This window comes from Cervus canadensis, chromosome 11, assembly GCF_019320065.1.
Source record: "Cervus canadensis isolate Bull #8, Minnesota chromosome 11, ASM1932006v1, whole genome shotgun sequence".
In the NCBI taxonomy this organism is placed as follows: Eukaryota; Metazoa; Chordata; class Mammalia; order Artiodactyla; family Cervidae; genus Cervus; species Cervus canadensis.
Genome location: NC_057396.1, coordinates 44,695,390 through 44,760,129, shown reverse-complemented (window position 1 = coordinate 44,760,129; position 64,740 = coordinate 44,695,390). Strand labels below are relative to the sequence as shown.

At 37.2% G+C, this 64,740-nt stretch overlaps 4 protein-coding genes and 1 pseudogene across 4 annotated transcripts; 1 reads left to right on the top strand and 4 right to left on the bottom strand.

Moving 5' to 3' along the window:
• The first annotated feature begins 12,125 nt into the window (after nucleotides 1–12,125).
• On the top strand, nucleotides 12,126–19,823 carry LOC122449287 (olfactory receptor 51V1-like). Its single transcript, XM_043480819.1, has 2 exons — nucleotides 12,126–12,150; nucleotides 18,895–19,823. The coding sequence occupies exons 1-2, from the start codon at nucleotides 12,126–12,128 to the stop codon at nucleotides 19,821–19,823; spliced, it is 954 nt and encodes a 317-aa protein (XP_043336754.1).
• Nucleotides 19,824–24,114: 4,291 nt separating this feature from the next.
• Nucleotides 24,115–25,125, bottom strand: LOC122449286 (annotated as a pseudogene).
• An 11,030-nt stretch (nucleotides 25,126–36,155) lies between these two features.
• On the bottom strand, nucleotides 36,156–37,064 carry LOC122450277 (olfactory receptor 52A5-like). The gene has a single exon (XM_043482526.1). It carries the CDS (start codon nucleotides 37,062–37,064, stop codon nucleotides 36,156–36,158), a length of 909 nt encoding a protein of 302 aa, XP_043338461.1.
• Nucleotides 37,065–46,103: 9,039 nt separating this feature from the next.
• LOC122450188 (olfactory receptor 52A5-like) lies at nucleotides 46,104–47,060 on the bottom strand. The gene has a single exon (XM_043482399.1). The coding sequence runs from the start codon at nucleotides 47,058–47,060 to the stop codon at nucleotides 46,104–46,106; it is 957 nt and encodes a 318-aa protein (XP_043338334.1).
• Nucleotides 47,061–58,969: 11,909 nt separating this feature from the next.
• LOC122450252 (olfactory receptor 52A1-like) lies at nucleotides 58,970–59,908 on the bottom strand. The gene has a single exon (XM_043482487.1). It carries the CDS (start codon nucleotides 59,906–59,908, stop codon nucleotides 58,970–58,972), a length of 939 nt encoding a protein of 312 aa, XP_043338422.1.
• Nucleotides 59,909–64,740: the final 4,832 nt, after the last annotated feature.

Here is a 64,740-nt window from a genome sequence, read left to right as displayed (position 1 = left end):
CAAATGAAAATAGGAATTAAAATTTGCATCAAAAGACGTGCTCATTAATCAGATCTGAGTAGTCTGTGGTGTTTTCCAAGACAGAAAAATCTTGTCTCAATTTTCAAAGCTATTCTTTTTGACAAGTGTTCATAACAAATAAAATTTTGGATATCTTAGAACTCAGAAAATCACAGCCATTTCTCCACAAATTATCTTTTGCACCTCAAGTTAATTTTACTTTCTTGAAAAATCCTGTTGAGAATGGTTAATTTTAAAAGCACTCCAGCCAAGATTTGGTGGTATTTGTAAATATTTCTCTATTACATAAACCAGATTCTGATATTTTTTTCTTACATTTTGTCATCAGGAAAATATAGACTAAATTTAGAACAAAAGGTGATTTTTAGAGTTTGATTCAAATATTTTGTAAAAATTAAGGAAAATAATGCTAAATGTCATTTCATGGCACAACTTTTAAAACAAATAATACACCTTAATAATTTTATTATTATAAAATTAATAATAATTAGTTAAAAATACCCAAAGGTATAGAATTTATAGAAGGATATATACTTTAGCAGTTCCTCAATCTAACCTAAATAAGAGATTTCATTGTTAACATGTGTGATTTAATATCTGAATATCATTGGTGTGTGTACCTTCAAAAATATTTTGCTAGCTTTCAGCCATATCAAAAGTATATACAAGTCTTTGGTGTTTTAACCTTAGCAACTCTGGATCCTGAGAGTCAATTTTAATGTTTCATTTGTCTACCAACTATGAAATTTTATTTGCTCTATTATTCAAATTTGGAGGTTTTTAAATTTTAAATGTGAATGAATATCTTTCCGTATTTATTGGCCATTTTAATTTCTTTTCTAAATATTGACAAGCTCTATGTATTCTTTCTGTTTGCTTGTTTTATCCTTTGTTATATTGATTTATAAGAATGTTTTGCCTAAGCAAATTAATTCTTGCCATGTGTTGAATTCTGCTTATTTTAAGGGTTTGAGATTTCCTGTCATTTTTATATATCTATGTGCATGTGTATGACTTCCCTGGTGGCTCAATGATAGAGAATCCCCCTGCAATGCAGGGAATGCAGGTCTATTCTTGGGTCTGAAAGATCTTTTGGGAAAGGAAATGTCAACCCACTTCATTATTCTTGTCTGGGAAATCTCTTGAATAGAGGAGCCTGGTGGGCTACACTCCATGGGGTTTCAAAAGAGAGGAACATGACTTAGCCATTAAATACACCACAAACACACCCACAAACACACATGCTTGTGTGTAGTCAATGTAATTGATCCTCATTTTATGAACTCTCCTTTCCTGTCCTTACTGGGGAGGCAACTCAAACCAGTATTCTTGCCTGGGAAATCCCATGGACAGAGGAGCCTAGCAGGCTTACAGTCTATGGGGTCGCAAGGAGTAGGACAGGACTTGGTTGACAATGATGACAACAACTAGGTTATGATGAACGAGTTCGCAGGGCAGGAAGAGAAATGCAGACATAGAGAATGGACTTTGGACACAGAATGGGAAGGAGAGGGTTGGGCAAATTGAGAGAATAGGATTGACATATATACACTACCATGTGTGAAACAAATAGCAGGAAGCTGCGTATAGCAGGGGGAGCTCAGCTCCGCGCTGTGATGACCTAGAGGAACGGGATGGGGTCAGCGGGAGGGAGGATGACAAAGAGAAGATATACGTATACATATGGCTGATTCACGTTGTTGTGCAGCAGAAACTAACACAATGTTGTAAAGCAATTATACTCCAATTTAAAAACAAGAATTGTGAAAAAAAGGAGAAAAAAGTCTGTTAAGGCTTTATGTAACAGTGTAAGATTGCACAACGTGAACATACTAAGCACCATTGAACCATGCACTTTAAAAAAAAAAATATTTTAAATGAAAAGCTCAGCCATTAAAAAGAATTCATTTGAATCAGTTCTAATGAGATGGATGAAACTGGAGCCCATTATACAGAGTGAAGTAAGCCAGAAAGATAAAGAACATTACAGTATACTAACACATATATATGGAATTTAGAAAGATGGTAACGATAACCCTATATGCAAAACAGAAAAGGAGACACAGAAGTACAGAACAGACTTTTGAACTCTGTGGGAGAAGGTGAGGGTGGGATGTTTCAAAAGAACAGCATGTATACTATCTATGGTGAAACAGATCACCAGCCCAGGTGGGATGCATGAGACAAGTGCTCGGGCCTGGTGCACTGGGAAGCCCAGAGGAATCGGGTGGAGAGGGAGGTGGGAGGGGGGATCGGGATGGGGAATACGTGTAACTCTATGGCTGATTCATATCAATGTATGACAAAACCCACTGAAATGTTGTGAAGTAATTAGCCTCCAACTAATAAAAAAATAAAAAATAAAAAAAATAAAAGCTAAAATAAAAAAAGAAGCTAGGAAAAATCCTTACAGAGAAAATGTTTCTCTTTAATTTTACTGTTTCATTTTTGTGGATATAACATTGATCTACCTATAAATTATTTGGGAATATTGTAATATTTGCTTTTAGGTCAAGCAAATTTGGTGTAAAATTAGCTTTAAATTTCCCAAATGGCCATTAAAAAATCCACATATTCTTTTACATAATGTTCTTTTATATTCAGAAGTATGGGTATTCTTTGTTCATATATCCCATTGTATCAAATAGTGTTGCTTTGTAACATACTTTACTAATTTTAAAAACTACTCTTGGGGAGGAGGAGCCAAGATGGCGGAGGAGTAGGACAGGGAGACCACTTTCTCTCCTACAAATTCATCAAAAGAATAACTGAACGCAGAGCAAACTTCGCAAAACAACTTCTGATCACTAGCTGAGGTCATCAGGCGCCCAGAAAAGCAGCCCATTGTCTTCGAAAGGAGGTAGGACAAAATATAAAAGATAAAAAGTGAGACAAAAGAGACAAGAGATCCGTCCCGGGAAGGGAATCTTAGGCGGCCTTGCTTGGGCTAGGGTCCGGGCCTGAGTGCCCTGAGGACAATCAGAGGGAGCTTCTGTGAGTTGCCAACTTGAACTGTGGGAGACCAAAAGAGAGAGAGTAAATTAACCGGCCCAAACGCACCGCCGGCCGTTCGCAGAACAAAGAGACGGAGAAAATCCAGAGAAGAGCTCGCAGGCTGCGGACCGGCCCAGCACCGCCGCAGGCAGGAGGCAGGGGGGAGGGGAAGGTCGCGGTGAGACACAGGGCGCAGGCACCCTACCGGCGCCGGCGGGGACTGGGGCTGGGGACGCGGAGGGCGGAAGGCGCGCGCGCCCGACTGGCGCCAGCGGAAACTGAGACTGGGTCCGCGGAAGGGAGTGGGCGCGCCACACCTGGGGAGAGTGCGCCCACCAAGCCCCTGGCTGCCTGGACCGCTCTGCCGGGGAAGGCACAGAGAGCAGGCGCAGCTTTTCGCTCCGCGCTTTTGTGGAACACCCGAGGGCTGGAACCTCGCGCAGCGCGGGGCGCGCTCCATATAGAACAGCCGGGAGCCTGAGCAGCGCAGACGGAGAGAGTAGCGTCAGCCCCTCCCGGCAGCGCCAGCCCGTCCCCGCGGCGCAAGCCCCTCCCTGCAGCGTCAGCCCCTCCCTACAGCGCCAGCCCCTCCCCGCAGCACCAGCCCCTCCCCACAACGCCAGCCCCTCCCAGCAGCGCCAGCCCCTCCCCGCAGAGCGACGGAACTAGCTACCTGAATAAGAGTCCACCTCCGCCCGCATGTGTCAGGGCGGAAATGAGGCTCTGAAGAGACCGGCAAACAGAAGCCAAATAAACAAAGGGAACCGCCTCAGAAGGGACTGGTGCAACAGATTAAAATCCCTCTAGAAAACACCGACTACACCGGAAGGGGCCTGTAGATACCGAGAAGTGTAAGCTGGAACGAGGAGCTATCTGAAACTGAGCCGAACCCACACTGACCGCAACAGCTCCAGAGAAACTCCTAGATATAATTTTACTTTTTTCTCTCTTTTTTTTTTTTGTTCTTTTTTTATTTTATTTTTTATTATTTTTTCTTTTTTATTTTTTCTCTTTTATTTTCCTTTAAAATCTCCTATTACTCCCCCATTACTCCTTAACTTTCATTTCCATAGATTTTTACGATTTTTTTAATTAGGGGGAAAAAAATTTTTTTTTCTTTCTTTTTTTCTTTTTCTTCCTTTTTATCTTCTTTTTTTTCTTTCCTTTTTCTCTTCTATTTTCTATTTTTCTTTTTCTCTTATTTCTTTTAAAGTCCTCTAGTACTCCTCTACTACTCCTTAATTTTCATTTTCAATACACTATAACCTTACAAAAAAAAACAAAAGAAGAAGAGAAGCCCTATTCTTAAACCGAAGATTATTCTCTCCCAATCTTGACTCTCTGTTTTCTACCTCAGAACACCTCTATTTCCTCCTTTCCCCTTCTCTTCCCAATCCAATTCTCTGAATCTTTGTAGGTGACTGGGCTACGGAGAACACTCTGGGAACAGACAGCTGCGTAGATCTGTCTCTCTCCTCTTGAGTCCCCCTTTTTTTCTTTTTTTTCATCTCTATCTCCCTCCTCCCTTTTCTCCTGTTCATGTAACTCTGTGAACCTCTCTGGGTGTCCCTAACGGGGGAGAATCTTTTCGCCATTAACCTAGAAGTTTTCTTATCAGTGCTGTATAGTTGGAGAAGTCCTGAGACTACAGGAAGAATAAAACTGAAATCCAGAGGCAGGAGACTTAAGCCCAAAACCTGAGAACACCAGAAAACTCCTGACTATATGGAACTTTAAGTAATAAGTGACCGTCCAAAAGCCTCCATACCTACACTGAAACCAACCACCACCCAAGAGCCAATAAGCTTTAGAGCAAGACATACCACGCAAATTCTCCAGCAATGCAGGAACATAGTCCTGAACATCAACATACAGGCTGCCCAAGGTGACACCTAACACATAGACCCATCTCAAAACTCATTACTGGGCACTCCATTGCTCTCCAAAGAGAAGAAATCAAGTTCCACACACCAGAACACTGAGGCAAGCTTCCCTAACCAGGAAACCTTGACAAGCCAATCGTCTAACCCCACCCACTGGGTAAATCCGCCACAATAAAAAGGAACCACAGACCTCCAGAATACAGAAAGCCCACTCCAGACACAGCAATCTAAACAAGATGAAAAGGCAAAGAAATACCCAACAGGTAAAGGAACATGAAAAATGCCCACCAAGTCAAACAAAAGAGGAGGAGATAGGGAATCTACCTGAAAAAGAATTTAGAATAATGATAATAAAAATGACCCAAAATCTTGAAAACAAAATGGAGTTACAGATAAATAGCCTGGAAACAAAGATTGAAAAGATGCAAGAAATGTTTAATAAAGACCTAGAAGAAATAAAAAAGAGTCAATTAAAAATGAATAATGCAATAAATGAGATAAAAAACACTCTGGAGGGAACCAAGAGTAGAATAACGGAGACAGAAGATAGGATAAGTGAGGTAGAAGATAAAATGGTGGAAATAAATGAAGCAGAGAGGAAAAAAGAAAAAAGAATCAAAAGAAATGAGGACCACCTCAGGGACCTCTGGGACAATGTGAAACGCCCCAACATTCGAATCATAGGGAGTTCCAGAAGAAGAAGACAAACAGAAAGGCCATGAGAAAATACTCGAGGAGATAATAGCTGAAAACTTCCCTAAAATGGGGAAGGAAATAGCCACCCAAGTCCAAGAAGCCCAGAGAGTCCCAAACAGGATAAACCCAAGGCAAAACACCCCAAGACACATATTAATCAAATTAACAAAGATCAAACACAAAGAACAAATATTAAAAGCAGCAAGGGAGAAACAACAAATAACACACAAAGGGATTCCCATAAGGACAACAGCTGATCTATCAATAGAAACCCTCCAGGCCAGAAGGGAATGGCAGGATGTACTGAAAGTAATGAAAGAGAATAACCTACAACCTAGATTACTGTATCCAGCAAGGATCTCATTCAGATATGAAGGAGAATTCAAAAGCTTTACAGATAAGCAAAAGCTGAGAGAATTCAGCACCACCAAACCAGCTCTTCAACAAATGCTAAAGGATCTTCTCTAGACAGGAAATGCAGAAAGGTTGTATAAACGTGAACCCAAAACAACAAAGTAAATGGCAACGGGACCACACCTATCAATAATTACCTTAAATGTAAATGGGTTGAATGCCCCAACCAAAAGACAAAGATTGGCTGAATGGATACAAAAACAAGACCCCTATATATGCTGTCTACAAGAGACCCACCTCAAAGCAAGAGACACATACAGACTAAAAGTGAAGGGCTGGAAAAAAATATTTCATGCAAACGGAGACCAAAAGAAAGCAGGAGTCACAATACTCATATCAGATAAAATAGACTTTCAAATAAAGGATGTGAAAAGAGACAAAGAAAGACACTACATAATGATCAAAGGATCAATCCAAGAAGAAGATATAACAATTATAAATATATATGCACCCAACATAGGAGCACCGCAATATGTACGGCAAACACTAATGAGAATGAAAGAGGAAATTAATAGTAACACAGTAATAGTGGGAGACTTTAATACCCCACTCACAACTATGGATAGATCAACTAAACAGAAAATTAACAAGGAAACACAAACCTTAAATGACACAATGGACCAGCTAGCCCTAATTGATATCTATAGGACATTTCACCCCAAAACAATCAACTTCACCTTTGTCTCAAGTGCACACAGAACATTCTCCAGAATAGATCACATCCTGGGCCATAAATCTGGTCTTGGAAAATTCAAAAAAATTGAAATCATTCCAGTCATCTTTTCTGACCACAGTGCAGTAAGATTAGATCTCAATTACAGGAAAAAAATTGTTAAAAATTCAAACATATGGAGGCTAAATAACACGCTTCTGAATAACCAACAAATCATAGAAGAAATCAAAAAAGAAATCAAAATATGTATAGAAATGAATGAAAATGAAAACACAACAACCCAAAACCTATGGGACACTGTAAAAGCAGTGCTAAGGGGAAGGTTCATAGCATTACAGGCTTACATCAAGAAACAAGAAAAAAGCCAAATAAATAACCTAACTCTACACCTAAAGCAATTAGAGAAGGAAGAAATGAAGAACCCCAGGGTTAGCAGAAGGAAAGAAATCTTAAAAATTAAGGCAGAAATAAATGCAATAGAAACTAAAGAGACCATAGCAAAAATCAACAAAGCTAAAAGCTGGTTTTTTGAAAAAATAAACAAAATTGACAAACCATTAGCAAGACTCATTAAGAAACAAAGAGAGAAGAACCAAATTAACAAAATTAGAAATGAAAATGGAGAGATCACAACAGACAACACTGAAATACAAAGGATCATAAGAGACTACTACCAGCAGCTCTGTGCCAATAAAATGGACAACTTGGATGAAACGGACAAATTCTTAGAAAAGTATAACTTTCCAAAACTGAACCAGGAAGAAATAGAAGATCTTAACAGACCCATCACAAGCAAGGAAATCGAAACTGTAATCAAAAACCTTCCAGCAAACAAAAGCCCAGGACGTGATGGCTTCACAGCTGAATTCTACCAAAAATTTAGAGAAGAGCTAACACCTATCTTACTCAAACTCTTCCAGAAAATTGCAGATGAAGGTAAACTTCCAAACTCATTCTATGAGGCCACCATCACCCTAATTCCAAAAGCAGACAAAGATGCCACAAAAAAAGAAAACTACAGGCCAATATCACTGATGAACATAGATGCAAAAATCCTTAACAAAATTCTAGCAAACAGAATCCAACAACATATTAAAAAAATCATACACTACGACCAAGTGGGCTTTATCCCAGGAATGCAAGGATTCTTTAATATCCGCAAATCAATCAATATAATACACCACATTAACAAATTGAAAGATAAAAACCATATGATTATCTCAATAGATGCAGAGAAAGCCTTTGACAAAATTCAACACTCATTTATGATTAAAACTCTCCAGAAAGCAGGAATAGAAGGAACATACCTCAACATAATAAAAGCTATATATGACAAACCCACAGCAAGCATTACCCTCAATGGTGAAAAATTGAAAGCATTTCCCCTGAAATCAGGAATAAGACAAGGATGCCCACTCTCACCACTACTATTCAACATAGTGTTGGAAGTTTTGGCTACAGCAATCAGAGCAGAAAAAGAAGTAAAAGGAATCCAGATAGGAAAAGAAGTGAAATTCTCACTGCTTGCAGATGACATGATCCTCTACATAGAAAACCCTAAAGACTGTACCAGAAAATTACTAGAGCTAATCAACGAATATAGTAAAGTTGCAGGATATAAAATTAACACACAGAAATCCCTTGCATTCCTATAGACTAACAATGAGAAAACAGAAAGAGAAATTAAGGAAACAATACCATTCACCATTGCAACAAAAAGAATAAAATACTTAGGAGTATATCTACCTAAAGAAACAAAAGATCTATACATAGAAAACTATAAAACACTGATGAAAGAAATCAAAGAGGACACAAACAGATGGAGAAGCATACCGTGTTCATGGATTGGAAGAATCAATATTGTCAAAATGGCTATTCTACCCAAAGCAATCTATAAATTCAATGCAATCCCTATCAAGCTACCAACGGTATTTTTCACAGAACTAGAACAAAGAATTTCACAATTTGTATGGAAATACAAAAAACCTCAAATAGCCAAAGTAATCTTGAGAAAGAAGAATGGAACTGGAGGAATCAACCTGCCTGACTTCAGACTCTACTACAAAGCCACAGTCATCAAGACAGTATGGTACTGGCACAAAGACAGAAATATAGATCAATGGAACAGAATAGAAAGCCCAGAGATAAATCCACGAACCTATGGACACCTTATCTTTGACAAAGGAGGCAAGGATATACAATGGAAAAAAGACAACCTCTTTAACAAGTGGTGCTGGGAAAACTGGTCAACCACTTGTAAAAGAATGAAACTAGAACACTTTCTACACCATACACAAAAATAAACTCAAAATGGATTAAAGATCTAAATGTAAGACCAGAAACTATAAAACTCCTAGAGGAGAACATAGGCAAAACACTCTCTGACATAAATCACAGCAGGATCCTCTATGACCACCTCCCAGAATATTGGAAATAAAAGCAAAACTAAACAAATGGGACAATAACTTAAAAGCTTTTGCCACACAAAGGAAACTAATAAGTAAGGTTGAAAAGACAGCCCTCAGATTAGGTGATAAAATAATAGCAAAACAAAGCAACAGACATAAGATTATCTCAAAAATATACAAAAAGCAACTCCTGCAGCTCAATTCCAGAAAAAAATAAATGACCCAATCAAAAAATGGGCCAAAGAACTAAACAGACATTTCTCCAAAGAAGACATACAGATGGCTAACAAACACATGAAAAGATGCTCAACATCACTCATTATGAGAGAAATGCAAATCAAAACACAATGAGGTACCGTTACACGCCAGTCAGGATGGCTGCTATCCAAAAGTCTACAAGCAATAAATGCTGGAGAGGGTGTGGAGAAAAGGGAACCCTCTTACACTGTTGGTGGGAATGCAAACTAGTACAGCCGCTATGGAAAACAGTGTGGAGATTTCTTAAAAACCTGGAAATAGAACTGCCATATGACCCAGCAATCCCACTTCTGGGCATACACACTGAGGAAACCAGATCTGAAAGAGACACATGCACCCCAATGTTCATCGCAGCACTGTTCATAATAGCCAGGACATGGAAGCAACCTAGATGCCCATCAGCAGATGAATGGATAAGGAAGCTGTGGTACATATACACCATGGAATATTACTCAGCCATTAAAAAGAATTCATTTGAATCAGTTCTAATGAGATGGATGAAACTGGAGCCCATTATACAGAGTGAAGTAAGCCAGAAAGATAAAGAACATTACAGCATACTAACACATATATATGGAATTTAGAAAGATGGTAATGATAACCCTATATGCAAAACAGAAAAAGAGACACAGAAGTACAGAACAGACTTTTGAACTCTGGGAGAAGGTGAGGGTGGGATGTTTCGAAAAATAGCATGTATATTATCTATGGTGAAACAGATCACCAGCCAAGGTGGGATGCATGAGAGAAGTGCTCGGGCCTGGTGCACTGGGAAGACCCAGAGGAATCGGGTGGAGAGGGAGGTGGGAGGGGCGATCGGGATGGGGAATACATGTAACTCCATGGCTGATTCATATCAATGTATGACAAAACCCACTGAAATGTTGTGAAGTAATTAGCCTCCAACTAATTAAAAAAAAAAAAAAAGATTATGCATCTGAAAATAAAGATAATTTTAGTCATTCAAAAAAAAAAAAAAAAACTACTCTTTAATTTTTTTTCTATTTCTTGTTTAACCTGCCTCAGAGGCTATATAAAAGAATGTAAGTTAAAAGTGTTGTAACTTAGTCACACTGAAACTGTAGACTTTTTTTAGGAGGACTAAAATAGTTAAATAGAGTAGAGAATGTGGTTCTGTTTCCTCAAGTGGATGCTCTTACAATTATCAGAGTGTTAATGATTTCTAAATGTGTTTCTGCACTTTAATACCTAGAAGTTCTACATTTGTTGATAGGATTTGTCTTTCTATTTTACTTTCTAGTGGCATTTTTTAAAGTAAATGATTTATTTTCAGAATGTGCTACTTGATAAAAGTTTATAATTTTAACAAGTTGTTAGGAAAAAATTACTGTATTTTGCAATTATAGTATATTTGGTATAAATAAGAATATTGCTTTCTTCCATCACAGTTTAACATTATAATTAATTTCTCAATTCATTTCATTGACTAATAAATAAAGAAATAACATGAAATTCTCATGCTATAGTGGGAGTCTCTTATTATTTCCATTCTTTGAAGGGAATTATGACAACAACCTATGAAAAATCTTTTTTCATTTGCAAGCAGTCATTGTTGTTTAAAACTGTACCTGTTTCACTATAAATTAGATGGAATAAAAGTTTCTTTCCCATTTATTTGAATTGGTGATTCATTTCAGTTCACAAAGTAAAGAGAAATAAATTATCAAATATATATTTTAAGACAGCTCCATTTACAATATAGTCTCATTACACAATGGAAATAACTTCCACGTTTTCAATCTCTGGTTTTCCTTATTATCAAGGTGTTTGAACTCATTTTTAAAATTAATTTTCTTCTTTATAGTTTGTCCTTTTAAAAATTAATTTATTTGCTTTAATTGGAGGCTAATTACTTTACAATATTGTGGTGGTTTTTGCCATACATTGACATGAATCAGGCACAGGTGTTCATGTGTCCCTGATCCCAAACCCTTCCTCCTACCTCCCTCCCTATCCCATCCCTCTTCTTATAGGTCCTATTTCCATAAGTTTTATTTTCATTTTTATTTTTTTAATTATGAAAGTATGATAACACATTTACAGGAGACATTGAAAATAAAGAACAAGGTTATATACAGTTCCACTATATATTAAAATTATATATATGTATATATTTTTTTAGGTCTCTGTTCTTTATAAAAAATTTTTTATTAGAAATAATTTGAGAATTCCAGGAAAGCTGTAAAACTGGGACAGAAAGGAAAGCATTTACCCTTCCTTCAGCTTCCCTAATATTAACAACTTATACAGTCAGACTTCAATGATAAAAACCAGGAAATTAACATTAAATATTAGCCTACAGATTCTTATTCTTGTTTTTAAGTAAACATGATTTTTAGTTGGAGTTTCAATATCAAGCTCTTAAAAATTAATAGAGTGAGTATAAAGGGAAGTAGAAGGATATGCTGCTGCTGCTGCTGCTAAGTCACTTCAGTCGTGTCCGACTCTGTGCGACCCCATAGATGACATCCCACCAGGCTCCTCTGTCCCTGGGATTCTCCAGGCAAGAACACTGGAGCGGGTTGCCATTTCCTTCTCCAAGGCATGCATGCTAAGTTTCTTTAGTCACCTCCGACTCTGTGCGAGGGACAGAGCCCACCTGGCTCCTCTGTCCACGGGATTCTCTAGGCAAGAATACTGGAGTGGGTTGCCGTTTCCTTCCCCGGTAGAAAGATATAGTAGATCTGATATTAATTTCTAACATAATTCCATAGAGATAAGAGAACAGACTCTGTATGATGTCCATACCTTTAGACCATGACGTCTTTGCACCTTGTTTCATGTCTGTCCCTGGCTGTGTTTCAGAGTCTCCTAGTTTACAGTCTATGGGAACTTGAATAGAATTTGTATCCTACTGCTGTGTGAAAATTGTATAAATCTTAATTATTTGAATTGGTTCACAGTGTTTTCAGGTCTATTATATCCTTCTACTTTTTCTGTTTTAAACTTTTATTTATTTACTTATTTTGCAGAGGTAACAGCTGTTTTTATTAAAGTGAAATGAGAGGGGCCACAAGAACAGGAAGTTAGCTCTCGGAGGCAAGAATCCTCTTGGGTGAGAGAGAAAACAGAAAGACTGCTTTTTGTACTGTATGAGGCTGAAGTAATAAGATCTTAAACATGAGGGACCCAAGGTGACTTCATATACAAGGTATAAAAGATTGGCTTGAGTATTAGCTTGAATAGGGAAATGGGAAGTCTTTCTCTGAGCTCAGGAAGAAAGAATTAAAGCCATAATTAAGGTTGCACAGGAGAGAATAAATACCCTAGTGACCCACATGTAAAACAGATTATAAAGAAGACAATGAGATTTGAGGTTAATGGAGGGTCATCTTGCCCAGGCCGCCGTGTGTCACAAGGCCAAATGGGCACTAACAAGTACTGTCTGCCCGGGTGAGGGTCAGGGGTGGGTGTGAGGCGTCGACGTTTATCTTTTGATGTACATTTAAATAAATTTTACTGAGAAGTAGGGAGAAAAGTTGAATCTGATATAGTGAACTGGATGCCATGCTACCCTTGAAGATTTTTATTGTTAGTCCACTGCACCATTTGTGATTTGTTCAGTTTTTTTTTTTAACTTCCAAAATATAAGACTCCAAAGAAATCTAAGAACAAACTCACATTTTCTCTATGTACAGTTCTTCCTCAACTCTTCTTTTTCTATTTTAAACATTTTTAATTAAGAGTGAAATTTAAGAGCCCTTAATACGACTGAAGCAACTTTGCAGCAGCAGCAGCAATGTATATATTTAAAAGTACTGAATGTGTATGTCTAATACACACATAAATATTATGTAATAAATACTTAAAGTGTGTATTTATAAGATACTGTGTATATTTATAAAGTACTGAATTTCCAGTATTTTGGTCACCTGATGCAAACAAACTGACTCATTGGAAAAGTCCCTGATGGTGAGAAAGATTGAGGGCAGGAAGAGAAGAGGGCATCAGAGGATGAGATGGCTGGACCCCATCATTGATGCAATGGACATGAACTTGGGCAAACTTTGGGAGATTGTGAGGGACAGGGAAGCCTGGCATGCTACAGTTCATGGGATCACAAAATCAGACATGACTGGGCAACAGAACAACAGTGTGTGTACTTATTTATTTGCAACTAGTTAGCTTGTTTCATATCTGTTGTGCCTTAATATGTTTTACATTTGTGTCAAAGATAGTATTGCCTGTTCAGAATGCATGCTATAAAGATTAAGTAATGAAATGACTAATTCAGAGTCTCTGGTACAGAATAGGGGATGTGGTTCTGAGTGGAAATATTTGGAGAAATTTTTAAGGAGATGTAATGTTTACCAATTTTGGTCTAACAAATTCATTGACAGAGGTCTAGAAAGTAATCAAGATTTGCTTTATCTAGTATCATGAATGTCAAAGTGTTAGTTGCTCAGTCCTGTCCAATTGTTTGTGACCCATGGACTGTAGCATGAGAGGCTCCTCTGTCCATGGAATTCTCCAGCCAAGAATACTGGAGTGGGTGAAGTGAAGTGAAGTGAAAGTCACTCAGTCATGTCTGACTCTTTGTGACCTCATGAACTATACAGTCCATGGGATTCTCTAGTCCAGAACACTGGAATGAGTAGCCTTTCCCTTCTCCAGGGGACCTTCACAACCATTCTTTTTCCAGGGGATCTTCCTGACCCAGGGATCGAACCTGCATCTCACACATTGCAGGCAGATTCTTTACTATCTGAAACACCAGGGAAGATCCATCTAATAGCATATTTGTTAGTATTTCTTCCAATTTGGTAATAAGGATAAGGATAATGAAGATGATTTGTTGCTAGCAATAAAAAAGACAACAATATCATCTCCCTTATGAGAATGGCCTCATGAATGGCAATTCTACTGGGTTTGTAGTACAGAATAGGCTTCGTTGATTTCCCAAATGGCTTATCTTCTCACCTCATATTGATTATAGAGTGACATATTTCTCCATCAGTATGAAATGATTCTACCAAAGACTTTGTGCCTTACTGGTAAACAAATACAGAAAAATAAGATTCAATAAAGTAGGTAAGTTCAGTTCAGTTCAGTCACTCAGTCATGTTGACTCTTTGAGACTCCATGGACTGCAGCATGCCAGGCTAACTTGTCCATTACCGACCTCCAGAGCCTACTCAAACTCATGTCCATCACGTCGGTGATGCCATCAAACCATCTCATCCTCTGTCATCCCCTTCTCCTCTTGCCTTCAATCTTTCCCAGTATCAGGGTCTATTCAAATGAGTCAGTTCTTCCCATCAGGTGGCCAAAGTATTGGAGTTTCAGCTACAGCATTAGTCTTCCAATGAATATTCAGGAATGACTTCCTTTAGGATGGACTGCTTGGATCTCCTTGCAGTCCTAGGGACCCTCAAGAGCCATCTCCAACACCACAATTCAAAAGCATCAATTCTTTAGCGCTCAGCTTTCTTTATAGTTCAACTCTCATATCCATACATGACTACTGGAAAAACCATAGACTTGAATAGACGAACCTTTGTTGGTAAAGTAATGTCTCTGCTTTTAAAATGCTGTCTAGGTTAGTCATAGCTTTTCTTCCAAGGAGCAAGTGTCTTTTAATTTCATGATTGCAATAACCATCTGCAGTGATTTTGGAGCCCCCAAAAATAAAGTCTGTCAGTGTTTCCATTTCTTTTCCATCTATTTGCCATGAAGTGGTGGGACCGGATGCCATGATATTACTTTTCTGAATGTTGAGTTTTAAGCTAAATTTATCACTCTCCTCTTTCACTTTAAATGGGGCATTTATGCAGAACTGGAAAAGACAGCAGTCTTAGAATTAAAGGACATCAATGACTATAATTAAGATTGTGAGATTGGTAGCCATTTATAGATGTAAAAATGATAGTGATAAAAGTTCCTCCCAGAAGCTAGATACAAAGTTATCAATTGATGCTTCAATAAGAAGAGAAGGCTGATGGTGCTTTTGAACAGCTCATGAGTGAACCAGTCTGAAAACATCACTTAAATTTAGAAACCAGTTGTAACTTCTAAGTTGATCAAGGCAGTCATACCAAGAGGTGATTTTTTTCTGGACAATTGTAAATATTACCTTTTCCTAGACAAAAATGATAGGGATCTCTGATGAATAAATCTATGATCAGAACTTTCAACATTATACTTAATGAGTAAATTTAGAAATAAGGGTTTTTACCATTATTGATATTCATAAATCTTGAAATTTTTCACATGATAATGGCATGTCATATAAAGTTTTAATGTTCAATATACTTTCTTTCTTTGCCAAAAGTTTTCTGAAACTAACCAGCTTTTGATTTAAAATGTTTCACTCCCTTTCATAGAGAACCACTTCCGAATCCTAGCACGGATCTGTTGGGTCTTCACTGTAGATGATGCGGTTCATCAAAGCTGGGAAGATGATGCAGATGTTGCCCATGAGGACACGGGCCACTGAAGAGAGGTGCTTCCCAAAGCGGTGCGCCATAGTCAGACTGATGATTGGAATATAGAAAAGCAAGACAGCACAGATGTGAGAGACACAGGTCTGCAAGGACCTGAACCACTCCTCCTGGGATGGAATAGCCAAGACAGTGCAGGATCAGAATGTAGGACTCAAGAATTCATATGGAATCAAATAAAAGAGTACAAATAACCAGAGCCACGGCATAGAAACTGTTGAAGCAGATGTCAGAGCAGGAAACCTCGGCAGGTCTTGATGGAGACAGAAGCAATGAAAGTATGTAAGAATGGCAGTGTGGAAAAACTTCAGACGGATAATGGGAGCAGTGAAAACAAAACTCCTAATTATGAACATAAAACTCTTAATTAAAATCCCAAGCCTGATTTTGATGATCTTGGTGTTGGTTAATATGGATGTATATCCCATACATACAGATTACATACATACAGATTCCTGTGAAATGATAAAAAACCATGTCAAGAAGGACTCCAGACTGTGTGAGGGAGAGACCATGCATAAAGTAAGTTTGGGCAATAAAGGCATCCAGGTTGACTTCCTGGCTGAGCCGCAACAGGATCCCTAGGACTTAATATTTTGTAAAATATTCTGAAACCTTAGTGATAGCAAAATAGATTATATTTCATATTTCAAATAGCTGATATTATTTGATATTTTCGAATGAATGAGATATGAGAAGATAAAGTGTACAGTTGTATTTCAGATTTCAATATATCCTAGGTAATTTTTTGCTGAACTAAATATTTTCAACTGCAGAATTATAATGAGAGTATTAATAGTTTAATAAGTTATGATGTGCTCCGCTTAGTTACTCAGTCATGTCCAACTCTTTGCAACCCCATGGACTGTAGCCCACCAGGCTCTTCTGTCCATGGAGATTCTCCAGGCAAGAATACTGGAGTGGGTTGTCATACCCTCCCCCAGGTGATCTTCCCAACCTAGGAATCAAACCCAGGACTTCTGCATTGCAGGTGAATTCTTTACCATCTGAGGCACCAGAGAAACACATGAATACTGGAGTGGGTAGCCTATCCATTCTCCAGGGGATGGTTCTGACCCAGGAATCAAATCCGGGTCTCCTGCATTGCAGCCACATTCTTTAACAGCTGAGCTACCTGGGAAGCCCTCCTAGCACATAGTAAATGTTAAAAAAAAAATGTTCCTTAATATGGTCATTATGAAAATAGAGGCTCTGATTTTAACTGGCTTATAAGAATTATCAATCATATGTAAAATTATGTGACTTTAAGCAATGTTTTATATTTGCTAGCTAGCACATCAACTCTTTGAATACTTAAGCCATGCTTTCAAAAAAGAACAAGAGAGCTTGTAGATGAAGTTCAGGGAAATAAAATGAAATTTGATATTAATAGCAATAACTTGTTTTATATAAGAGATATCTGCTTCCCTTCAAATAAAATGTAAACATCAGTCAGGGAGGAAGGAAACTACTAAAACTTCCTGAATCTCTCTGTCCAAACCTCCTTTCCAAATTTCCCAGGGTGAGATTTGGTTTTCTTTTTTTTTAAATTTGATGACAGTGAAAGAGGAGAGTGAAAAAGTTAGCTGAAAACTCAACATTCAGAAAACTAACATCATGGCATCTGGTCCCATCACTTCAAGGCAAATAGATGGGGAAACAACAGAAACAGTGAGAGACCACATTTTGGGGCTTCAAAATCACTGCAGATGGTGACTGCAACCTTGGTGCTTGCACCTTGGTAGAAAAGCTATGACCAACCTAGACAGCATATTAAAAAGCAGAGGCACTGCTTTGCCGACAAAGGTCCGTCTAGTCAAAGCTATGGTTTTTCCAAGTAATCATGTATGGATGTGAGAGTTGGACTATAAAGAAAGCTGAGCACTGAAGAGTTGATGCTTTTGAACTGTGGTTTTGGGGAAGACTCTTGAGAGGCCCTTGGAATGCAAGGAGATCCAACCAGTCCATCCTAAAGGAAATCAATCCTGAAGAGTCATTGGAACACTGATCCTGAAGCTGAAACTCCAATACTTTGGCCACCTGATGTGAAGAACTGACTCATTGGAAAAGACCCTGATGCTGGAAAAGATTGAAGGCAGGAGAAGGTAACAACAGAGGATGAGATAGTTGGATGGCATTACCAACTTGATGGACATGAATTTGAGCAAGCTCCAGGAGTCGGTGATGGACAGGGAACCCTGGCCTGCTGCAGTCCATGGGGTCGCAAAGAGTTGGACATGACTGAGCAACTAAACTGAACTGACTCGCAACATTATTCAAAACTTGGTGAAGTGAAAAGTCTGCTGTGAACACACTCCCCATGGGTTTTCTCCCATTCTTCCCAAGGGACGTTGGCACTATATGTTGCGTCACTCATCCTCAACATCTCCCAGGATCTGGGATTTACTCCAGTGGCTCCTATACTGTTTGCACCTGCATAAATCTTGCTTCTTCTAGAATCTAGAGGCCACTGTGATCCAAGGTGGAAAAAGAAAAAAGAGTACAATCAATTTTCAAGGTTGGCAAGAACATCTCTCCTGTGAGTGAAACTTATCTTTTACTAAGTCCCTGAAACATGAGTGTTGGAATGGACAACATCACTGATAAATGACTGTTTTAAATGACTTAGTGCCTTTGTAATAAGCAGAGTTTAATCCTCCACACAATAGCAGTGCTTTGCAGTTTATTTCACCAGGATTTACATGTGAACAACCCAAATGTGTTTTCCTTTTCTACTTTGCATGCTTAAACATTATTATTCTTTGCAAAGTAAAAGATCCTTCATATTTGAGGCCTGTAATGTGAACCATTCAGCTAAAAATTGGTGGTGACCTTGTGGATATGGCCTCTGATGGGGCCAAAAATCTAATAACAGGGAAGTTTCATGTATATGCATAAATTTGTCTCTGTTTCAGAGAATACTTAGCTTCTGAAAAACTACAAGCCTTGGATGTATATTTAAAGAGCTACTGTACTAATCCATTTCTTATTACAGCTGTTACTTCAGAGATTTTTTGAAGGCAGTCATTTTTCCTTGAGAGGTCACTGTCTCTGGAAATCGATGTCTGTCCGACCTGGTTCTAAAGTCAGTAACTCGACCTTTCTCCTCACGGGTTTCCCTGGTCTGGAGCAGCACTATCCCTGGCTCTCCATCCCCTTCTCCTGCATCTACGCCATGGTGCTCTCAGGAAACTGCCTGGTGCTGCATGTGATCCGCACTGAGCCGAGCCTGCACGAGCCCATGTTCTACTTCCTGGCCATGCTGGCCCTCACTGACCTCTGCATGGGGTTGTCCACAGCACACACGGTGCTGGGGATCCTCTGGGGGCTCAGCCAGGAGATTGGGCTGGATGCCTGCATTGCCCAAACCTTCTTTGTTCATGGGCTATCTTGCATGGAGTCTGGAGTCCTTCTCGCCATGGCCTTTGATCGCTTTACTGCAATCTGCAATCCTCTAAGATACACATCTATCCTCACCAATACCAGAATCATCCACATCGGTATGGTCATTTTAGGGAGGAGTTTCCTGCTCATTACTGCTCCCATTGTCCGCCTGAAATTTTTCCATTACTGCCGACGCCGCGTCCTCTCCCACTCCTTCTGCTTGCACCAGGACCTACTCCGGCTGGCCTGCTCTGATATCCGCTTCAATAGCTTGTATGCCTTAGCTCTGGTGATCTGTACACTGCTTCTGGATTCAGTGCTCATTTTCATCTCCTACACATTGATCCTGCACTCTGTCTTGACTATTGCATCTCGAGAGGAGCGGCTCAAGTCCTTGAAGACCTGTGTCTCCCACACCTGTGCTGTCCTGGTTTTCTATATTCCAATCATTGGTCTGACTATGGTACACCGCTTTGGGAAGCACCTCTCGCCTGTGGTCCATGTCCTTATGGGCAACATCTACATCCTTTTCCCACCCTTGATGAACCCCATCATCTACAGCATCAAGACCCAACAAATCCGTAACAGGATTCAGAGATGGTTCATTAAGCAAAGGAGTTCTAGAGGTTAATGTGTTTTAGGGGAGGGAAGGTAGTATTTGCAAGAGAGATGAATAATAATGACTTTTAGCAGCAATAACTGTATATGAAATACTCAACAGGTAAAGGCAAATATATAGTAATTTTCTTTCTTTTGTCACTGTTTTATACTGCAAATTTAACATGATTAACCTGCAAAGAATATAAAAAGTAATTTTTTTCATTAGTTTTTGAAAATCAGGGAAATACGTAGAGCAAAATTTATTGGTCTTATAGTCAGAGAGAGAAAGGGTTATTTGTCTTATTTCTTAATTTTAAAATTAAGTAGAATGTTAACTGAAGTGAATTATGTTCCATAGTGTGCCATTGAGCATTTTCAAATTTCTCAATTTATAGTACATGTATGATTTTTTTGAATTCTAGTTTAGAATATTTTATTTTTTCATGTAATTATTATATGTGTTTAATATGCATGGAAGAAACAGATTTTATGTATTATTTTTATGTGTCACAAATCATCTCTATCGAGATATTCATACTTCTACTTATTACTGAACAAAAGTGTCTGGAGAGCCCATTCCATTCCATCTAGTAAAATGTATGATATTCATAGATTACATTACATAGCTAATGCAAAAGTTTGATAAATAAGGACATTGAATCAGCTCTCACATTTGTACATTTCCTATCCAGTACCCCCAAATACGTACATTTGCAATCTGTAGTAAATTCAGAGTAGTGTGGGATGCTCATTGATTTTTAAATGATATTTTAATTGACTTTTGGAAGAGGTCATGGCAACCCACTCTGTTATTCTTGCCTCAGGAATCCCATGGAGTGAGGAGCCTGGCAGGCTACAGTCCACAGGGTCTCAAAGAGTCAGACACTACTGAGCAACTAACACTTAACTGATTTAATTACAGAGGTGTCTGTTTTATGACAGTAGATGAAAAGCTCCTGAGGGGCAATATTTATTATATGAAACTCATTTTTATTTAAAAATAATTCCACATATATCCTGGTATTAAAAAGCCTGAATATCACACTCTTTAATTAACTCTGATAAGAAAGTAAAGAGAGCAAACAGAAGAAGAAGCAATTTACATTGTTTAAGTTTTATATAAGAAAATGCATTGTTTCAGTTTAAATAAGAATATTCTGTGGATTTTTCATGAATGTGGTGTAATTTTGACTTAGCTGATTTTCCATATATGTAGAAGTCACAAAAGTTTTCATATATATTAAAGACTATATATAATTTTGTGGTTGCAAAGTTATCTAAGCATAAATTTCAAATATATTGAAAGGTGAAAACAAGGTAAATAAAATATTATATATATGAAATCTAAATTATAACTCAGTCAAGATAAGCAGATAACGGAAGCTAGAGGTAAAATTTACTAATGAACAAAATAAATAAATTACTTTTAAAAAAAGTTAAAATGCATTACAGACAATCTGAAGCAATTGGATGACAAAGGAAACTTTCAGAGAACAGAGAAAGTGGACTATCTAAAGCTACATTTGCAGTCACCTGCTGTTCCTGAGGATAAAGCAGGAGGAGAAGAACAATTTTCTTCCTGGCAGAAAACCAATTTTAAAAGTCAAGAAAAGACAACAACAACAAAAGAGAGAGACAGAGGCAGGTGATATAAGTATCTAACTGCAGATGAGAAAGAAGAACCCAAAACTAAGACTGATAATGCAGTCATTTTCACAGGACATATTGGCTGAATGGAGCTTTTCCAGAGACTCAGACAGTAAAGAATCTGCTCATAATGCGGGTGACCCGTGTTCAGTCTCTGGGTTGGGAAGCTCCTCTGGAGAAGGGAATGGCAAGCCTCTCCAGTCTTCTTGGCTGGAGAATCCCATGGACAGAGGAGCCTGGCAAGCTATAGTCCATGGGGTCAGAAAATTTTATATGTCAAATCTGACACCCTAGAAAAATTACTAAATTTGGCAAGAGACAGGAACATGGAGAAAAAAGAAATAATTGAAACAAATACACAGTAGTTTTTTATTGTAATTATTAGACAAGAATTTTCAAGTAATGGTGTTTAATATGCTCAAGGAAACAGAGAAACAAATAATAAATAAATGAGAAAATTGGGAATTTCACCAAAATATACTAAAAATTAAAATTAAATGGAGAGACAAAGAGATAGGAAGAATGAATTAGATGGATATTATAAAACTATAAGCCACAAAAATGAAACCTAGTAAATAAGGAAGGCAGAGTTACAGAGCAGAAGGTAGGATTAGTGAATTAGAAAAAAAGATAGCTGAAAATAACAAAACTAAGTCTATAGGTCAAGATACATTACAAGAGAAAAAGAAACATTTCACCATGATTAAATGGTCAATCAACCAATAAATTGTATTTGTTTTAATATTTAGTTAATAAATGGAAGTGTCTAGCTACTCATAGCTTAAAATAAAAATTCAGTAGTTCTAACAGGAGAAATAGGCTACACAGTAATCCATATTCACGGTGGGAAATTTTAATTCTATTGAATGCTAAAAACACAAGCAAAGAACTGTAAAAGTATAAATAATGAAATCATATAACATTAACAAATCTGATTATGGACACAAAATATATAGATATGGAAATAGTTACAGATATAAATAATACTGCACTGAACATGTATATCTATCTGAAAAGTGAGGCACAATACTACTCAAACATGACAGGCATGACGAAGATTTGCATGATGAAAAAAATAAGAATGATAATAATAAAGATGAAGGCCATAACTGAGTCCTTAATAGTTGCTAAATCCCAGGTAAAGACCATTATATAAAGATATCTGTTACATTACACAATGACAACCACCATCCTTTGTTCCCAAAGACACGTATTTTTATTCATAATTAAAGGTTAGACAGCTTAATTTGTGACAGCAAAAGTTTTTCCAATGCATATGTTTAAGAAGTGACTAAATAAAATTTTGAACCAAGTTCATTTGACTCCAGAACTCTCACATGTAACCAATTTCCACCATTTTGTATACCAAATTGAAATTTGCTTTTTCTATTAGATATACTTGGCAAACATTTGATTGCTTTAACTCATTAGTGATGAGCTTGAAAAATGAAACCTATCTATGAAATATTTTCATTAGGATATGAAAATCTTAATGAAGAACAAAATAAAATGCTTAATACTAAGTAAAGAAAAAAAAGAAGAAAAAAAAAAAGACATTTAGAAACCAATATAATAAGAATTCCAGGGTTTCCTTGTGGCTCAGTGGTAAAGAATCTGCCTGCCAATGTAGGAGACACAAACTGGATCCCTGATCCAGGAAAATCCCACATGCCATGAGGCAACTAAATCCATGAGCCACAACTACAGAGACCACACTCTAGATCCTCAGAGCCACAGCTACTAAAGCTCTGATACCTCGGAGTGTGTTCTCTGCAACAAGAGAAGTCACTACAGTGAGAAGCCTGTGCACCACAACTAGAGAGTAACCCCTGCTTCCATAACGAGGGAAAAGTCCTCACAGCAATGAAGACCAGGCATAGACAAAAATAAATTTTAAAAATAATAATAATTTAAAAATTCTTAATTTCTCCATAGTTTCTGTCCAGGTTTCTTAGACCTCCATCCTTACTAGGTCAAAATTGTTTGTTGAATCAAATAATTGAGTAAGTTTTAGAACAATGTGATCTATAGTAAGTTTAAAAGTTGCCTTTATGTTCATAACATTCATAGAAATGCCAAATACAAAAGATATTTTCAAATTGCTCTTTATACAAAGAAATTAAGTGGACACTTAAGAACAATAAAAAAGATAAGGATAACATTGCATGCTCTAGTCATAGATTTGTCAGAAGAAACATATTTCATGGCATGAGACTCACCAGTTTGGCAGCATAAAATACTTAATAAGTATAACTTCATGAAGAAGGATATATTTATAGATATTTATGTCTATAGTAGACCAGAAGGAGATATTCAAGGGGTGGATTTTGATGAGACAAAGTAATCATTCAGTTCAGTTCAGTAATCATTAAAGAAGATTTTTTAATAGCTGGAGAAAGAATGTAAAGGGACTTATATACTAAACATAGGAGGTGGATCCTGTGACTCTAAGTATAAGAAAAATTCAGTTATGTTCCACTATGATCTGCAGAGGGTCTCAGCATTTGTTGGTTTCACTCAGACATGGCCTTGGTGATAAGGAGAGTCATGAGTTCTGACTCTTCCTATAGACTATTATTTAGTCTGTGAACACCATATGATCCCTTATATTTCACATTTTATTAATATATTCATCAAGCAAGATGATACTCCAAACCACTAACTGGATTTGCAGATCACATATGCTCAAGAGATGAGACATTAAATCCATAGGATAAACTAGTTCTATCAAATGTAAAGCCTGGCCTTTGAAACAGAACCTTTTTTACTACTTTATCTTGAATGCTGTTTGATAGAGAGAAGTGTCCACAGAGAAAACTGTTGAGGAAAGGTGGAACCAGCAGCTAAAGAATAGACAAAGTGATACATATATAAAATGAGATATAAGTGGCAAACCTATGATTACAAAAGGAGAAAAAACCAGTTCTTCCAGTTCTGGAACTGGAACTGGAAGAAGATACACATGTAGGGAATACATGTATCAAATTCCTTAAGGCGAGCCTCTTTCTGGGGCAGTGATAAATATTTGTGTATAGGAGACAGTGATCAAAATGAGGTCAAAGTCAGCAACAACAATAGCTTCAAGGAGACCATAGAACTTATAAACATCTCCAGTGGCAAGCCCTACAAGGGCCATATATTCACAGTAAGCATGGGTTACTAACTGAGTTCTGTAAAAGGTAAGATGGCACTTTAGGAGCAATATGCATAGGATAAAAAGAAAGGCTGCCTGCAATGTCACTCCAACTCCAATGTCAGTGACTAGTTGTTGAGTGAATATGGTAGCAGGCCTCAGGGAATAACAGATTGCTACATAGTGGTGCAGAGCCATGGCCAGCAGGACTCCCGATTCAATACCCTGACGTGTTTGGATGAGCCACATCTGAAAGAGGCAACCATCAAAATAGATCACTGACAAGTGAAATCAAAAAATTCCAAGCATCTTGGGGACAATGCTGGTGCTAAGTGCAAGGTCCATAGCTCCCAACATGGCCAGGAAGATATACATAGGCTCATGGAGACTGGGTTCAGATTCAATGATGATCAAAAGTAGAGAATTTCACATCAAAGCAATGATGCACATTGCACAGAATGGAATCTCAGTCCAATACTGTAGTTTCCAGGCCAGCAATCCCAATAAAGGTCAGCACAGAAGGCATAAACACAGTGCCATTTGTATTAGACATGGAAGCTCAGGGGTCCTCTTAGCAAGGGGACAGCATTGGCCAAACTGTGATTCTCTCTACTATTGTATACATACGTTATTCTCAGCTATTCACTCAAGTACTGAATGACAGAAATAGGAGAATTAACTTCATCAGCTCATTTATCACTTTTTTTTTTTTTTTATTGCAATAGCTGTGAAAATGGCAATACTGAGACCTATGGAAGGTTTAACAAATATTCACTTTAGCACAATTATCTTCCCATATTCAGTGACATCCACAGCATGAATACTGAGTCTTTGGACTCCATGCCTGTGATTGTGTCAGTGGGATCAGGATGCTCTGTGGCATTCTCCTTCCTCCCCCAATCCATCTTCTCTTTCTTCTTCTAACCTGTTCATTGAGTGAATAAAACAAAAAAGAAGAATAAAAACACACAGTGGGACAATACTTTAGACACAGAGGCATCAAAATCCTTGGGCTGCACTTTTCTCTCCTCACAAATTTCTCTAAACTCTTTACTGTCCTTATACTTTCAGTTCAGTTCAGTCACTCAGTCGTGTCTGACTCTTTGTGACCCCATGAATCACAGCACGCCAGGCCTCCCTGTCCATCACCAACTCCCAGAGTTCACCCAAAAGCTCATGTCCATGAATCATTGATGAATTCCAACCATCCCATCCTCTGTCGTCCCCTTCTCCTCCTGCCCTCAATCTTTCTCAGCATCAGGGTCATTTCAAATGAGTCAGCTCTTCTCATGAGGTGGCCAAAGTACAGGAGTTTCAGTTTTAACATCAGTCCTTCCAATGAACACCCAGGACTGATCTCCTTTAGGATGGACTGGTTGGATGTCCTTGCAGTCCAAGGGATTCTTTTTTTTTTTTATTTTATTTTATTTTATTTTATTTTATTTTATTTTTTATTCTTTGAATCAGCCATGGATTTACATGTATTCCCAATCCCGAGAGTCTTCTCCAACACCGTGGTTCAAAAGCATCAATTCTTTGGCGCTCAGCTTTCTTTATAGTCCAACTCTCACATCCATGCATGACTACTGGAAAAACCATAGCCTTGACTAGGCAGGCCTTTGTTGACAAAGTAATGTCTCTGCTTTTTAATATGCTTCTGCTTTAGGCTGGTACATAAAGAACATACCAGTATAGCTTTGATAAAATTTGAATGAAGTCTCCTTTCTAAGGTTGTGACTCCACTCACAAAATGATCTATCTCTCTTGACTTTGAAATTCCTGCTCAGAAAAGAATTTTCAAATATGAAATTGCTGTAAGACTCAGACATCCATGTAGACAATGGCAGATGCCTGGAATTTTGCTTCAGGAAACACGTCTAACATACAAATTCCTCAGTTAGAAAAGTACCTACAGCTCATCACTCTCTTTTCCACACACTAAAGAGTAAAGACAGTTTTAAAATATTAGTTAAGAAAATTAAGAGTGTTAGAGGGTTCATGGTGGAGGAGAAGAGAGACCCTGGATTTTTCACCAGGAGAGCAATGAGAAGATGCTGGCCTGGTTAGAGCAAAGGTTGAGTGAATGACATTGGAAGCCTAGATCTCCATGTGAAGGCAGAGATCACAGAGATGGAACTTAGACATCAAGGCTACTTCCTGCCAAAGGGCAGTACACATGTCTATTTTTTTATCTTCTGAAATATGAAAAATATGAAGAAGTACACCTCTTTGAGAAGTGTCTAATGGTACCTGGAGAATAACTGACAAACACACAGGCACATTCAGGAGGAAATATCTTGCACTTCTGGCAGCAGAGAAGAAATCAAAATCTCACTATAATACAAAGCCATTTGCTGGGAACTCTTGACACTTTCCAGTAACTGAACACCAGCAATAAAATATAAAGTTTAGTTGTAGGGATTACATGAGTATATATCAATATCAATATATATATATATATATATAAAATGAGAGCAGAAAATTTGCAGAAGGGATTTGTTGTCTATATTTAAATTAAGATGATCTATGCATTTTTAAAGTGCCATAGTCCTAAACATTCCAAGACATTTCTCTCTAAATCAAATCATCACCTCCAAATAATATTCTTAGTGCTTTACTGGCCTCAAACAATCCTAATTTCTACTCATAAAATTTAAATTTGGAATGTCTTGTATAATAGAGTGCCAAATCACCTTTGTCAAACAATTATTCAGTATAACTTCTTGACAGCTGACTAAATGTGTGCTGATACCTGTCCAGGACTGTCTGTGTAATTACTGTATACCTTTCACAAGAATACCCCTTCTATTGAGCTAATAGGTTCCCTGTAAAGGCTGTCCTTCTTTTTAAGTTACATATCTTAGGATGTAGCAGCACAAAGATTCAAGTCACTTAAGATTTTGTCTCTTTCAACTTAAATATCTGTAGGTCTATTCAGCCTCTTCACTAGCATGGTGCTCACTACTCTTTACCACTTGATCTTCCAAAGCAGACTCTCAAATGTATTATTACTGTTTTAAAATTGTAGTTCCTAGGACCTCAAAGTCAACTCTATCAAAATAATATCCATACTATTTACTTTTATGACTTGGATTTTTGTCCTGAAATCTTCATCCATTGTCTGTACTTGGGTTTGGACTTCAAGATATATAATCCCATCTCCACTTAACCTGGTATACATTCTTAACTCTCCACTTACTCAGTATCCACAAACAGTATGGGAAAGGGCCAGCAAAGGAGAAGGTCATTTCTTCACTGGTCTTAGCTATGGAAGATTTATGTTTTGTAATATCATTTGCCCTGCTAACCAAAGATCATTAGCCCCTTGTAAATCCAGAGAGGTTTTTTTTTTTTTTTTTTTTCTTCCTATTTTTTTTTTTTTTTAATCCTTGGGTCAAAGAAGGAGGTTCAGGGCCAGAAGGGCAGCCAGCATTTCTTGGGACTCTGTTCTTACTCAATACCCAGGGGACCCTGATGTATCTAGTTCAGCAGGAGGTGACAATATTCCCTTCATCCAAAAGTGCAATTGCATTTCTCACAGCCCCAGACATTGAGATTCCTCTCATTCTTACATATGTGACAGCAAAAGGTGATATCAGAGGGGAAAGATTCAGAGAATAGGACTCTGTTCATTGAGCAAATTGGGCTGCTTATCCCATGCGTTTCAAGCAAAATAAATTGGAAAGAAAAAAATAACTTTCTTATTATTTATTCTACTTATTTACTCTTAAGCATCCATGGCCATTCCAAAGATTTCCAGACGCGTGTCAATGATACAAGCAGGAGTGTGTTTGGATAAGGTAGGGAGGCAGGGCTTTGTTGTGTAGTAAGTTCCATAAAAAGTAAGACTTGCTGAGATAAAGGGGAATAAAATCAGTGGGGAACTGAAGATACCCTTCCTATCTACAGAGACTGACGTTGAAGGAGATTGTTCTTCTGAGAGATGGAGATCATAGGCTTTTTCCACAGTCAGTCTCTTGATCACAGAAACTTCTATAGTCTTAAACATCATTAATATATAGTTTAATGTAAGATATATATATATTTATTTATTTTAACTTTCTCATCATGCAAAATTAATTAATGCAAAAAAGGGAAAATATTAATAATTTAAAAACTAAAAGTAGAATATTATTAACCTATTGGCACTCTGCTCTTTAACAATTTTATTTGGTTATTTTACTAATAATTACATTAGATGCATCATTAATTCATAATTATTTAACAATTTATGAAAAATGTTCAAAACATTATCTCTGAATGAATCCCTTTCTTAATATAGCACATGAGTATTGGAAACTCTCTTCTTTTAATTTAAGTGCAAAAAATTCTACACGGAGGATATTTATGCATAGAATATACTCTTGGGTGTACGTTTACAACCACTGCCTTATCCCAAGCTATATCACAATTATCAAAACAAATAAGACTTTAATAAATATTTTTTAAAGAAGTTAAAGTACATTAGGAGGGATTTTACCTCTGAATATAAAGCACTTATATTAATAGTGAAGCTATTAATAACTTTATATTGGGCTGCACCATGCAACCTGATCTCAGTTTCCCAACCAGGGATGGAACTTGCATCCCCTGCATTGCAAGGCAAATTCTTAATTGCTGGACTGCCAGGGAAGTCCCAAAACTTTCTTGACAAATGCAAATGCCTGTGCCCAAAGCACAGTGAGGAAGACAACTGGAAAGCTGGAGTTTGAAGTAGAAGTTTTATTGCAAGAACAAAGCAAGGAGTCTGAGCACCTCATGCCCCAAAAACCTAAATTCCCCATGGATTTTTAGGGAACAATTTTCAAAGGCAAATTTGGCTGGAGGGCAACAGGATGTGTGGCTTTCTTCTGATTGGTTGGCAGTAAAGAAACTAGATAGAGGTCAGGGAACTTCAGCTATCAGCCATCTGGTTCTGATCGGTCTGAGGTCCATGTGCCTGTGCCCAGTAAGAGATTACCATCCTCCAGCTGGACGGGGTCTTAGTTCTTGTAAAAGATCTAAAGACATGTATCAGGTTGTTATATACATACACTGAAGAGGAACTACAGCTTTTCCTTATAACTGCACTATTTTTCCCTGGCTAGTTGTTCAGACACTAAGTTGTGTCTGACTCTTTGCAACCTCACAGATGGCAGCATGCCAGGCTTCCCTGCCCTTCACTATATCCTGGAGTCTGCTCAAACTCATGTCCTTTAAGCCAGTGGTGCCATCCAACCATCTCATCCTCTGTTGCCCCCTTCTCCTTCTCAACCTTTCCCAGAACCTCAAACTTTCCCAGCACCAGACTCTTTTCCAGTGGGTTGACTCTTTGCATCAGGTGGTCGAAGTATTGAAGCTTCAGCATCAGTCCTTCCAGTGACCATTCAGGGTTGATTTTCTTTAGGATTGACTGGTTTGATATTTTTGCTGTCCAAGGGACTCTCAGAAGTCTTTGCCAGCACCACAGTTTGAAATCATCAATTCCTTGGTGCTCAGCCTTCTTTATGTTCCAACTCTAACATCACATCTGTACATGACTACTGGAAAAGCCATAGCTTTGACTATATGGACCTTGGTTAGCAAAGTGTTGTCTCTACTTTTTTTAATACATTGCCTATGTTTGTTATAGCTTTTCTTCCAAGGAGGAAGCATCTTTTAATTTTGTGGCTATAGTCACCATCTGCAGTGGTTTTGGAGCCCAAGAAAATAAATTATGTTACTTTCTCCACATCTATTTGCAATGAAGTGTTGGGACTGGATGCCATAAGCTTAGATTTTGTTTTTGTTTTAAATATTGAGTTTTAAGCCAGCTTTTTCACCCTCCTCTTTTACCATCATCTAAAGGCTCTTTAGTTCCCCTTTGCTTTCTGCCATTAGAGTGCTATCATTTGCATATCTGAGGTTGTTGATATTTCTCCCCGCATTCTTGATTCCAGCTTGTGATTCATCCAGCCTGGCATTTCACATAATGGACTGTGCTTAGAAGTTAAATAAAAAGGGTGACAGTACACAGCCTTGATGTATTCCTTTCTCAATTTGGAACCAGTTTGTTGCTGCATGTCCGATTCTAACTGTTGCTTCTTGAAATGTATATAGGTTTCTCAGGAGGCAGGTAAGGTGGTTTGGTATTCCCATCTCTTAAAGAATTTTTCACTGTTGGTTGTGATTCACACAATCAACGGTTTTAGTGTAGTCACTGAAGAAGAAGTAGATGTTTTTTTCTGGAATTCCTTTTCTTTTTCTATGACCAAATGGATGTTGGCAATTTGATCTTTGGTTCCTCTGCCTTTCTAAATCCAACTTGTATGCCTGGAAGTTCTCAGCTCATGTACTTTTGAAGCCTAGATGGAAGGATTTTGAGCATTACCTTGCTAGCATTTGCAATAAGTGCAACTGGACTAATAGTTTGAACATTCTTTGGCATTGCCCTTTGTTGGGATTGGAATGAAAACTGACCTTTTCCAGTCCTGTGGCCACTGCTGAGTTTTACAACTTTGCTGCCATATTGAGTGTAGCACTTTAACTGCATCATCTTTTAGGCTTTGAAATAGCTCAGCTGGAATTCCATCACCTCCACTAGCTTTGTTCACAGTAATGCTTCCAAAGGACCACTTGACTTAACACTCTAGTGTTTCTGGCTCTAGGTGAGTGACCACACCATGGTGATTTTCTGGGTCATTAAGATATTTTTTGTATAGTTCTTCTGTGTATTCTTGCACTTCTCCTAATCTCTTCAGCTTCTGTTTGGTCCTTGATATTTCCATCCCTTATTGTACCCATTTTTGCTTGAAATATTCCCTTGGTATCTCCAGTTTTCTTGGAGTGATCTCTAGTCCTTCCCTTTCTGTTGCTTTCCTAGAGTGCTTTTCCTTTATTTCTGCATTCTCTTGCTTCCCTAATTAGTATCCGCTTGAATCTGCTTGGAACTCAGGGAATGATGCTTTTTATCAAGTAAAAAGACATAGGGGATTGGGTAAGATTTGTACCTGAGGGTGCTATTCAGTTTGAACTTGTTTGCCAAGTAATACATCAGGAATATGTTCACATAGCTTTTTTCAAAAGTATTATATAATGAACTGTAATAAGGGAAATTAAGAATGAAAACTAAAAACCTGTCTACAGAGATAAGTATCAATATAATTGAATCACATTTCTACACCACCCGCACAGCATTTCCTCCCCTATTTTCAGAGGTTGTAGATACTGTCTACCTGGCTCAGACAGTAAAGAATATGCCTGCAATGTGGGAGACCTGGGTTCGAGCCCTGCATCTGGAAGATACCCTGGAGGAGGAAATGGCAACACACTCCAATATTCTTGCCTGGAGAATTCCATGGACAGTGGAGCCTGGCAGCCTACAGTCCATGGAATTGCAGAGGCAGATATGACTGAGTGACTAATGCTTTCACTTTTCACCTGGTGATTATTATTTCTAATATATTTTTTTTGTATTTGTAACCAGTTCACCCTCTCTCATTCTGATTTAAATAATACATTAAAACAATGAGATACATCTAATCTCTTGATCTTTCCCTATAATAACCATCCATTTTCTCTTTCACAGTTCACATCCCATCCTACCAAAGTTACCTGCCATTTTTCAACTCCTTTTCTCTTCTCTGATGTCATTAGATCTCATCAGATATGTGACTAAATTTAGATATCCACTTGTTCATTCCTTCAGTCTTGCTAATGATAATGACTAAATAAAAATGCATAAAGAATCCTGACTGAACTTGCTTTAAACTGATGACAGCTAACCTCAAGTGTACTCTTTGATGATGCTTTTTAAATGATGGCTCATGATTCCACAAAGCAGAAACACTTGAAACATGCATCAATTTTTGAATAGATAAACATAAAATGGTATATCCATACAGTGGAGTACAACTGTATGGATAGTCATAGAAAGGAATGCAATACTGATTTGTGGTACCTGGATGAACCTTAAAAATTGTTTTAAAATGTTATATTAAACACATGAAACAGACATGAGATGACATATAGGATGGTTCATTTACATAAATATGCAGAAACACATAACTTGAAGATACAAAGTATATTGCCAGTTCCTAAGACTGGGGTGGAGGTGGGAAACGATTTAGACTGACTGTTAATGAGTATGGGTATCTTAAAGGGAGGGGGAAAATATTCTGGAATTCAATAGCGGTGATGAATGCACAATCAATAAAATTTACTAGAAATACTGAACTGTACCTATTAAAGTGACACATTTTATGGTATATGAATTACATCTCAGTAAAAGTAACAGATGAGATAAGTAAAAGGGAATCTGATGTCCCAATTAGTAAGCTTCCAATAGTCCTGCCCGGAGACTTTGGCTGTGTTCCAACCGGAGGACTCCCAGCTGTGCAACATTTCTGTCCCTCTGCTTCTGAACATGTAGTTGTTTTTCTGCTAATCTTAATTCCAGGAGTATCCACAGTTGGCCCTGGATATTTACAGTGATATGTCTGTGGCTAGAATGTGAACTGCATAATTGGGGAGTATAATTTCTCACAATAGCTCTCTAGAACGGATGTTTTGAGCTCCATTTTAAAGAAGAGAAAACAGCATGCCCAGCGGTACGTAGGAAGTAGAAGGAAGGGCAGTGGAGATGCTCAGATCTGTCTTATTTCTGGGCTAAAACATTGTTTGTTCAGCTTTAGCTTAAAGCAATATCCTTAAGTTCTCATTTGAACCCTCTTGGAGTATGACCGTCACTTAAGATGTTCATTGCTTTATAGATAGGACATGAGCCAGTGTGAAACATAATCAACTCTCTACTAGACACAGGTGGTTGTGGAATACCTTGGACTCCATGTCTAATAAGCTGAGCCCTCATATCACTGGAGGAAACTATAACTTCATCAGGAATTCATAATTTTATGTATATAAAGTCAAACTCCCAGTGAGACATAACAAGATTCGGCAAGAAAAAGGAATATGAGTTCAGAAACAAAGAGAAGAACAATTAATAGAAAGAGATCCAAAGTTGCATTTTATTATAATTAACAATCAATAATTTTCAAGTACTGTGTTCAGTGTGTTCAAGGAAATACAGAAACAGATAATAAATAAATAAGTCAAATAAGAAGATTGAGAATTTAACCAAAATGTATCAAAGAGAGAGAAAGATAAGAAAAACAAATTAGATGGATATTACAAAACTATGAACTCAAAAGCTGAACCTAAGAAATCAGGAAAGCAGAATTACAGAGAGAAGACAAGATTATAGAATTAGAAGAAAAATTCATAGAAAATAAAATTAAAGCTATAAGTCAAGATATATTACTAGAGAAAGAGAAATAGTTCATAATGAAAAAGTGAATTAATCTAGAAGATACAGTTGCTTTAAAACTATATGTATTTTTAATAATTGGAAGTGAATATCTACTCTAGTTTAAAAACACACAAATTAAAAATTCAACAGTTCTAACAGGACAAATAGAATAAGCCATATTTAATAATTAAAGTTTTTAGCACACTTCAATCAAAAGCTAAAAACACAAGCAAGCAAATGCACAATTTTAAGTAGTAAAGTCACATAAAATTAACAGATTTGACTATTCGGTTCAGTTCAGTTCAGTCGCTCAGTCATGTCCCACTCTTTGCGACCCCATGGACTGCAGCACGCCAGGCCTCCCTGTCCATCACCAACTCCCAGAGTTTACTCAAACTCATGCCCATGCAGTCGGTGATGCCATCCAGCCATCTCATCCTCTGTCGTCCCCTTCTCCTCCTGCTCCCAATCCCTCCCAGCATCAGGGTCTTTTCCAATGAGTCAACTCTTCATATGAGGTGGCCAAAGTACTGGAGTTTCAGCTTCAGCATCAGTCCTTCCAATGAACACCCAGGACTGATCTGCTTTAGGAAGAAAGCTGAGCGCCGAAAAATTGATGCTTTTGAACTGTGGTGTTGGAGAAGACTCTTGAGAGTCCCTTGGACTGCAAGGAGATCCAACCACTCCATCCTAAAGGAGATCAGATTTGACTATAGGCACATAAAAATATGGAACTAGATACAGACACAGAAACATTGCACTCAACATGCAGAGGTCAACAAAAAGTATCTAGATTGGGTCACGAAAAATTTTCAAATTTGTAGTTCTAAAATGAATTTTATAGGATACTAATAAACTGTCTGAAATGTAAAGCACAATATTTCTATCAAGAACAAGAGCAGAGATGATGATTTGCATGAGGAAAAATGATGATGATGATAAAAATGAAGGCTATGAAAACTGAGTCCTTAACAGTTACCAAGCCCCTTGTAAAGACCATTATATAAAGGTATCCATTATATTATACTATGACAACCATCATCCTTAGTTCTCAAAGAGACATGTATTATTCTTTTATAATTAAAGATCAGGCAGCTTAATTTGTGCCAGTCATTGTTTTGCAAATGTAGATAAGAAATGGCAAGAACAAGTTTTGAACCAAGCTCATTTCACTCCAAAACTCCTGCATGTGATAAAATTCCTCAATGATTTTTTTTTTCCTATCCATTGAAATCTGCCTTTTCTAGTCAATATTCCTAGCAAACAATTGATTATTTGTAGTCATTAATGAATGGCATGCAAATGTAGTTTCTCCATTACATATTATCATTGGCATATGAGCATCTTAATAAGGAACAAAAAAACCCCTAACTTTCTATGAAAAAAAGCAAAGATACTTTGGGAAACAAATACAATAAGAATCTTAGCTTCCATAGTTTCTGTCCAGGTTTCCTAGACCTCTCTCCTTATTAGGTCAAAGTGTTATTGGTTGTTCAGTCAGTAAAATAATTTAACAAACTTTAGAATAGTATTATCTAGAGTAATTCTAGAACTTGCCTCCACATTCATAACATTTATAAAATGGCCCAAACACCAGTTTTATTACTCAAGTTACTCTTTATACAAATAAAGACATTAAATGAATACCTAACATAAAAGATAAGCATAGTATTGTATTCCCTAATCCTAGATTTGTTGGAGCGGAAGATTTTATGTGATGAGAATCACCAATATGAAAGCATGAATAAATAGAAATAGGCTTCAGGAAGAAGGTATTTATGTGAATTTCTGTATATATTTGACCAGAAGATATACAAGGGACAGATTTTGATGGGATAAGTAAATTCTAGAGAAGATTTTACAATAGTTGGAGAATGTAGAGGAAACTTAGTATATTAAGGTGGTGGATCCTCAAGTTCTAAGAATGAAAGAATCCATGCAAGTAGTATAGGATGCTTGGATTTAAAAAAGATCTCTACAGTTGTCTGTTTCAGCCAAACCTGGTCCTGGTGATGAGGAAAATCATCTTGTCTGACTTTTCAGTATAAAAGCATTCAGTCTTTGAGAGCCTTATGCTTTTTTCCCTCAATTTCTTCTTACTTCATTTGGAGTTAAGTCCAATGCCCTGTGAACTTTCTAAAACAATCATTTATTTGTTTATTAAAGTATTCATCATCAAGTAAGATGATACTTCAAGCCACTAACTAGTTTTGCAGATCACATATGCCCAAGACATGAGACGTTAAATCCACAGGAGAACCTAGTTCTATCAAATATCAAGCCTGATCTTTGGAACAGAACATTTTTGCTACCTTATCTCAAATGTGCTTGGTCTTCACCCCATAGACAAATGGATTGAGGAAAGGTGGTACCAATAGGTAAAGGTTGGACAAGGTGATATGTATATATGATGGGATATAAGATCCAGACCTGTGTGTAAAAAAGGAGAAGAAAGCAAGGAGATAGAACTGGAAGAAGACACATATGTGGGGAATACATGTATTGAATGCCTTAAGCCGTGCCTCTTTCTGGGGCAGATGGAAGACAGTGATAAATATCTGTGTATAAGACAGGGTGATCAAAATGAAGTCAAGGCCACCGACAATAAAAGCCCCAAGGAGACCGTAGAATTTATTGATGTAAACATCTTCAGTGGCAAGCTTCACCAGGGCCATATGTTCACAGTAAGTGTGGGGTATTAACTTGGTTCTGTAAAGTTTCAAACGACACTTTATGAGCAGTAGGCATGGGATAACAAGGATGGCTGGCCGCAATGTCACTCCAACTCCAATGTTAGTGACTAGTTGTTGAGTGAATATGGTAGCATGCCTCAAAGGATAACAGATTGCTACATAGCGGTCCAGAGCCATGGCCAGCAGGACTCCCGATTCAATACCCTGAAATGTGTGGATGAGCCACATCTGAAAGAGGCAAGCATCAAAATAGATCTCTGACAAGTGAAACCAAAAAGTTCCAAGCATCTTGGGGACAATGCTGGTGCTAAGTGCAATGTCCGTGGCTCCCAACATGGCCAGGAAGATATATATAGGCTCATGGAGACTGGGTTCAGATTTAATGATGATCAAAAGTAGAGAATTTCCCATCAAAGCAATGATGTACATTGCACAGAATGGAATCCCTATCCAACACTGTACAGTTTCTAGGCCAGGGATCCCAATAAAGGTCAGCACAGAGGGCATAAACACAGTGTCATTCATAACAGACATGGCAGTTTAGGGGTCATCTTAGTGAGGGGGCAACATTGATCAAACTCTGAATCTCTCTACTCTCATATACCTATGCTATTTTCAGCCAGTCACTCAACTACTGAATGACAGAAATAAGAGAACAGCTTCATCAGCTTACTTATCATTTTTTTCCAATAATGAGAAAATGACAATATTGAGACCTATGGAAAGGTATTCACTTTAGTGAAATACTGGTATTTCACCAGTAATCACTTTAGCACAATTATCTCTCCATATTCTGTGACATCCACAGCATAAAAACTAAGTATTTGGACTCCATGCCTATGATGGGGCCCATGTGATTGGGCTTTTCTGTCATTGTCCTCTTCCTATCGCACTCCATCTTCTCTTTTGTTTTTTAATGTTTCATTAAAATCAGGAAAAAAAAGAAAATGAAAAAAGGAAAAAATGGAACAATACATTATACAGAAAGACATCAAAGTCCTTCGGTCTCACTTTTCTTTCCTCTCAGCTTTCTCCCGACTCTTTGCTGTCCTTTCACTGTAGCAGGTCTTGTTGTTTTCACAGAACAATCCAGTACTACAAATAACAAATGTCTCCTTACCATGAAGTTCCTTCTCAGCAAAGAATTTTCAAATGTGAACTTGCTTCAGTGCTCAGACATCAGATCAACAATGGCAACTGCACATTTTTTTTTTTTTTTTTTTTATGATCTTGGGAATTCTGACATAGGACACAAGTCTTATATCTCCACTTCTCAGGTTTTTAGTACCTACAGTCCTCGATCTGTCTCTCTACCACACATTCTGCCATTTGAAAGTATTAGTTAGTAAAATTAATAGGGTTAGAAAGTTCATGATGGAGGAGAAGAGAGTCCTTGGATGTTTCACCAAGAGAGCAATGAGAAAATGCTGATGAGGTTTGGGGTAAGGTTGAGTGAATAATGTTTCTTCTATGAAGGCTGAAACACAAAAAGTATAGAGTGGTCCTCTTGGAGAATTGTTCAAGATGTTCTCTGGAGAATAGCTAAAAAACACATGAGCACATTCAGGTGGAATTGTCTTGGGAGTCAGCAGGAACAGAAAAAGAAATTACTGAAATTAAATCTCATTGCAATACAAAGGCTGTTGCTAGGAACACTTGACACTTTCCAGTAACTAAACACTGTTAATGAACTATAAAGTTCAGCCGTAAGGATAACAAGAGCATGGGTCAATGAATATATATATATATATATGTATATATATATATATATATTTGAAGTTAAAGTAGAAAAGTTGCATAGTAATTAGTTATTGAAGTCTAAATCAAGCTGTTTGATACCTTTTTAAAGTGCGGTTGTTCTAAACTATGCAAAACATTTCTCCATAAATCAAGTCATCACCTCCAAATAGTTTTCTGAGTGCTTCTCTAGCCCCAAACAACCCTTATTTCTACTCATAGTATTTAAATTTGAAATGTATTATAGATTGTTCTATCAAATCTCCCTTTCATGCAGAATTCAGTATAGCTTCCTGACAGCTGACTGTGTATATGTTGATGCTTTCCACAACTATGTGCGTAATTACTGTGCAACTCTTACAAGAAGTTGAGCTTATATTGAGCTAACGTCTTCCCTGTAACCCTGTCTTCTTTTTTGAACTCTGTATCTTCAGATATAAGAGCTGAAGATACATAGTTTTCAAATCATTTAAAATCTTCTCTCATTTAACTAAAACATCTGCAGGTCTACTCAGCATCTCCAATAGCCTGATGCTCACTGCCCTTAACCTCTTGATCTCCCAAAGCAGACTCTCAAATTTATTATTGCTGTTTTTTCATTGTAGTTCCTAGAACTTCAAAGTCAGACTATACCAAAATGTATTAACACTTATTTTTATGACTTGGGATTTTATTTTTTCTGCAATTTCCATTAATTGTTTTGTACTTGTGTCTGTCTTCAAGATATAATATCATCTCCACTTAACTTAGGACACATTCCTAACTATCCACTTAGTTTCCATAAGCAGGAGAGAGAAGTGGCAAGTTGTTCTTTGCTGGTCCTAGCTATAAAAAGAAATTGTTCTTTGCAAGAGAAGGTTGTTCTTTGCTGGTCTTAGTTATGAAAAACTTGTGTGGAGCATCATTTTCCCTGCTGACCAAATTCATTAAACTTTTGCAATTTCAGAGAGTTATTTATTTATTTTTTATAACTCTATGAGACAAAGAAGGAGGTTCAGGGCCAGAAGGAAATGAACATTTCTTGGCATACTCTTCTCATTCAATTTCCAGGAGACTGGATATATCCAGTCCAGCAAGAGATGACAATGTTGTCTTTATCAAAGAGTGCAATTGTGCTTCCCAGAGCACTGAAATTGGTATTCCTCTTATTCTCACATAGGTGACACAGAAAAGAAACACCAAGTTGGAAAGACTCATAGAGTAGGACTCCGTTCAATGACTGAGAACACTGGCCTACTTTATCTCATGCTTTTTAAGGAGAGGCAATTGAAAATAAAGCAAACAACTGCTTCTTCTTCTTTTTTTTTTTCCCATAATGTTGTTATTATTATTTTTTCCCAATTATTTGTATTAGTTGGAGGCTAATTACTTTACAATATTGGAGTGGTTTTTGCCATACATTGACATGAATCAGCCATGGATTTACATGTGTTCCCCATCCTGAACCCCCCTCCCACCTTCCTCTCCATCCCATCCCTCTGGGTCATCCCAGTGTACCAGCCCCGAGCACTTGTCTCATGCATCCAACCTGGATGCAAGACAGAGAAAGAGACACAGATGTATAGAACAGACTTTGGGACTCTATGGGAGAAGGCAAGGGTGGGATGATCTGAGAGAACGGCATCGAGACATGTATATTATCAAGTGTGAAACAGATTGCCAGCCCAACTGCCTCTTCTTATTTACTCCACTTATTTACTCTTGACCATTCAGTGTCATTCTAAAGATTCCCAGATGCATATCAGTGATCTAGGCAGTAGTGTGTTTGCAAATGGTAGGGCAGATGGGGCTTTGTTGCTTAGCAAGTTCTTTAAGGAGCTTCCTAGGTGGCACTAGTGTTAAAGAACCCATCTGACAATACAGAAGACAGACGTAAGAAATATGGGTTTGATCCCTGGGTCAGGAAGATCCCCTGGAGAAGGGCATGGCAACCTACTCCAGTATTCTTGCCTGGAGAATCCTCTGGACAGAGGAGACCTGCAAGCTAGAGCGCATAGGGTCACAAAGAGTCTGACATGACTGAAGCCTCTTAGCAAGTATGCAAGCTCTGTAAGAAGTAAGACTTGCAAAGATGAAGGGAAAAAGAAGTCAGCAGTGCATGGATTGGGTACTTCCTGTCTCAAGAGATAGGAGGTTAAAGAGATAGGTCTTATCAGAAATGGAGATCTAGACTTTTCCCACAACATCTTGATCACAGGAACTTCTGTATGCTTAAATATATTTTGTTGCTCAGTCGCTCAGTTGTGTCTCTTTGCAGCACCATGAACTGCAGCACACCAGGCCTGCCTATCCTTCGCCATCCCCCAGGGCATGCTCAAACTCATGTCCATTGATTTGGTGATGCCATCTAACCATCTTGTCCTCTGTTGTCCCTTTCTCCTCCTTCCCTCAATCTTTCCCAGGATCAGGTATTTTTTTTTTTTTTCCCAATGAGTCAGGTCTTTGCATCCGGTAGCCAAAGTATTGGAGCTTCAGCTTCAGCATCAGTCCTTTCGATGAACATTCAGGACTGATTTCCTTTAGGATGGACTGGTTTGGTTTCCTTGTAGTCCAAGAGACACTCAAGAGTGTTCTCCAACACCAGAGTTCAAAATCATGGGTTCTCATGTGGCACTCAGCCTTCTTATGGTCCAACTGTCACATCCATGCATGACTACTGGAAAAAACAGCTTTGACTGTACAGACCTTTGTCAGCAGAGTAATGTCTCTGCTTTTTAATAGCTGTCTAGGTAGGCCATAGCTGTTCTTCCATGGAGCAAGTGTCTTTAATTTCATGGCTGCAGTCACCATCTGCAGTGATTTTGGAGCCCAAGAAAATAAACTCTGTTACTGTTTCCATTGTTTCCCCATTTATTTGCAATGAAGTGAGGGGACTGGATGCCATGATAACCAATTTTTGAATGTCAGCTCCCAGTCTGGTTTTTGCTGACTGTATAGTGTTTCTCCATCTTTAGCTACAAGGAATATGATTAATCTGATTTCAGTATTGACCATCTGGTGATGTATATGTGTAGAGTCGTCTCTTGTGTTGTTGGAAGAAGGTGTTTGCTATAACAGTGTTTGTTATAACCAGTGCATTCTCTTGGCAAAACTTTGTTAGGATCAGCCCTGCTTCATTTTGTATTCCAAGGCCAAACTTGACTGTTCCTCCAGGTATCTTTTGACTTCTTACTTTTGCATTCCAGACCCCTATGATGGAAAAAAAAAAAAAAATGTTGTTATTTCCAGAAGGTCTAATATTAGGAAGTAATTTAACACTGAATACAATAGTACTTATATCCTATGTGAAAACAACTTTCTTGTCAAACCCCTATGAGCAAAGCACAGGAGAACAAGGAAACTGAAAAGTTGAATTTAGAGCAGGAATTGCTTTATTGCAAGGATGAAGCAAAGAATGTGAGCAACTCATGTTCAAACTGGAATTCTATCACCTCATCTAGCTTTGTTCATTGTGATACTTCCTAAGACCCACTTGACTTCTTCACATTCCAGGATGTCTGGCTCTAGGTGAGTGATCACACCATTGTGATATACTCGGTCATGAAGAGCTTTTTTCTATAGTTCTTCTGTGTGTTCTTGTCACCTCTTCTTAATATCTTCTGCACTCATCTCACATGCTAGTAAAGTAATGCTCAAAATTCTCTCAGCCAGACTTCAGCAATATGTGAACTGTGAAGTTCCAGATGTTCAATCTGGTTTTAGAAAAGGCAGAGGAACCAGAGATCAAATTGCCAACATTCACTGGATCATCGAAAAAGAAAGAGAGTTCCAGAAAAGTATCTATTTCTACTTTATTGACTATGCCAAAGCCTTTGACTCTGTGGATCACAATAAACTATGGAAAATCCTGAAAGAGATGTGAATACCAGATCACCTGACCTGCCTCTTGAGAAACCTGTATGCAGGTCAGGAAACAGCAGTTAGAACTGGACATTGACCAACAGACTGGTTCCAAATAGGAAAAGGAGTACGTGAAGGCTGTATATTGTCACCCTGCTTATTTAACTTCTATGCAGAGTACATCATGAGAAACGCTGGGCTGGAAGAAGCACAAGCTGGAATCAAGATTGCCGGGTGAAATATCAATAACCTCAGATATGCAGATGACACCACCCTTATGGCAAAAAGTGAAGAAGAACTAAAAAGCCTCTTGATGAAAGTGAAAGAGGAGAGTGATAAAGTTAGCTTAAAGTTCAACATTCAGAAAACTAAGGTCATGGTATCCGGTCCCATCACTTCATGGGAAATAGATGGGGAAACAGTGGAAACAGTGTCTGACTTTATTTTTCTGGGCTCCTAAATCACTGTGGATGATGATTGCAGCCATGAAATTAAAAGACACTTGCTCCTTGGAAGGAAAGTTATGACCAACCTAGGTAGCATATTAAAAATTAGAGACATTATTTTGCCAACCATTGTCCGTCTAGTCAAGGGTATGGTTTTTCCAGTGGTCATGTATGGATGTGAGAGTTGGACTATAAAGAAAGCTGATCGCAGAAGAATTGATGCTTTTCAACTGTGGGGTTGGAGAAGACTCTTGAGAGTCCCTTGGATTGCAGGGAAATCCAACCAGTCCATCCTAAAGGAGATCAGTCCTGGGTGTTCATTGGAGGGACTGATGTTGAAGCTGAAACTGCAATACTTTGGCCACCTGATGTGGAGAGCTGACTCATTTGAAAAGACCCTGATGCTGGGAAAGATTGAGGGCAGGAGTAGAAGGGGAAGACAGAGGATGAGATGGTTGGATGGCATCACCGACACAATGGACATGGGTTTGGGTGGACTCCAGGAGTTGGTGATGGACAGGGAGGCCTGGTATGCTGTGGTTCATGGGGTCGCAAAGAGTCTGACATGACTGAGCAACTGAACTGAACTGATTATTTATTTGAAAATGGTAACTAAAATCACCAAGAACTACTATTATAAATGTACCATATGGCGAAAATGATGAGAAGCTATATCAAATATTAATAAAGATGTCCAGTAGTAAAGATTCTTATATTCTGCCAGTGAATATAATTGAACCAACATTTAGAAATGCATTACGCCACTTGCTAACATTGGCAGTACCCTATGAATTAGCAATATGACTCTTAGGTGCAGAAATCATCACTCTAAGTGCACCAAGATACATACACAAGAATGTTTAAAATTGTGTTCTTCATAATCAAGTCTTCTCAATGCCCATATACACAGAATGGGTAAAGAAGCTGTAGTATATTCATACCAGAGTACATTATGCAGCAAGGAACATGAGTGTGATAGATGTACAAAAAATAATCTATTCAAAAATTCACAAGAAGTAAAACAGAAAAAAAATCAATACTATGTACTTCCAATTATATTAAATTGAAAAATCAGCAAAACTAAACTATAAGGTTTAAGAATGCATGCTTAGGTTGTTGACATATATAGGAAAATGTATAGTTACTTTAGCTATTAATATAGATTATCTTTAGGAACAGTGAGAGACTGTAATGGTGAAGGAACACAACACAAGACTTGTGAGGAATGAGAAATTGTTTCTTCATCTAGAAGTTATTTTCATGAACTTTATAAAAATTGGTTATTTACACTCTTCTGTATGAGAATTATATTTCAAAAATCAAAGAAAATATACCTGCACTAGTGGTTATATTACTTTCTTCTAATCACCTGAATCAATGTTTAAATTCTAACTATTTATTCTTATGAAAGGTAAGGTAATTACTTTGCTTGTATTTTCTCTGGAACTGTCAACTCTTACTAATTGACCTATTTCTAATCTTCTATTTTAGAGACAAAAAATAGTTGCTTGATTATTACACCTTGTTATTGGTCTCTTTAGCTAATTATAGGCTTAAAAAAAGTGACTGTCAACCCACAGTCATATTATACCCTACATATCTCATTTGAAAACTACTTTTTGTGTATGATGATGTACCTTTATGGTTAATGTTGTGTGTCTTTTCTCATACTCCAGAAGATAAATGAAGCCAGGCATTCTGATGCGTATGGAATGTGTTTGTTTTTTCTGTTGATACAGCTAGGTTGATTTTTCTTATTGAGCTTTTTAAATGTATGTGCTTTTTCTAGTATAATTTATGCACTTTGGCATATTTTTGCACTTCATATTTTGGAATATGGTTCTCCCAATCCTGCATAATTAATTGGTTATTGTCATCACATTCCATTTGCCTTGGTTTCTTATTCAGGGATATCACAAATTTTATCTTCATTCTGTGCACATTACATGCTATAACCTTTTGGGGAAAATAGAATATTTGCTATTTTACTTCTTCTGAGAGGTGGATGTCTTCATCAGTTATTCATTATGCACTATGGTTGCCACAGCTTTTTGAAACATTTAATGCTGTAACAGATTTAAAAGTAATTAAGTTTTTGTTACCTCATTAAAGAAATTTTTGTACATCTGAGATTCGCTAACATATTGCTTTATTAATTCCCTCAGCGTATTTTTCCTTTCTTCATATACCTCAGGTTTATAAAAATTGTATTAAACACTTAGTCCAGGACTTCCCTGGCAGTCCAGTGGTTAAGACTCAGCCCTTTTAATACAGGGGACAGGGGTTCAATCCTTGGTCCAGAGCAAACATTCCAAAGATTCCACATGCTGCTCAGTATCTAATCTACCTGAGGTCAGTTGCAAAAGTACATCATGACACAAGTTCATCCTGCTTTATTCAACAAAATTATTGCTTCCAAAATAATTACCTGCTTCTGCCTCTTAAATGGCATGATTCCTTTCTCTTTCTTTCTCTTTTTTTTGTAGTGAAATGTTGGGTTATTTCTTTCTTTGACTATGCGTTAGTTTACAACTACATATTCAGATATCTCTCTTTGTTTACTGTGTTTTTCTTAAAAGTTTTTTTATTACCCTAAAGTCTCTTTATTTGTTGGCTTTGAATACCATTGATCAACAGTAAGAAAATGTCTTAGTTGTTCATTATTCAATGCCATTTTTCTGAAGTTTGAAGAAGCCTCAAGCATTACCTTACTGTTGATAAAAGCACCAATTAGACACAGTTCCTCTACTCAAGATACCTGCAGCACAAAATTTCTAAATGCAGTGAAAATGTATTTGTATATGTGTTCAATGCTAGAACTAAAGCTCTAATTTCAAGCAAATCTCAAATTGGGTAAAATTATTAAAATATTTCTCTCTGGAAGGATGTTTTCTATTTAGATACTGATTGGATTTTTTGGCTAAAAAATGTATATTTTTGAATATGCTGAAATTTTCGATTAGTATTTTTTAATGCATGCTTTCCTGTGAAAACTCCTCAGTGTTGATAGACTTTGGTCAGCATCATACAGATTTTATATTTCTGATATTGATATTACTAGTCTTACATAGTTTATATATCTATCAGTTATTCAGAGAAAGTAGACAAAAATAGATAAGTAATTTTAAAAAGTCAAAATATTGATTCATAAACAAATATTAGAAAGTGAAACATAACTAGAATTATAGCTTTGAATTGGTTTAGCAACCTGAAAATATTGATATATTTCATGGTGCTTGAAAATTACTGGAAATGAAGTGCTGTTTTCTGCAATTTTGCTCTCAATATGTATTGTTAGAAGGGAAATTCTAGGCTTAAATAAACAGGACCAAACAAGAGTAACAGAAACAATTCAAAATGTCAGCATAAGACAGCTTATTCTTTATGTGAATAGCAAACCCAAGTTTTTAAGTATTTGAGGATTTGTTAAATTATCAGCATTTGAGCTTTAAAGATTGTTTTCAGTTGTAGATATTTGTTCATGATGTAACTTCTCACCATATTAAAGTTGCTACTTTAAACTAACCTAAAATCTCACCAGAAGGAGCCACTAATGATCAGGACGTCTTTTGGAGAAGATCATTTTCAGGACATGGTCACGGATTTGTTTGGTCTTCACTCCATAGACGATTGGGTTGAGAAAAGGTGGAACTAACAGGTAAAGGTTAGATAAAAGGATATGAACGTATGGTGGTATGTGAGAACCAAACCTGTGAGTGAAGAAAGAGAAGAAGCCAAGGAGGTAAAACTGCAGGAAGACACAAATATGAGCGATGCAGGTATTGAAGGCTTTCACTCTTGCCTCCTTCTGGGGTAGTTGAAAGACAGTGACAAAGATCTGAACATAGGACAAAGTGATAAAGCTGATGTCAAATCCTAAGATAGTGAAGGCAACAACCAGACCTAATATCTTGTTGATCCGTATATCTTCAGTAGCCAGCTTCACAATGGCCATGTGCTCACAGTAAGAGTGGGAGATGACTGTGGTTCGGTAGAATTTAAGACGATATTTGATGAGCACTATGCATGGTGCTACAAGAACGACAGCCCTGAGTATCACAGCAATTCCAATGTAAGTCAAGAGATTTTGGGAGAAGATACTGCCATGTCTCAAGGGGTTACAGATGGCCACATAGCGATCTAGGGCCATGGCCAGTAAAACACCTGATTCAATTGCCTGGAATGAGTGAATAAGACACATTTGTAGAAGACAGACATCAAAGGAAATCTCTGTCAAATGAAACCAAAAGATGCCTAACATTTTGGGAAGAATACACGTGCTAAGTGCAATGTCTGTGGCTCCCAACATGGCCAGAAAAATGTACATTGGACTATGAAGGCTGTTTTCATATTTGATTATCACTAAAATTAGAGTATTCCCAGTCATTGCTATAAGGTACATGAAACAGAATGGAATCCCAATCCAACACTGCACGGACTGCAGGCTAGGAATCCCAATGAGCGTTAGTACAGAGGGCATGAAGACTGAGCCATTGGGTATGAACATGGTGATCTGAGTAGTGGAATCAAGAAGTACTCCTTCTATGGCATCTTTTAATTCCTGTTAAGACTGCAAAATTAAGAATTAGAGTGAATATTTTTGGTAAAATATACTTCAGTGAGATTAGGGGGATACCATCTTATTTTCTCTGCCCAATGACTCCTCTCTAATTTTCCATCTTTTTTCTCAATGTCTTTAAGTAACCAATCATCAGATTTTTATGTTTTTGCATGCCTTTTTTTTTTTTTTTTTTTCAGGGAGAAAAATTAAGTGGACTGTACAACTTCTTCCTGGTCCATGACTACTGACAGAGATTCCCCTTAGCCTGTGCTTTTGGGCTTGCTAATCATCATCAGTGCTTTTTTTCTTTCTTGGTCACCTACCAGTTGGAATTCAGGGAAAAATTCATTTAATTCAAAGTAATGAATTTGAAGACTAGACTGCACCTAGTCTGGCATAAAGGATCTATAGTAGTGGTAAGTCATTCTGTTTGATCATAATTGGAAAGCAAGTTTGATTAGAATATTTTTCGGTTTTGCAGCTTGTTATTTTTTTTTTCTCTTAAATTGGTTTCTTCTAGGCCAGATTCCTCTGAAATACACTGTCTCAGAGTGCTTTCAACTAATTATTCAAACCTTCAGTGTTTTCCCAAAAATGAGTCACACATCTTTACCTTCCTCTATTTAAGCTCTCAGAAAATAAATCCATTACTTTTAAATTCATGGGTGTTATCCCCTTATCCTTAGCAGTTCCTTTAAGATTTGTTCTCACTATGCCCTGTTATGTGCACATCACTTGTATTCAATTTCAATTGTCAACTTAAGTCTTCTGTTCCTCCCCTCTTTACCAATAACCATTAGGGCGAAAAGCTTTTTTTTTTTTTTTAATTATTTGCAATAACATAAGAACTTGTATTAAATGTAATGTTTCCTTTACTTATAGCCTTATGCATCTAATGGCCACTCAAAATACAATTTCTACAGTTGACATTTTTCTTTTACACAATTGTATTTCATAGAAGCAGATTCATCTCCTTCTTTGTCTCTGCCCTTCAGTAGTTAGTTCATTCATACCACTGTTTGCTTTCAGGACCTCCTATTAGTGACTTTGTCTTATTATTTTCCAAACTCTTTGGGGTTTTTCTCAGGCTGCCAATTCCCTACTATTTCTTCTGTGAATACATGTATGCTGATGTGTGGTGTGCTTAACCCCAGGAAAAGCAAAATATTAATTTACTAATTAGTAAATTTTTTTGACTAATTATAAAGTTCCTTTTTGGAACCATTAAAGCAAATATAAAACAAAGACTATGAGAAAGTCCTAAAACAACAGATTCGGAATAAGGAAAATCTCTGTTCATATTCTCTCCGTCATCCTCAAGTTGTCTCTCCTGATAAGCTAAGATTCTCTCACAGACAAAAAGATATATCTATACTACCTGAGGTCAATTGCAAGAGCATTTGTTGCTTATTTTTCTCAAAATGTATTCCCCTATGAACAAGGTTTTCCTTTTGGACACTCATGTTTAGAAACTCTTCTTGGAGCAAATGCACAACATACCAAACAGATATATTTCAAATCAGAAACTGACATTTGAGAAGTTTATTTCCTAATGATTTTATTAGATATATATTAATTAAACAAACACTGTAATCAAAGTACTATTTGCACCAACTGTAGAACAAATATCAATGTATTTATCATATAACTATGAAGTACTTACATTGTGCTGAGTGCTTGAAACTCAAAAAGTAGTGTCAACCATTGTAAAATATGTATTATATTATTTATCTAAGTTTGTAAATTTTTAATTTTTTTAATTTTTCTCTGACAATTATATTAGCCTTACCTTATTTTGTTAATGAAAAGCTAAGACTTGTTAATTTATAAATAAATATTTATTGTTGTTCAGTCACTAAGTCATGTCTGACTCTTTTGCTACCCCATGAACTGTAGCCCTCCTCTGTCCATGGGATTTCCCAGGGAAGTTGCATTGGAATGGGTTGCCATTTCCTCCTTCAGGAAATCTTCCATCCCAGGAATCGAACCCTCATCTCCTGCACTGAGAGACAGATTCTTTGCCAGTGAACCACGAGGGAAGCCCATAAGTAAATGTACTTTGTTCTAAATTATATGGGATATTGATCTAGGTAAAACAAAAAAAGTAATTTGTGTCTTCTGAGATTTTACAGCTATAATTCAGTAAATATGAGGAGATACATTCGGAGTACAGCTAAATCAGGATGGATTGTATTAAAATACACTAAAGATTTCAATGAGATTGTTCCTCTCAGGATCTAAAAGAAGACAACTCTTAGGCTAGCTTCTTAATTTACTAAATAGTTTTACTATATACATTATAGTACATGTTTGTCAGACGCTACTTGTCTGGCATAGGACCCCACTTGGAACATCATGCTATCCACATACTTGCTAACAATCTCTGTGATTTGACTCAAAAATATATGCTACTCGCTTTATCCAGAATATTTGAGAGATTTAACATGGCTGTATAAGGAATATTTGACCTAGAGAATCCATAAAACATGGAAGCCATAGCTCTAGATAAGTTAATACTGTGACTAATTGCAGAAAGGTGAGCAAAGAGAAGAGAGCAGTAAACAAATGAGCATATACCAAAACAGAAAAGTGTGCCTTCAATGTAAAAGACAATATCTCTTATGAAAAATGCAGTTATCTTTCCAGATGATAGTTTTATATTCCTATTGAGAAAGAAAATTCTTGTTTTATGGAGAAGACAAATAATTTAAACATGAGATCATTTTCTCTGCCCTTTGACCTCTTCTCTCCCCCTAGATTGCAATGCTTATCTGTCTTAAGCATCAGACCAAACAAGCCCATGGGCAGAAATACCTGCTTCATTAGAAAGAACAATATTCTCCTGACACCACAGCTCCTTAAAAGGTAACATTCCCTCTTCACCTTATAAGGGGTTGCGATGACCCACCACGTTGCTCTTGGAGATCCGGATTTTATAAACTGTCAATAATACACCATTCAAAGTACAACTTTCTACGCCCTAAAATTTATATAACTGTGCTTTCATATCTAATAGGGGGAACAGTCCACAGATTTTGCTAAGATGTTGTTCCTGGATTCTAATCTTCAATCTGGCCCAAATAAAATTTTAGATTTGTTTCTTAGATTAACTTTTTCATTGACTCTAACTCTATGAGTCCTAATGACAGTTTTCTTTGGACAGTGTTTCCTAAGCATGGGACGTTGTTTAGTTGCTAAGTAGTGTCTGACTCCTTGTGACCTCATAGACTATGGCCCACTAGGCTCCTCTGTCTACGGGATCTCCCAGGGAAGCATACTGGAGTGGGTTGCCATTGCCTTCTCTAGGGGGTTGGATCTTCCCGACCCAGGGGTTGAGCCTGGGTCTCCCACGCTACAGGCAGAGTCTTTACCACTGAGACACCAGGGGAGCCCACCACGGTATAGGTCAGATAAATTTTTGTTTTGGGGTAATTCTCTGCATTGTAGAGGTTTACAACATCCCTGTTTCTTACACATTAGATGTCAGTAGCTCTCTCATCTTGGCACTAAAAAGGTATTCGGATATCACCAAATAGCCCATAGATGTGTAGGGAAAAACACATCACCCTGGTTGCTAAACATTGTTATGCAGTTATACAGAAAAAGCACTTTTCAATTAATAAGAATGAATGATTATGTACTTTTAATCAAAATGGGCAGAATAAATTGCCTATGAAGGGGAATAATTTTTCGGTAGAAATTACCAGATAAAAGAGACTGAGACAGGCAGAGTAAGAGAAAATAGTTTGTACAAAAATCACAAGAGCATGTGAGATATGGTGACATTTTCTCCATATAAATATTTTTCACATACAAAACATTTCATAAGCAGAAATGATGGCTAATAAAAGGAAATAATATCAAATGTTTGAAACCAAATGGTTTTATATTTTTGGTGGAAGGACACTTTCTTTTGAAGGTAAAGAATTCACTCTGTCAGCAGTTTGATGAATGGCTTGTCAGACGTGGCAGCTAAGTGTAAAGAGACCCAGTCAGAATGAATCTTGTGATAGTCCACACATTGCATTATGAAGTATTATGGTATAGCAAAAGAATAACAAGGAATAAAAAGTCTGTGAGACTCATTGACTTTATGTAGCAGAAATTAAGGAGAGATGAGGCTAAAGGAGATTTTTCCTTGAGAATTTCAGCTATGACTGACAAAAGAAAAGCTGAAAGGAACTCTGTGTATACAAATGTAAATAGATTTAGAAGACTGAGGAAAGGTATCTTAAACTCTTGAAATTCCTAAGCCAGGGTAAATATACATGGATCATCTTTACAGCATAAACCATGAATTATTAGTGCTACAACTCCAATTTTAATCAGCTGAATTTAAAGATCTAGAAGATTTAAGGAATTCAGGGTTCTATCTCCACACTTTCCACAATCTCAGGAATCTTTCCTCTATGAATTCTCTGACATTCACCCACAGATCTCTGCCTTAAGTCCTCATGAATGTAGAGGACTGTTTGTTTCTGAGATAGCATGCCACATTTCAGGACAGCTCCAAACGTCAAAAAGATATTCTTTAAATGAGGCTTAAATGGCTTCCTTCTTAATTTCGTCTTAAAGTCCTAAATCTGCAATCCAATGATATATATTAGCCATGGGTCATGGCAGTTAATTGCCCAGGATCTGCAGTCAGCCAAGAGAGTTTAAAATCTGGATGCTACTACTTAGGTTTGCCTTCTCTGCACCCAGTTATAAAACTTTGAATTGTATCAGTTTCTTTACTTCTAAAACAATGTTCATAGATAGAAACTAATTACCATGTGACTTTGATTATTATTGACAAAATCCATCTAAATAGTTGGAAGGAAACATAAAATGTATTGATCTGTCAATAAATGCCAGTTATTAATCAATGGACATTTATCTTCTCACAAATAACTTGTGATATTTAATGAACACTTTATCTGACTAAGTGTTTCTACTGAATTACTTGAAGGGCAGGTTTTTCCTCCATTTTTTCTGGTGTGAATGTGAAAGTGAAAGTCGCTCAGTCTTGTCCGATTCTTTGTGACCCCATGGACTACACAGTTCATGGAATTCTCCATGCCAGAATGCTGGAGTGGGTAGCCTTTCCCTTCTCTAGGGGATCATTCCAACCAAGGGATCGAACCCAGGTCTCCCGCATTGCAGGTGGATTCTTTACCAGTTAAGCCACAAGGGAAGCCCAAGAATACTGGAGTGGGTAACCTATCCCTTCTCCAGCGGATCTTCCCAACCCAAGAATTGAACCGGGATCTCCTGCATTGCAGGCGGATTCTTTACCAACTGAGCTATCAGGGAAGTAAACATGTGTAATTTCCTGATCTTTTAACAAATGTTTTCCATTAATCTATCATCACAGATACCAATCTCTAAATATCCTTCTTCTCTCAACCTCATCTTAGAATTTGTTACCAAGTGTGGCTTAAGTGATTCAGAAATGTCGTGAAAAGCATAAGACACATCTCTCTGGTGACTAAACACAGTTACTGTAAGATCATATTACGTGTTTTTTTTTTTTAAATCCTGGAATTATATTGGATTGTATGACATATACATTCTTTTTGAAACCAGTCCTCCAATTTCCCACACTCAGTGCAGAATCCCAAACCCAAAGACTTACCAAGGATCATCTGTGGTAATACAAATAGAAACTACAAAGCAGAAAATCTTCTGACATTTCAGATAGTGAAGAGTGAATGCTTTATACTATAGGATGCACCTGGGGATTGGTTTTCACCAATCCCTGGTGAGCTTTCAGGTTCGCTGGAGACAGGAATGAAAAAGAAAGCACACTATCATTCAGAGCATATAAGATTTATATCTAATAGCTGCTTCTGCATCTAAAAAAATTCTCAAACTTTGGTTTCACTTTAGGACTGGGAACCAAAATGAACCTCCTGCTAAAAATTTATAAGAGGACAGTGCTTCAAGACAGCACAAAACTAGTCAGTGATACTTATTTACAAAAATAATGAAGACAATAAAGGTAAAACAAACATCTTGATATGTTCAAAATAATCAGCCAAGACATGCTGACAGAGAAGTAAAAAAATATATTTTTGTAGTCTAATTTTAGTCAGAGAAGCACTGACTTCTTGTTTAGTCCCATGGTTGGGGCTGACCTGGGAACATTCACCTCAGAGCCTCAGTTACCAGTCATTTTCTGAGCTTCTTCTATGTAAACTTTGGGACACAAATCTATCCCATATCCAAACCAGATCTCACCAAATTAGCCCAGTTATGTTCAGAATTGTAATGAAAGGATGGTGTGTATTTTAAAAAATTTTAGGGTCTAAAATTTATATCAATTTCCACATGAGAGTTATTGACTTTGTTGAAAGAAAGGTTTGTACCTCACAATTGTGTTTTTAAGCTTCAGTATCAAGAAGAGAAAGAAATACACTTTGATTCGCTGAAAAGAACAAAAGAGAGTGGCTAATAACCCTGGATTACCAGATGATCATATTTGAAGTAACACTGGTTTTGTCCTGTATCATTGAGTTAGGCACTATTCATTAGTCCTGTCCCTTTTGAATGAAAAGACTTTCTGACTTCCCCCTCTTATTAAACTGCCATAAAATTCTCATCATCCTAGAAAAAGCGGTGGGCTTCTCTGGTGGCTCAGACTGTAAAGAATCTGCCTGCAAAGCAGGAGACCTGATTTCGATCCCCGGGTCTGGAAGATCCCCTGGAGAAGGGAATGGCAACCCACTCCAGTATTCTGGCCTGGAGAAGTCCATGCACAGAGGAGACTGGCAGGCTTACAGTTCTTGGGGTCGCAGAGTCAGACACAACTGAGCAACTTCCACTTTCAGAAAAAGCAATGGTATAGGATTGTGAGCAGATAACAAGTAAACCAGCTCAGCCTGGATCAGAGTGTGTGCATGCCTTCGCCACTGGGCACTCAGTGATTCACATGAGCAGATTGAAATCAGCTGTAGCTGAGCATCTGCACCAGAAAAATAAAACACAGAACCCGTACTTATCAGAGTGCCAACAGCCCACTGAAGTAACAGGTGAACCCATGATTAAATGAAATATTTTCAGGAAAATCAAGATTACTACTTTTCAGATAGTACATGAAGCAGGTGGAGGTGAGGACCACAGATTCTGAAGTCTATGCACTACTCTTTATATATACTGCAATGGCCAATATAGGCCTATTGTATGACTCACTATATACTTTTTGAAAATATGCAGAAAATGTTTGAACCTGAAGCCATCCTAATGCTGTAGAATGTTAGAGGCATATATATTCTTATATATTACTTAGCTAAAATCTGTTAGTACAGTGGGGGAAAATATGTTTTCTAAATGATGTGATTGTTTTTTTGTTTTGTGACACATATATTATAGTTCCTTTGCACCCTGAATATCAATAAGAACTTTTCCAAAGCATTTTTAATAGAAATGCATACCTTTGTGAAATAAAATGGGAAACAGAGCAGATTTTCAGAAAAGGCACTTATCTCCTAATGTTTAAAAAAACAAACAAACAGTGAAAACAAGTTAAAGACATAACCAGTTAGAAAGTGAAGTCAAATAGCTTTACTACAGATGGCTAGTAAAACTCATCAAATAAGAAATATGATTAAATGAAATATGAAACCTAAAAATGAGAAAGGTCTGAACATGCATATAATTTTTGTGGAATTGTCTGAACAAAGATGGCAATCCTTACCATTCAGAGAGAGAAGGATCATGGAAAAGCTTATCTGGCCAGACATCTGCTTACTTGGTGCAAGAGCATATTCAGGTACATCATATAATAGAATATCATTCAAGCAAAAAGGTAAATGACATGCTTATTCATGTACAACACAAAGGAACCTTGAGAACATTATTCTAAATGTTTTCTTAGTATTATTCTTTGTTTCTTATCTTTAATTATTTTGATAGAACTGAACATTAATTGATAGGTAGATATCTTTCTTATCTTTATTTCTTATCTTTTCTTATTCATTATTCTTTCTTTCTAAGAAGAAAGCCAGACATAGAAGGCCAAATATTGTTTCATTCCACTTATACGAGATGTCCAGGGTAGTAAAATCACAGACACAGAAAGTCAATGAGTGGTTGCCCTGTAATGGGGCAGGAGAATGAGAAGTAGCTGCTAAGGGGAGTGGAATATCTTTATTAAGATGGTGAAAATGTTCGGGAATTTGATAGTAGTGTTGGTTGTGCAATTTTTTGAACATATCAAAAACCAGAGATTTGTACTCTTTAAATGGTGAGTTACATGGTATGTAAATTGTATCTCAATGAATTAAAAAATTTTTTTTGAGTCAGTATGTTATAGAAAGAACATACTAGAAAAATTACTAGATACATGCTTTTAAATTTAGGATACATCAAATAAGTGTGGTGACATGAACTGATGATCAAAAAGGCAGCTAAGCTCAAATGTAATTGTTAAATATTTATTCCGGGAGAAAGGTTATATGGGAACTCTGACTTTTTACCTATTTTTTTGGTAAACCTTAAACTGTTCTAAAGTGTAGCAATTAAAGATAATTTAAGAGTAGGAATAATTATTCTATAACTATGAAACTATTATATGATTAAATTATTTGGGTTTGGAACACCTCTTCTTCCACATGTTTTTCAGTGCATGCCTGTTCATTCATTCAGTTACATCCTAGTCTTTGCAACCCATTGGACTGTAGACTGCCTAGCTCCTCTTACCATGGAATTTTCCAGGAAATAATACTGGCATGGGGCGATATTTCCTACTCCAGGGAATCTGCCTGACCCAGGGACTGAACCTGCATCTCTTGTATCTGCTGCACTGGCAGAGGCATTCTTTACCACTGTGCCACCTGAGAAGGCTTTGTCCTCTTTAGGAAACCATGCAGACTATCTCACTGTGAAAATACATTCTCATTATGAAATTTGTGGTAGAATTTTTGTGCATTCATTTTCTAAATGCTCAGCAATATGTATTTATTTATATTTAAAATGTGTTATGTATGTGTAAGTCAGGAGTATACATATACATTACACATGAGATCTATATGAAAAAAGAAGTTACATACAGAGAAAATGTTGTGATACATGCTATTAGAGCTATTAGAAGGGTAGAGACAGAAAAGAAAATGGTCTAAATTCCTTAAAGGAAATGCCTAAGTTCTAAAAGCAGGAGAGCATTCAGCAGGTAAAAAACTACACATGTTGATATACATAAGATCAGGAAAGAGATACAGATTCATCAAGTACTTTCTGTTGAAAACTCCACAGCATGTGTATGAAAACTACCAGCAAATAAAAGGTGTAAAATATATTACTTTATTCTTTATAGGCTCTTATGTAAGGTTGGAAAATGGAATAAGATCCACTGGAGGAAGAAATGGCTACCCACTCATATGCTCGCCTGCAGACTTTCACGGAAAGAGGGAACCAGTAGACCACAATCTAGGGGGTTGCAAATAGTTGGACACAAGTGAACACGCTCAAACAATAAAGAGAAGGTAATTTATTTGAGAATTTATTTTCGAAATAATCACAGAGACCTGCCGGGGTCTAGCCCCAGCAGGACCCAGGGGAACCCTCAGGATGAACGGCGTCGGCAAATGAGAGAGAGAGACAGACAAAGCTCGGGGCTGAGTCTGAAGTTTATTTTTGCATTGCCCCTTTATACCCTCAACAACATTTTTTGGGGGGAAGTGCATATTACTTACACACAGGTCATCTCAAAACATTACAGCAACTTGACCTTTAACAGAAACAGGATGTAACCCACATACTTTTTGTTCACAGGAGTCTTTCTTATCATTTGGCCTTCAGGCCTGCTAACATTTTATGGCTTGCACCTGGTGTGACTTAAGCAACTTCAGTAGCCAACCCTGTTTTTCTTATAATTAATCTTTTTTTTTTTTTTTAATAGGCATCATCTCTATGGGAACTAGATAGGATTACATTTTTACAGAACAGAAATGCGAAGGACTGCAGAAACAGCAGATATGGCACAAAACAGGCTCTTAGTCTAAAAGTTAACCACCTGCAAGAAGTCGCCAGCTAATCTCTCTCTAAAGTATTTTCTATTAGGCACATTTGTGGCTACTATATTTGTGGAGCTTTTCTCACCCCACGAAGGGGCCTATGCTTAATAGTTTCTTTTTTTAGTGTACTGTGCTTAGGATGTTTAGAAAAATCATGAGCATTTTGTGCAATGAGAGCACACATTTATCAAACAAGCCAGAATGCCAGCAAAAGGGTTTGAACTGAAGCATTTCCTTCATCCCTGGCCCCTTCATAGGGTACCAGCGTCCCGGAGATTTATTAGTTAGGGTTTTAAGTTGGTCTTTATTCAGTGAAGGAGGAGCAGGAGAGCTCTCAGCAGGCAACACAAGAATCCGCAGCAGGGCAAACAGGAACAACAGCAGAAAAGGGGGGGAGGATACAGAGTGGGGTAGAGGCCGGGGCCAACCTGGAGGCTCCTTTGTCCTAGACGGCCTTGCCTGTCAGGTTTTTTCCTCATGACCTCGTCATGGATGGGGTCCCGGACGGCCTTGCCTGTCTGGTACTTTCTTCGTGACCTCGTCACGGGCGGGACCTCCCATAACGGCTCCCGGCAGAGACCTGTACGTTTTATAGAACTGAGGACAACAGCAAAAGCAAATGACATTTCTGGCTTGGTTGAGTAAGTAAATAATGGTAACCATTTCTAAATTGAGAATATTTTTCAAAAGTACTTGATAAAAATGCAATTTATCTTGATGTGCAATATTTTTCAAGAATAGTACAATAATCTCCCTTATACAATTTACCCAGGGTCACAAATGATTTTTCCCTCTGCCCCGTTTTGCTTTATCACTCAACAAATTCCTAGATAGATGGATTGATAGGTAGATAATTGGAAAGGTTAATTTCTGAAGTGTTTTTGAGTTAACAAGAGACATAATATTCCTTTACAGCTAACTATTTTGTTATATATTTCCCTAGGAAAAGGATAATCTATTGTATAACTATAGTTAGTTATAGCCAATATCAGGACATTTAGCACTAAAGACATACTACAACCTAAATATTAGTCCATATTCCAAGTTTGAAAATAGTTCAAAGACTTCTATACCTTTATTTTCTTGCCCCAAATTCAATTCAGATACACAGTGCATTTAATATTCATGTCCTTTTAGACTTCTTTAACCCATAGCAATTTCTTTGACTTGATACATTTTCTCCTTTGTTTTGTTTCATTTCTGAAAGTTCATTGACTTAATATTTTAAAAGTTTGTCTGGTATATGCACAGAAATATGTTGTACAGCTTAAATAATTTTTCACAAAGTAGGCATAAATATGTAACAACCCAGCTGAAGAATACATTACTTGCACCTAGAAGCCCCTTTCTGAATTGTTCATTATATCACCATTTCTGCAAGTAAAGGGAAAGATATATGCTCACAAATTCCCTCTTTTATGATTCTTACTCTCATTACCCAGGTCGAGTCCACAATCCTATTAGCAGAGAATTGACATTTGCTAATAGGATTCCCTGGTGGCTCAGAGGTTAAAAGCGTCTGCCTCCAATGCGGGAGACCCGGGTTCGATCCCTGGGTTGGGAAGATCCCCTGGAGAAGGAAATGCTAACCCACCCCAGTATTCTTGCCTGGAGAATCCCATGGACGGAGGAGCCTGGTAGGCTACAGGCCACGGGGTCGCGAAGAGTCTGAGCGACTTCACTCACTCACTCACTCAATAGGATCCTAAAACCAGCTAACATGCTGGCAGATTAAAAACAACAACAAATATAACAAACAGAAAATTCAAGAATCTCAGATAGCATGTTGTTTTATTATGTTGTGAAATATTGTTACCATTCACAAAAAGTTAAACAGCAAAGTATTATTTATGGTGAATTTTACGAACTGAACATTTTTACCATTTGCATACGGATCTGCTTGGTCTTCGCACCATAGACAAGTGGATTGAGAAATGGAGGGACCAACAAGTAAATGCTAGAAATGAGAATATGGATAAAAGTGGGAATGTGAGAACCAAACCTATGTGCGAAGAAGGAGAAGAAGGCAAGGAAGTAGAACTGGAGGAAGACACAGATATGAGCGATACAAGTGTTGAATGCTTTCAACCTAGCCTCCTTCTGGGGCAAACGAAAAACTGTGATAAATATCTGTACATAGGACAATGTAATGAAAGAGAGATCAAACACTGCAATGTTGAAAGCCACGAATAAACCATAGATTTTGTTGACCCGGATATTTCCTGCAGCCAGTTTCACAATGGCCATATGCTCACAGTAGGAGTGGGAGATGACTGTTTTGTGGTAAAATTGCAATCGGAATTTTATCAGTACTAGGCAAGGGGCTATGAGAATAGCAGCCCTGAGTGTTACTGCACTTGCTATTTGAGAAATGAGGTGGGGAGTGAAAATGGCAGCATGTCTGAGTGGATAACAGATGGCTACATAGCGGTCCAGGGCCATAGCCAGCAAGATGCCTGATTCTATGCCCTGAAACGTGTGAATGAGCCACATTTGAAGCAAGCAGGAATCAAAATATATCTCTGGTATATGAAACCAGAAGACTCCAAGCATCTTGGGCACAACACTGGTAAGAAGTGCAATATCAGTTACCCCTAGCATGCCTAGGAAAATGTACATGGGCTCATGGAGGCTGGGCTCCAACTTGATTATGATCAGAAGCAAAGAATTTCCGATCATAGCAATAAGATACATAATACAGAATGGAATCCCAATCCAACATTGCACAGACTCTAGGCCTGGGATCCCTATTAGCGTGAACACAGAAGGCATGAAGACTGTGATGTTGGAAATGGACATAGTGTCCTAGGGTCTCCTGATGCAAACAAAGGAATTCCTCAGTCAGTGCTACTTCCTCTTTTAATTCCCATTTGCATCCAAAGCCACAATATTGAATGCATGATTCTTGCTAGAACACTAAGATCATGACATCCACCTCATTCAAATATAGGAGGTAAAAGGAAGATCCAGAATGACACATCATTTTTTAAAGACAGACACCCCCAAGCCCTAAAAATGTGATTTGCCACTGCATTAGACAGAACCAGTCAAATTCCCGAGTAAGGAGATCAACTAATGACTCGTCTGTTATTTCACTTCAGACCTGTGGACAAAAATAACACGCTTCTTTATTTTGTTGGCAGTTACATTTTAGGCAGAGGTTGATAGTTCGTTCCATATTCCACATTCCAATTTCTGCTTTAGTGCTCTGTTATTCTGTTGTTTCTCAGTCTAAAACAGTCAGTTTGGACTGGCCAAAACTCAGACTTGACCGTCACTAGTGCAGAATGCTATCCAAAAACGAGACTAGACCTCGATAAGCTTGTCACCTGAAATAAAAATATATTTGTTTATGTAGTGATCTATATTATGTATCTCTATTGAAGACTAGATATCTTTCATAGGAATGTGAAGGAAGAGTTTTAGAAAAGATCACTCAAATCCCAAGTTTCTTGCCACCTTTTTACATTTCTAGTAAAACTGTATTAGATTTGCCTATATTTCCAACAGCTGCAATAACTAAGTTTTTGTCTTTAAAATAAATAAAATACATTACTGAATAAACATACAAAATAAATAGAGTGGAGGGACCTTTAGGAAACAAGAGAGACAGTAGCAACTGAATAGAGAGGTAAGAGGACTCATTCTTAATGGTCTAAGGATATAAGAACATGGGTAAGTGTCAGTTTAGCAGAGTCTTCTCTTTTGGGTTTAAACCTTTCAGAGCTGTCATTAGCATGAGATTTGACTAATTTAAGCACATAATGCAAAATAGTCTGAAACACTTGAGCCATTTTTTCTGAGCCACTTTTCCAAGCATAAAATTCAATAGAAAATGAAGGGATGGAAGGATATGCTCCTTTAAAGATGAAAAAAAAAAAAAGATGTCAAATATAGAACTACACACAGGAGACAGAAAGCTCACCTCAGTATTTCAGAAATGTTTAAGAAGAGAAATTTAAAGGAAGTGAAAAATGTAATCATTATTCAATTCACTGACAAATGATTTTTTTTAAAAACTTCAGATCTTACCCATTATATCAAAGTTGCTAATCTGATCAAAATTATTTCCTGTTAAGCACTGCATATTTTAAATCAAGAATTTATCAAACTGAACATTAGAGAAATGTTTGTAAGTTTATGAAAATACGGTTCGTTTTTTTTTTTTTTTTCATTCTTTCATAGACTCTCCAATAAAGTTGTTTCATGTGAGTAACTCATGATCAGTTAACCCTACACTGAATGTCAACAAATGGGGCAGTAATGCAGGAAACAGCTGTGGTTCCTGCTGCCAAACCACAACTGGAAGACTCAGGAGGTCAGTTTAATGCTATAACTTGTATCAGTTGACATATATTTATGATAGACTAGTCATTAAAAGAAACAGTTGGATATCCATAGGTTTGCTCCCCAATGACTAATTTTATATCAATCCATGCATACTTTACTCTAACAATAGTCAAGTTTTTCTTTCTAAAACATAATCAGAATTAGAATGGAAATCCACAGTATTTAACTTTTTAAAGTGGTAGGAGCAATATTTGGGCATGATCTGATAATTACAGATAGTGGAATAGCAGGTGGGAAGTACATAATTGAGTGCAGAGTTGACTGGATGAAGTGATTACTGTTGAAGAAGCTGACAATGAAGCATTACAGAGGTAACCTTGGGAACAGTGAGACTTACTTCCTAATTGTTGAGTGCCCACTCTGCTTCTACCAGAGATCTGAGAAGTGTTGTCAGCTCTTCATATTGACATCTCTCAACATTTATAACACACTGACTCTGCTTACTCCTGTGTGTTCTGTGTTCTCAGTCCCTCTTCATTCTATTTGGACTCCCTGGAACAGCACACAGTCAATGTTAGGCATACATATCCACTTGGTGCTGGGGCCATCTGCGATGAGTAGATATCTCTGGGACAGCCTTTCATGTTTTTTTCTTGTCTCTCTAATTGACATACTCCATCTTCCGTAAGTTTGTCTGAGATCATGTTTTTGTATTTATTCTCTAATGAAACCAAAGGCAATATCTCTATCACTTGGAAGCATAGCATCAATTTATTCAGCTTGAACTGAAGAAGAAAGCTGCTAAACATCAGTTTAGCTGTTTATTCTCTAATAAATGTGTAGAGAAAGAGGATTTATAAACATAAAATGAGGGGTTTATTAGTCACCAGTTAAACCACAAGGGACCAACCAAATTTTAGTTATGTCCTCTTGGGTTCATCCACACTTAATATCCCTGAAATTATTACTACAACTTACAGATATCTCCTTGCTCTTTTTTTCTCTTGCATAAAATTAGATATTTATATACACCAGTGTTCATTTAATGAGCTGAGTTCTTTTTCTGCCTTCTTCATTTCTCTAAGGAAAAAGCAAACCTAAAGTCTACTACTACTATAGACATGTTTCTTTGACAATGAATTCTACTCAAGTAAACAACCTGGAATACTTCCTTTCAATCAGACAATTTGGGAAGAAAAAATCTGTCTCCATAATGTTCTTTTATTATGCACTTACTTCCTGCTGTCTCACTCCTTTGATTGGTATTTTATTGAGACTATTTTTGTACATTCAGTAATTTTGTTTTGGTGAATTTCTCAGAGTGATCAATTGTGGGGGACATTTCTAAATCTGACTAGTTGGAGTTCTGAGTAAATGGTTGCACACATGACTATATTTTTTCCACCCTTCCATTTATAACTTCCCTTCTGTTGTTAATCTCTTCCTGCAAATAAAGTTCTTATGCATGTCAGATATATGAACGAATCATTCCACGTTCTGTTAATGAAGAAAAGTATTTCTTCAAATTTTTGGAAATGCAGAGATATGAATTACTATAACTTTTATCATGTGTGTGAATAATAAATTCTAAGAAAGTCTAATGTATATGATACCTTCCTCTTTGACATATTTTACCCAGTTTCTAGACTTTACTATGTGTAACTAACCTTTAGACATACTTGATGTAATTTGGATATGTTGGCAAATTTAGGACGAATCTTTTCTGTGGGCTGGAGGAAAGTACTGACAATGGATTTCAGGGTGAATGAGAGATAGTGATGAAAAGTGAAAGATCTAAATTCTCTTTCCAGAAATTCTTCTGTGAAGGAGAATGAAAACATTATACTGACTCATGTTGAATGGAACTGATTCAGAGATTTTACTGACATCTATACTTCTCTTCAACCTATTTTTTTTATTTCCTAATTTACCATTTTTTGTCCCATCTGTTCTCCTCTAATAATTGTGTTTAAATTTTGATGACTCCCAAAGTTCTTTCCTGGGTCCTGGCACTCAAGCTATACAGATACAACAGTTATTTTATCTACTCAAAAGAATTCTGTTATCTCCAATATGTCATCTACTAGAACAATATTCCACACAATTGCTTTCATTTTTTTCACTCTGTCCCTTTTATAGAAGGCTAGCATATCTTATCCATATTTCAGTTCATGCTGAGTATTTTTGAAAAACTGTCCCCAGTTAATTTTACTTCTGGAAGGATAACAAGCTTTTTTCTTTATTTTAACATTTGGAAATACATTCATGCCTGTCAATCCTTATGTTTGTTGACTTTCACTGTCTTTCTTTCTTTCTTCTCTTTTTTCCTTGTTTATTTTTTAAAAGTAATTCAATATTCTTTAATATAAAGTGCCATCAATTTTAATTTTTTTTTACCAAAATTGTAGTTATGTATTCATTATGAAGGATGCATCAATCTTACAAACTAGGCCCTCAGCAGAGTAAGACTTAAGACCTATTTTCTGTCCATCTCTTATTTTAAAAAAGTTAGTCATTGAGTGACTTGTATCTGCAAAATCTGCTAAAGTGCCAAAATCTATAAAATATGAAGTCATTATTAATACCTATATTAAAAAATCAATTGAGTCTCAAAAACGATGCTGAGATAATTCAACGCACAATAGTCTTTTATACAAATAATGTTTAAACAACAGGGTAGTCATTTTGAAAAATTAATTTTCTTCTTAACAAATAGTAATAACTTGAAATTGATTATAAACTTAAATGTAAGATCTAAAATTATATAATTGCTAGGAGAAAATAACATTTTTTCTGATCATGTTAGGTAAAGATTTCTTAGAAAGGATCAAAAAACATAAAACAAGAGTATAAACTGATTAATGTTAGACTTCATGAAAATCAAAAATATTAGTTAGCATGCTATAGAAAGAGTAAAACAAAACCAGAGCCTGGGTGGCAATATTTGCAAAATACATGAATGTGAGTGTATTAGTCACTCAGTTGTGTCCATCTCTTTGTGACCCCATGGACTGTAGCCCCAGGTTCCTCAGCCCATGGAATTCTCCAGGCAAGAATACTGGAGGTTGCTATTCCCTTCTCCAGGGGGTCTTCCCAACCCAGGAATTGAAGGTGCATCTCCTGCATTACAGGCAGATTCTTTACCATATGAGCTATCAGGGAAGCAAAATACATAGATAGTCATTTTTTTTAATCCAGGATATGCTTAAAAATTCACAACAATTAAAAAGATAAATTCATTAAAAATGGCTTTGTTTAATAACTCTTCAAATTTTTGCCCCTCATGAGATGGTATTGTAATACAGAAGAGAACATAGTGTAAAGTTACAATTATTATCACA

Excerpts from the sequence above, each read along its gene's own strand:
- LOC122450252 (XM_043482487.1), bottom strand. The coding sequence starts at position 59,908 with ATGTCCATTTCCAACATCACAGTCTTCATGCCTTCTGTGTTCACGCTA.
- LOC122450188 (XM_043482399.1), bottom strand. The coding sequence starts at position 47,060 with ATGTTCATACCCAATGGCTCAGTCTTCATGCCCTCTGTACTAACGCTC.
- LOC122450277 (XM_043482526.1), bottom strand. The coding sequence starts at position 37,064 with ATGTCTGTTATGAATGACACTGTGTTTATGCCCTCTGTGCTGACCTTT.
- LOC122449287 (XM_043480819.1), top strand. The coding sequence starts at position 12,126 with ATGACGTCTTTGCACCTTGTTTCAT. Across the intron at positions 12,151-18,894 it reads GTCTTTGCACCTTGTTTCAT|TCAGTAACTCGACCTTTCTC; the intron begins GTCTGTCCCTGG and ends CTGGTTCTAAAG.